The sequence below is a fragment of the Rhinolophus hipposideros genome (assembly GCF_964194185.1).
Source record: "Rhinolophus hipposideros genome assembly, chromosome: 1".
NCBI lineage: Eukaryota > Metazoa > Chordata > Mammalia > Chiroptera > Rhinolophidae > Rhinolophus > Rhinolophus hipposideros.
This window is the reverse complement of record NC_138047.1, coordinates 22,527,817-22,599,905: the sequence shown is the minus strand read 5'-3', so window position 1 is coordinate 22,599,905 and position 72,089 is coordinate 22,527,817. Positions and strand designations below refer to the sequence as shown.

The 72,089-nt window shown below is 35.8% G+C and overlaps 1 protein-coding gene and 1 pseudogene across 2 annotated transcripts; both read right to left on the bottom strand.

Annotated features, from left to right (window-relative positions):
- Window positions 1-30,529: 30,529 nt before the first annotated feature.
- RAB18 (RAB18, member RAS oncogene family) lies at window positions 30,530-59,951 on the bottom strand. The gene is made up of 7 exons (XM_081069487.1): window positions 59,725-59,951; window positions 55,471-55,526; window positions 43,896-43,957; window positions 37,161-37,233; window positions 35,828-35,946; window positions 35,687-35,753; window positions 30,530-32,474 (listed from the first exon to the last, which is right to left on the bottom strand). The coding sequence occupies exons 1-7, from the start codon at window positions 59,790-59,792 to the stop codon at window positions 32,302-32,304; spliced, it is 618 nt and encodes a 205-aa protein (XP_080925613.1). The 5' UTR covers window positions 59,793-59,951; the 3' UTR covers window positions 30,530-32,301.
- LOC308495847 (elongation factor 1-alpha 1-like) lies at window positions 46,115-47,700 on the bottom strand (annotated as a pseudogene). Its single transcript has one exon. The product of its transcript is annotated as an elongation factor 1-alpha 1-like (transcript).
- Window positions 59,952-72,089: the final 12,138 nt, after the last annotated feature.

Here is a 72,089-nt window from a genome sequence, read left to right as displayed (position 1 = left end):
TTACTTTTCATATCAATGTGACACTATTTCACCAGTCACCCAAATCGATGCTGTTTTCACAAGCTGACATATTTGTCCCCTTCAGTGCCACCCTCAAAACATCTAAATGCATCACGGCTCCCCCACCAAGATACTTTCATTCAGCAAACAATTGTTTGCACAATTATTTAAGGCATGTATAGACATTGGGGATATAACAGCAAAGAAGAACAAGTCCTTGGTTTTATGGGACTTCCATTACATGGGGAGTTAGTCAACAATAAAATGAGAGACATAATTGTCAGGATTTTCCAGAGAAAGAGAACCCATAGAATAAACAGATACATACATACATACATACATACATACATACATACATACATATATACTTACATAGAATTATAAGAAATTGGCTCACACAATTATGGAGATTGGCAAATCCAAAGTCTGCAGAGCTAATGTTCCCCCAGTTGAGTCTGAAGACAGTAGGCTGCTGTAGAACAATGAAGAGCCAATGTTCCAATTTGAAGGCCATCAGGCAGGAGATTTCTCTCTTAATTGGGGGATGGTCAGCTTTTGTTCTAGTCAGGCCTTCCATTGACTAGATGAGGGCCACGCACGTTGTGGAGAACAGTGTTCTTTACTCAGTCTACCAATTTAGATGTTAATCTCATCCCAAAACACACAGAATAATGTTTGACCAAATACATGAGCACCTCATGGCCCAGTCAAGTGAACACATAAAATTAACCATCACAAGAAATAAACAAGTTGAAAAATAAATAAGATGTTTTAAATGCTGTTAAATAACAGAGAAAATAAACCTTATCGCATGGTGACATAAGAGAAAGTGGCCGGGGAAAGAAAGAGGTTAGTATAGACATGTATTGAAGTTATAATACTTTCTCAAACTTTAAATATCAGTATCCAAATGCCATCTTGTGGCTGATTATTCACATTAGGTTTCATTTATCTGGTGCCATTCATCTTCACATCTGTTAAAATATGTTAAAATGTTGTTTGGAGTTAATGGAATTGCCTTCTTAAGGCTCCAGGGTTTTTGCTCCTATTTCACTTGTATTATTAGTAGCAATTTCATGCTTGATGGGTTCAGGATACTAGCCGCCATGCCTGTTTCACTCCAAGTTCAAATGCCTTGTTTGCTTGTAGTAGATTTAATTCAAGTACACCGTAAAATAAAATATTCATGGTCAGTGTATATAAGGATACCATAACAGAAATATTTACACATTTAAACTAACATATACAATCATTTTACAACCCCTATGTTTAGTGCAACAATAACATCATTACATAAAATAAACAGGACTCAATCATTTCCCAAAATCCAGGTCTCTATAAATAGTCTGCATTCTTGGCCCAATGTTATAGTCTTTGCTTGGTATTTATGCAGTCTAATAAAAGACTTGTTATAAAAAGGCCTTGGGCATGGCCCATAACCCATGGTTTAGCATGAAGACATATTTTCATTATTGTGTAGATCAAATCTTCACATTCTTTTCACACACACACATACACACACACACATTGCTGTTTCTATGTGCATTGTTCAGAAGACCCACTGAAATCAAGAAAATTAATTGCTTGCTTTCTCTTTAATAAACAAATGTATCAAATAAACACCTGGTACATCTTAAACTTATACAATGTTATATGTCAATTATATCTCAATAAAATAAAAATTTTAAAAATTCTACAAAGCAAAAATGTTTATTAAAAATGAAATTACACTAAAGACCATTTATAACATATGTAAAAGGTCCAGCTACTACAATGTAAATACTCGTGTATATTAGTTTCCTATTGCTCCCCAGCACAGTACTACAAACTTAGATGCTTAAAATGACACCCCTTTATTAGTTCACAGTTCTGTATGTCGGAAGTCTGGCATGGTGAGACAGGGTTCTCTGCTGAGTTTATCACAAGGCTGAAATCAAGGTATCAGCCAGGCTGAATTCTCAGAGGAGGCTCTGGGGAAGAATCAGCTTCCGAGCTCATTCTTGTCATGAGCAGAATTTAGTTCATTGCAGTTGGAGGATTTAAATGGCATGTCAAATCCTTTAAATGGCATGTCAGTCAAATCCTTTGATTCTCCGACTTGGTTTACTGTAACAAGCTGGAGAAAGCATTTCTGCTGTTAGAGAGTTCATATGATCAAATTGGGCCCACCCAGACAAATCACTCTTTTGATCAACTCAAAATCAACTGATTATTAACCTTAATTATATCTGTAAAATCCCTTTTGCAACATTAAGTGACATAATCACAGGTGTAACACCAGGGGACAGAGATAATTAGGGCCATCTTACACTTCTTCTTACCACACATTGTGTCCAGCACCCTAGTAACAAAATGGAAATACTACCAATCCTCTGTGGGTACCTGCCTGATCTCATCCCCTTGCTACTATCCTGAATTCTGGGCCTACCTCCGTTGCTTTCCTTTATCCTTTACCACATGTACATGTAACACTAAGCAATATATCATTCCATAGTCCATGATTTCAAACTAGGTCTAGATGAAATAATAGGAAAATAACCTTAATGGTAAAGAATGATTTTTTTCCAACAATCATGCTAGAATTACTGAATATCCATGTGCAAAAAAAAAAAAAAAAAAAAAATCAAGTTTGTCCCATACCTTACACAATATACAAAAATTCAAAGTGGAACAGAGATCTAAATGTAAAGCCTAAAATTATAAAACTTTTAGAAAAAAAAAAAACATAAAAGGAAATGTACATGGCCTTAGGTTAAGATTTCTTAAACATGGTACCAAAAGTACAGTCCACATAAATACAAATTGATAAATTAGGCTTCATCAAAACTGAAAACTTCTGCTCTTCAAAAACACTTTTAAGAGCATAAAAAGACATGCTCCAGACTAGGAAAAATATATTTGCAAATCATCTATCTGATAAAGGACTTATACCTAGAATGTATAAAGAATTATCAAAACAATAATAATTTCTAAAAATCTCAAAATCTCAAAAAAGATTTCAACAGACACTTCACCAAAGAAGATATATAGATGGCAACTAGACACATGAAAAGATGCTTATCCTCATTAATTAATAGGGATACCATTACTCACCTACTAAAATGGCTAAACTTAAAAAGGTGAATTTAAAAAAAATTGTGGTATTTCCATGCAATGGAATACTATCTGCCAATGAAAGAAATGGCCTATTGATTCATGCAACAACATGAATGAATCCCAAAATAATTATGCTGAATGAAAGAAGCCAGACAACAAAAGTACATAGTATGATTCCATTTGTATAATTCTCTAGACAATGCAATCTAATTTATTGGGACAGAAAGCAGATCGGTGGTTGCTTAGATGAATGGATACACAACATGTGATGTATATACCCAGTGGAGTATTATTCAGCCTTGAGAGAGAAGGAAATTGGGCAACATATTACAACATGGATGAATCTTGAGGACATTATGTTAGGTGAAATAAACCAGTCCCAGAAAGAGACACACTGTATGGTTCCACTTACAAGAGGTATCTAAGGTAGTCAAATTCATAGAAACAGGAAGTAGTAGGGTGATTACCAGTGACTGTGGGGAGGACAAAAGGTGTTAGTGGGCATAGATTTTCAGATTTGCAAGATGAAAACGTTCTGGAGAGCTGTGTCACAACAATGTTAATACACATAACTACTGAACTATATATATTTAAAAATTTTATATTATTTGTTATTACCATATAAACCATTTACTAAATAAATTAATTTTTAACAGGGTATCATGCTAAACGTGGTTTTTTTTTTGCTGACATTACTCAATAATTATTCATAATGTTATCTGTAACTGTAGTTATTTTCACTGTCACAAAATATTTCCCTTCTTTCTACTTTTTTTGGTTTATTTTCAGAGTTCATTTCGCCTGACATTAATTTTCAGCATTTATTTTTGTAATTTATGCATTAATGGCTATAAGTTTTCCTCAATCTATGTTTTAATGTGGTAAAGATAATATACCATATGTTTTAATATGAAGTAGTTCTTTGTTGTTTAAAACATTTTCTAATTTTCATTATGACTTTTTCTTTGACCCAGGGGTTCCTCAAAAGTATAATTTTAAAATTCCAATTACATTATGATTTTTCTAGTTACTTTTTTGTTTAGTATGTTCAGCTTAATTGTTTGTGTTCAGAGAACCACAATATATGGGTCATTTAAAAAGTGTTCGTGTAATTGAAAAGAATGTCATTCATTTTTGAGTACTTTCAAATTTTATTCATGATTTCATATTTAAGCCATGAGTTTTTTAGAAGTGTAGATTGTTTAACTCTCCAATAATGGAAAAATGTAATACTTTCTTATTGTCATTAAATTCTAATAAAATTATATTTTGGTCAGTATAGTACCTATTCTATAAAATTTGTTGAAATTTGCTTTATGATTTAGAAAATGATGAATTTTTATAACTGTTAAATGTGTCCATTCAATCAAGCTTCTTAATTGCCTCTTTCAAATCTGTATTTTTGACTGATTATTTTTGTTTTTAACATATCAACAATTAGATGTTTGCTAAATTCCCTACTATAACATACAGATTTTTCAATTTCTTCCTGTAATTGTATCAATTTTTATATATTCAAATTAATTTATTAGGTATACACGTTTAGAATTTTAAAGTAATTTTTATATCTTCTTGGTGAATTGAACATTTATCATTATATAATAAAGCTCTATATCCCTAATGATGCTTTTTATTTTAAAATACACATTTTATATTAATGTTTTATATGAATTTAATATTAATAAGCAATGCCAGCTTTCTTTTAATTATCATTTACCTAATATATATTTTACATCATCTTACTTTCTACTTCTATATAGCCTTCTGTGTTTAGATTGTCTTATGTTTCAGCACATAACTGGATTTTTTAAAATCCATTCCATTAATCTCTATTTTTGCACTGACAGTTTTTAGTTCATTTATATTGATCATGGTTACTGATATATTTGGACTTGTTTTAATCATCTTTTTACATTCAGTTTTCTTGCTTTTTCTATATTCTTTTTCATTTCTTTTTTTTAAACTTGGTATCTGTATCTTCCTCTGTATTATTTTCCTAGGGCTGTTACAACAAAGTACCACACACTGGATGATTTAAAACAACAGAAAAACACAGTTTCACTGTCCTGGAGGCTAGAAGTCTGAAACCAATGTGTTGGCAGGGCCATGTTCCCTCTGGAGGCTCTGAGGGACAATCTGTTCCATGCCTCTTCTGGCTTTGGTGGTTGCCGGTGATAGAGTTCCTTGGAAATATAGCTGCATCACTCCCATCTCTGCCTCGTTTTCACATGGCCTTCTTCCCTGTACATCTGCGTTTCTGCACCCAAATCTCCCCTTCTTATAAAGACACCAGTCATTGGATTTAAGTCCCACCCTCATCTAGTAAGACTTCATCTGCATCCGATTACAGCTACAAAGAGCCTATTTCCAAATAAGGTCATATTCTCTGTGGGGTACTGGGGGTTAGAACTTGAACACACCTTTTGAGGGGGCACAATTCAACCCACAACACCCCCTTACAAGATTAGAACTTTAACACACTTTTGTGTCCCTTTCTCTCCCTTTATATATTGTCATTTTGATATTGTGATCTCTTATCATTTGAATCCTTGGATAGTATGTATGTACTTTATTTTGCTTATATTTTTTTATTTTCTGTTTTACTGCGCAGTGTTTATTTTTACAGTTATTTGATCATTCTAACTTTCCATATTTATTTCTAGCATCTCCTAGATTTGTTCCTCTTCGTATTTGAGTACTTTCTCTAAAACTCGGGATTTTTGTGTAATGATCCGACAGAGGCTTTGTGTGTCTGAGATTGTTTCATTAAGCTCTGACACATAAATGGACATTCAGCAGGATATAAAATTCTGAATTCAAAGTTTTGTCCTTAAGTGAATTGAAACATTACTGTCTTTTTATATCTATGTTAGTAATATAAGCATATGAAACAGAAGCACAAAAACAATAGTATTTGTTTGAAGGTCACCTGTTTTTCTTTGTGAGATGTCAAAATTGTATTTGGTTTTGGTGTTCTTAAATTACACTGTCCTATGTCTAGGCTTTTTGTTTTCTCTTTGATATTTAAGGAGACTTTGTAATCTGAAGTTTTTCATACTTCTTTAATTCTGGGGAAAGTTTTGCGTTGCTTTCCCAAATATTTTTTCATTATTACTTCTCTCTCCTTTTAGAATCATTTTTCTGTAGAAGTTGGCACATCTAGTTCTATCTTCCATATATCTTAATTTTTCTATTTTCTTTTTTTTTTCTTTTTTTTCCTCTCCTATTTTCTTCTTTGGGGAGTTTCTCAATCTGTTCTAACTCATGAGTTTGTTCTCCAGCTATATCCATTCTATGATTTATAATATCTATTATGTTTCTTATTTCAATTATTTTATTTTTCACACCTAATATTTATACTAGATTTATTTTGTTTTTGTGCTTCTGTTTCATATGCTTATATTGTCCATTTGTATCTTTTAACATAAGTTCATTTAAATATCTTGGGCCATTTGGTTCTAATACTTCCAGGGATCTCTGGTTTATTGTTTTTCATTTGAGATCATTGCACTGCATAATTATTATTTTGGCTAATGAAATCATATTACCCCAGGGGTGTCTTATAATGGATGTTAGACAAGGGCTCAAAACCCTTCAGAAGCCCGTACCCTGGATCTATCCATCATCACTAGTTTTGAGTGCAAGGAGTGAGCAGGGATGAGCCTTAGGGTGGAAAGTCCCAAGCATCATAAAATTAAAGTTATTCACCCTCCTTTGTCTCCATGTAACACCTTCAGGTCAGGTCAGGATTTTTGCATGTTAAAATCACTTGGCAAGCTCTGAAAATGCTGATGCCCAGCCCAACATCCCAGACCAATTAAATCAAAATCCCTGGGGATCTTGAGATCGGGAGACTAACCCATTTCAGACTTCTGGCATCCAGAACTATAAAGAATAATTCTGGGTTGTTTTAAGCTGCTAAATTTGTGGTTATTTGTTACAACAGCAATAGGAAACTAATACAGCCTGGCTTTCACTTTTTACTTTGATCACTCCTCTACATTTGTTACAAGAAGCACATTGTAATTTTTGTAGTAAAAAATAGTAACGAGGAAAAAGGATTACTTCTGATGTTTAAAATGATCTTTGTACCTTGTTATTTTTAACATGTATATGTATTCCATGTTCAAAAATAAAATATTTATATTTTTAAAACAAGCAGAAAAATGCAGATTTGTGTTGTTGGCCTGGGACCATTCAGCAGTCGGAAGTATATACCTAGGAGTCACATGGGTATTGTGGGCCAAACAGCCCAGGAACTTTGCTTTTAGCAACGTTGTTTGTTTTTAATGTTATTGTTTTTCATTTGTTCCCTACCATGTTCCTGGGGGGGCAGTACAGCATGCTAGTGGTGTATAAAGGCCTACTAAGGAGACAGGGCTGGGATTTCAATTTGTTTCTGTGCAGCAGTGCTAACTAGAAATTTAATGATGAAAAAAAATTTAGTGAGCACTGGCTTTCTGTTTAGTGTGGATATTTGTAGCTTCCCTTCTACTCTTCCCTTTGCCACTATTGGTCCAAAACTGTGGAAATAACCCCAAGTGAATTTGACCTGGTTTCTTCCCTGGTCTATTTTTCATCTTAAAAACTCAGCTCCTGGGCCGGCCCGGTGGCTCAGGCTGTTGGAGCTCCATATTCCTAACTCCAAAGGCTGCCAGTTCGATTCCCACATGGGCCAGTGGACTCTCAACCACAGGTTGTCGGTTCAAAGTCCTGCAAGTGATGGTGGGCAGCGCCCCCTGCAACTAGCAACGGCAACTGGACGTGGAGCTGAGCTGCGCCCTCCACAACTAAGATTGAAAGGACAACAACTTGACTTGGGAAAAAGTCCTGGAAGTACACACTGTTCCCCAATAAAGTCCTGTTCCCCTTCCCCAACAAAATCTTTAAAAAAAAGACAAAAAAACAAAAAAACAAAAAAAAATCCTCAGCTCCTAAAGATTAGGGAAATCCCAGGTGAGACCATACCTTTTGAAGAAGTCACTAGATGATAGGAACATAGTGGGAGGAACCACATGCTTTTCCTTCCATCCCCACCATTTATAGACTCTAACTCCTCCTTGACCTGCAGCATGAAGATGCGACTAGGGTGCCAGCCTCTCCAATGATCCACCAATGCTTCCAGACCTGGCCCTTAGTGTTGTTCCCACCCCAGCCCCGCCTGAATGTGCTTTTCTTACTCCCAAAATACTGCACAGCTATCTCAGAAAAGGAAAAGACCTGTGACTCTCTACATCTTTCTTCACGTGATGAAAACTGTAATGTATGTAGCAGAATACCATGACATTTGTATAAGGTGGTTGACATTTTCCTAAATTCAAGACTTCTCTTATTTTACCCCCCAAATCTTATATTTTCAGTCTTTCTTTAGAGAGTAGTTTGGAGGTCACGAATTTGAATCAGTAATATGTAATCTTGCTCTTACATGTTCCTATTCCTTGCTTATCTACATTTTCTGATTTTCCCAAAATGACTTTAAACTGTTTGCGCAATTTAAGTATAAATTTCACCTGTTCATTTAAAAATAAATGTCATTAAATTTCATCCTAGTACTTTCCAGTCAGTCAATTCTTGCAACAAATATTTGAGCTTATAAAATGTTCTAGGGTGACATTAACTCAGTTACAACTGACTATTTAAATAGAGCCTCTTTTGTTTCTTTTACTTAATTAGTATGACATTTATAGGACCAACCAGAATGTACTTCTGCTCAGGAGAATATAGGTGAAAATGATACAATTAATAAATTTTGATTTTACTCTGAGGCATTCTCTTTGAGTCTTTTCAATCCAAAGCTATTATAATCAGGATGAAAACATCAGCATTTAGATTAACAGCTGGATTTTGTTTTAAATATTTCCTTGATTATAATCTATTTAATTTTTTTGCAGTTTAAGGGATTTTTGTGATTGTTATTGGTTTCCAGAGAAAATCCCTTACTTGTGTTTCTTATATGACAATCTTGTGTTTCTGGGATGCAAAGCTGAAAAATATGGTAGCACTGCTCTGGAAAGCTGCCTTCTTATTTTGCTCTTCTTAAATTTTGCACCCAAGCAATCATTCTCTTTTAGGAATAGGTCTTCAACAACAACAACAAAAATGTCAAATCTCACGAAATCATGCAGAAACAGAAGTCATCAAAGCTGGACGAAGCCCAGTGAATCTTGGGGGAAACATTAAAAAAAAAAAAAAAAGCAAGTAAATTCTGCTAGGGTGTTTACCTCCTCTTGAAAATAGAAAGATCTTAGTCCTTAGCAATATGAGAACTGCATGAACCCTAGATGTTGATTTTTCTTACCGTTCTGCTTTTTGAGAGACTGTGGAAACAAAGCCCACTTATAACCAGCATAGCAACAGCTCTCAGAGTCAAGGGGGAGTTTTATCATTTCTTTCTTTTCTTTCTTTTATTTTTCTTTCCTTCCTTCCTTCCTTCCTTCCTTTTCTCTCTCTCTCTCTCTCTCTCTCTCTCTCTCTCTCTCTCTCTCTCTCTCTCTCTCTTTCTCGCTCTCTCTCTCCCTCTCTCTATTTTAATTAAAGCTTATTAGGGTAAAAATGGTTGGAGCTTTCAATAGAGACCAATTCTGATTTTGGAACTCCATATACGACTCAGACTAAAACCCTTCAAACTGTAGAGACTCAAAAAAACACCCTGGACCTAGCCCAATTTTGACCAAAAGCAAAAAACAAAGCAACTATAATATCAAGGTATGATGCCAATGATAAGGTGACTCTGGGTGTCCATGTAATGTAAATGAAAAAAAGGAAAAGAAAGAAAGGAACCAGTAGCTATATGCTGAAATTAGGTCATTCTGGGATGATACTAGGGTCATATCCATATATTTGCTCCTTTCTGTATCTGTTCTTTTGCTTGTGTGCCCTTACTTGGGAGCACCATGCTGTGGAAAGAACATTGGCCAGATCCACAATAAACACACAAAACAACCTCTGCTTTCAATGCAGAGAATGGATAGCATCCTTTGCTAATAAGTGTTTAATTCTATCAACAGCTCCAGTTATTAAATATGGGCTCTATCATCAGATTTCACTGTTTCAGAAAGATGCATCTGTTATATCCACAGACAAGCAGGCCACCCATCCAACACGAAAGCTATACCGTACGCATTGTGCAGGCACAGAGCCTACCCCATTCTACAGTTAAATGGCAAAACTCTGCCATGTGGTTCTCATCAAAGACCTCAAAAGTGCATTTTACATCATAATCTAAAGAGACGACCCTAGATTAAATGCAGGCCCAACACATATATATTTCAGGATTCGGTAGAGGTATTTCAAGTGTATAACACGTGTAGTCATTTCTGGTACATAAATTAGATTTTTACAGGCTCTCACAGAATCCATAAAGAAGCCTACCTACATTTTATATTCTGACAATACTTTGTATAAATGTTGACATTTATCCTTTGAATTGTGTTAATTGGGTGGTACGGCTTCTGCATCCGTGTAGGATAACTTTGAGATATTAGTGTTGAGGAGCATCAAGGAACAAGGAAAGGAGGGATAGTGGGAGAGGCGGGAGTGTGGAGGTGGAGGAAGTGGGAAGACCAACAGGAAAGCGCAGAGAGACAACTAGAACATCGACTTCAAACCGAAGATGCTTCCTCCTTAACTACTCCTGAGACCACTCAGTGCTGTGCCTCACCAGCTCAGAGGCAGACACCTCTTAGCTTCCTAAGGGAGGCAGAATAATGATCCCCCATAAGTGCCCACATTTTAATTCTCAGAACCAGTGAATATGTCACCTTACATGGCAAAATGGACTTTGCAGAATTGACTTAGTTAAGGATCTCAAGGTGGAGAGATAATCCTAGTTTATCTGAGTGGGCTCAATGTAATCCCAAGGGTCCTCGTAAGAGAAGGGAAGGGGGATCAGACTCAGAGAAGGAGATGTTAAGACAGAAGCAAAGGTCAGAGAAAGATTTGAAGACACTGCACTCTTGGCTCTGAAGATGGAATAAAGGGCCATGAACCAAGGAATGCAGGCAGCCTTTAGAAACCGGAAAAAAAACTAAGGAAATAGTTTCTACCCAGAGCCTCAATAGAAAAGGATTCTACCCAGAGACTCCAGAAGGAACATGGCCCAGTTGACACCTTCATTTTAGGATGTCTGACCTCCAGAACAATAAGAGAATAAATCTGTGTTGTTTTCACTAAGGTTTTGGTAATTTGCTACTGCAGCAATAGGAAACTAATATGTCTCTCTACCCCAGTGAAACGTTACTGATTTATAACTCCTTTCCTTCGACTATTGATAGCCCTTCTAGACTTCAAAGTTCGTGTTTCTGTGTGTGTGTGTGTGTGTGTGTGTGTGTGTGTGTGTCTGTTTAATATGCTGAAAGTATATTCCTCTAAATAAATTATGAGTTCTGGTATGAAAGATTCTCAGGGCTAAAAATGCTGGAGCCTCAGAAATAGGGCAGTATCCTACACATATTTCAGCTGATAAGGATGGGAGACCTCTATCCACAAGATAAGATAACCACTTGCAGTCAGAAAAGCCCACCTTCATGTACATCCTCCGTGTCTTTTCTGCACAACCTTGCAAATCAATATTCACTTCTAGGAAACCAAGAATTCTCAACTTGCTGAAGAAATCGTATTCACCTAAAATCACTGAAATAGAAATCCCTCCTCATAAATATAAACATATATCCAAAACCCACCAAGTACCTGAGGAAAATCAATGTGAAAAAGAACTAACACTTGAGGAAACAAAATTTACAAAAAAGACCAAAGGAAACTACAAACTAATCATTAGTACCCTCAGAGAGATGAGAGGATATCATAACAACAACAAAAAATTGGTATGAGAAAGTGATCAGCGTGGTTGGACAATAGAAACAATTCCCCAACTCCACACAAGAAAATCTCAGTATATGAGTTGAATTGCATAATGAAAGTTAGTGAAGATTAAATTGTAACTAGAAATGCAGCTGAGGGAGTCTTCTGGAATACAGTGCAGAACAAAAAAGTAATGAATTATGAGAAAAATGTTGAGACAAAGAAAACAGATATGAGTCCACTGAAAGTCTAGCAGTTGTCAGGGAAAGGCATATCATATACATCTAACTGAAATTTTTGACAAGGGTAAAGTTACTTTGATGTCTAAGAAGAAATAAAGGAAATAAGGAAAAGAAAGGAAGAAGGAAGGGAGGGGGGAAGAGAGGGAGATAGAGAAAGAGGAAGGAAAAAGTCCAAAACATATTAGCTGCAAAAATATTTAAGTAGACTAGCATATGACTACACATATGCAGGAATTCCACATGGCAATATTATCTCTGTAGTAAAATAATTTTAAACTTAGAATTCCAATACAAAACCAAACCATAAAATTATTTTGAAGGCAAAGAAATACATATTTTCCAATTACAAAGATTCTGGGGGCCGGCCCGGTGGCGCAGGCGGTTAAAGCTCCGTGCTCCTAACTCCGAAGGCTGCGGGTTCGATTCCCACATGGGCCAGTGGGCTCTCAACAAAAAAATAAATAAATAAATAAATAAATAAAAAATAAAAAAGCCAATAGTTTCAAAAAAAAAAAAAAGATTCTGAAAGTACACCAGACTATGTATATCACTAACAACAACAACAAAATGTTATCGTGGAATTCAGGAAATAAGGAAAAGTGAAGAAATGGGTAAAATCATGAAATTTGTATTCTAATGGTCTTGAAGCATAATACAACATTTCTCTAAAAGTAGAGGAATCATGGTTTTACAACAATAAAAATCTGAAACTACAATTTCACGTTTTTCAGAAAGTAAATTCGATGGGTAGACAATGAGGAGAAATGAAATACACCAAAATCCCTGACAGTTCAGGTTATGAAAGGCAGGTAAAAAAGATGGATTGTCAATGTTGATAGAAAAATAAAGTGTTACCAATTTAAATAAGAATAATAAGATGTGTAAGTTTCAAACAATGGCAATTTTTTTTTACAGAAATAGAAAAAATAATCTTAAAATGTATATGGAACCACAAAAGATTCTGAATAGCAAAAGCAGTCTTAAGAAAGAAGAACAAAGCAGGAGGCATCCCACTTCCTGAGTTCAAACTATATTATAAGGCGATAGTAATCAAAATAGTGTGGTACTGACATAAAAACAGGCACATAGGCCAATGGAACAGAATAAAGAGCCCAGAAATAAACTGAAGCATATACAGTCAACTAATACATTACAAGGGAGCCAAGAACACTCAATGGAGAAGACAGTCTCTTTCAAAAATGGTGCTGGGAAAACTGAACAGCCATATTTTACAGAATGAAACTACATCCCTATCTTATGCCACTCACAAAAATGGACTCAATATTGATTAAAGATTGAAATATAAAACTCCTAGATGAAAACATCAAGAGTAGATGAAAACATCAAGAGTAAGCTCTTTGATGGGTCTTGGCGATGGTTTTCTGGATTTGATACCAAAAGCACAATCAACTAAATAAAACATAAGTAGCGCTATATGAAACTAAAAAGCTTCTGCACAGCAAAAGAAACCATCAACAAAATGAAAAGGCAAACTACAGAAAGGAAAAAAATATTTGCAAACCATACATCTGATAAGAGATTAATATTCAAAATATGTAAAGAATTCATACAACTCAATTGCAAAAAAAAAAGAAAAAATCTAATTTAAAAATGGACAAACGATCTGAACATTGTTCTGAAAAAGATATATAAATGGCCAATAGGTACAATGAAAAACTGCTCACTATCACTAATCATTAGAGAAACAGAAATCAAAGCCTCAATGAGATATCACCCCAGGCCTATTAGAATGGCCATCATCAAAAAGTCAAGATAACAAATGCTCGCAAGGATGTGGAGAAAAACAGAACCCTTGGGCACTGTTGGTGGGAATGTAAAGTAGTACAGCCACTATGGAAAAACAGTATGGAGATTCCTCCAAATTTTTGAAATAGGACTACCACATCATCCAGCAGATCCACTTCTGAGTACATATTTGAAGGAAATACTAACTTCAAAAGATGTTTGCACCCCCCACTTTATTGCAGCATTACGTACAATAGCCAAGACATGGAAATAACATGTGTCCATCGATGGATGAATAAAATGTGATATATATTATTTATTCATTCATCCATCGATGGACACTTATGTGTTTTCTATGTCTTGTCTATTACACATAATTCAACCATAACAAAGAAGGAAATCCTGCAATTTGCAACAACATAGATGGACCTTGAGAGTATTATGCTAGGTGAAATAAGTCAGACACAGAAAGATAAATATTACATGATCTGACTTACATGTGAAATCTAAAAAACAGAACAGATTGGCGGTTGCCAGAACTGGGGGTCCAGGAATTGGGTGAAAGTGGTTAAAAGGTACAAACCCCGATATAAGTAAATTCTGGGGCTGTAATGTGCAGCATGGTGACTATAGCTAACAACATTATATTGTATATTTTAAAGTTACTAAGAGTAGACCTTGAAAGTTCTCATCACAGGGAAAAAAATTGCAACTATGTGAGGTGATAAATGTTAACTAAAATTTATTGTGCAATATACATTTTGCAATACACAAATATCAAATCATTGTTGTACACCTAAATACATGCTACATGTCAATTATATCTCAAACTGTGAGTAGGGAGTGACAAAATTGTTTTCAAAGTGGTTGTAAAAATCTTACATTCTCAAATTTGCCTCAGAAGTAGTAGGCCCTTATTATTCTTATAATCTCTGCAGGATTTGGAGATGCTCCCTTTCATTCCTCATGTTAATAATTTGTTTTCCATTTTTTTTGTTATCAGTCTTGCTAAGGGTTTACCAAATTTATTCATCTTTTTCAAGTTTCATTCTAAGAATGAAATATAGTATTTGATAATTTTCTCTAGATTTGTGTTTCCTATTTCATTTATATTTTTCTTATCATTATTGCTTCCTTTTTACTTAGTATTAATTCATTCTTCTTTTTCTAATTTAAAGTGGAAGCTTAGATTGCTGATTTTAAACATTCCTTTTTTTTTAAAACATTCCTTCTTTATTATTCATTTAAAGCTACACATTTCTCTCTAAGCTACATGAGGTAACATCCCACAAGTCTTGACAGTGTGTTTTCATTATCTTTCAGTTTGAAGTATTTTCCAATTTTTTTCTTGTAATTTCTTTTTTGACTCATGGTCTCTATAGAAGCTGCAAATTTTCTAGTTACAGATTTCTGCTTTTATTCTATTGAGGTCTAAGAACATTTCATTCTTTTGAAATGTATTGAGACTTGTTTCATGGCCCCGCATATCATCTATTTTGGTGCATATTCCATGTGCTTTTTTTGCAGTTCTTGAGACAGCGTTTTATAAAAGGGGTTGCTACTGCTGTTCAATTTTTTAATGGCACTCTGATATACTTTAAAAATCAATTTCTGAGAGGTGTTAAAATCTCTCGATATGGTTGTACATTTATGTAGTTCTCCCTGTGGTTTTGTTAGTCTTAGCTTCATGTATTTGGAAGTTCTGTTTTAGATGAATACATTTATGATTCTTATGATTTCCTAACTGGTCCTCTTATCATTATTAAGTAGTCCTCTTTATCTTTTTTATTTACATTCTTTGTTTTGAAGTCTACTTTTTTATTTAATATAGATCACTTGCTTCTTTACCTCAGCCTTTAATGGCATATGGTTTACGTTCAACAAATATAAAGATTGCTTATTTATCCAGTCTGATTACCGCTGCTTTTTAATTAGTACTTAGTTTATTTTGAAAGTAATTTTCAATATGATTAGGTTTGGGTCTATTACATTGTGAATTGTTTTCTGGTTTTGCATCTTGTTCTTCTCTTCCTCCTTTTAGGTTAATCAGATATTTTTAATATTCTATTTTAATTCCTCTGTTGCCTTCTTAGTTCTACCTCTTTGTACTATTGATTTTAATTTTATGAGATACAAAGATTTATGGAGATGAATGGTGGTGGTTGCACAACATTATGAATGTACTAAATACCACTGAAGTGTAACTTAAAAATATTTAAGATGGTAAATTTTGTTATATGTCTTCCTCACAATCAAAAAAAAATTATAAAAAGAGAAGAGATGCTCAACTTTTCTTATAATCAAATAAAAAATAAAACAACAAAAAGCTAGGGATAAAAAACACTATAATAGAAATTAATAATGACTTTGATGTGCTCATTAGTAGAATGGATATGGCTGACAAAATAATCACTAGGTTTGAGGATATGTGAATAGAATCCTCCTACACACAAGAGCAAAGAGAAAAAAGAGTGAAAAAAAAACAATATTAAAGAACTGTGGAACAAACACAAAAGTTATAAAATATACATAATGGAACTACTAGAAGGCAAAGAGAGGAAGGTACAGAAGAAATATTTGTATATCCCCCAAATTAAACTGAGAATATCCCCCAAATTAAAGTCAAACACCAAACCACAAGACCAGGAAGCTCAGGAAACACAAAGCAGGATTAATGCAAACAAAACAAAACAAAAAACCTACACCTATCGTTTTTGCATTTTCAAACTGCAAAAAAATCAAAGATAAAAGCTTGAAAGGTGCCAGAATAAAAATAAACTTACCTGTAAAGGAGCAAAGATAAGAATTACATCAAACTTTTCCTCAGCAACAATGCAAGCAAGAAGAGAGGGAAATAAAAATTTTTAAATGTTGAGAGAAGAAGAAAAAAAAACAATCCTTAAGTCTGTTTCCTGTGAAAGTATCCTTCAAAAGTGAAGGAGAAATAGACTTTCCCAGACAAACAAAAATTGAGGGAATTTGTTGCAAGTAAACCTGCCATGCAAGAAATGTTAAAAGAAGTTCTTTCTTTAGACAGAAGGAAAACAATATAGGTCAAAAACTCGACGGAAATGAAGAAAGAGCACTGGAGAATGATAAAATAAGCTTTTATTATTCTTTTCTTATCCACAATGCATTTGATTATGTATGCTTTCGTGTATGATTATGTACTGCTTATATATAAGTGCAGTGAATCACATCAGTGATAGAAGGCGTGAAGGGGAAGAATTAGGAACATTTTGTTTTTATAAGGAACTTGCACCACCTGTTAAGCAGTATAGTTTTATTCAAAAGTGGACTTGGATTAGTAGTAATTGTGCATTGCAAAGTCTAGGGCAACCACTAAAAAAAGTTTAAAAAGAAGTATAATTGATAAGCTAAGAAAGACAATGGAATCATATAAAATGCTTAATTAAAGCCACAAAAGAAAGAAAAAGAGTGGAAGACAAAAAAAAAAGAATAAAGAACAAGGGCAACACATAGAAAACAGTAACAAATATAGTAGCTATTAATCAAACTATATCAATTACCACTTTAAACATCAATGATCTAAATGTCCCAATTAATAGATTGTCACAGCAGATAAAAAATAAGACCCAACTATAAGTTGCCTTCAAGTAACCCTCTTTAAAGACACATATAAATTGAAAGTGAAGGAAAGGAGAAATATAAACCATGCTAATGCTAATCAAAAGCAAGACTAGGTACATTAATTTCATACAGAGCAGATGTCAGAGCAAGGAGAATTATCATGGATAAACGGGCATTAGTTAATGATAAAGGGATGAATTCTCTAAGACATAACAACTCCAATGTATATGCACCTAACAACAGCATCAAAATGCATAAGGCAAAAACTGGTAGAACTGCAAGGAGAAATAGATGAATCCATCCACGATTATAGTTTGAGATTTCAACATCCCTGTGTCAGAAATGGACAGACCCAGTGGGCAGAAAATCAGGAAGGACAGTTGAACTCAATAGCACCATCAAACAACTGGATATAATTGATATCTATAGACAACTTCATCCAACAACAGCAGAACATATATTCTTCTCAAATTTACCTACATTCACCAAAATAGACTACATTCCAGGCCATAAAACATATCATAATGAATTTGAAAGAATAGAAATCAAGCATGTTCTCAGACAACACTGGAATTAAACTAGACATCAATAACAGAAAAAATAGCTGCTGTGGGATGCTGATAGTGGGGGAGGTTGTGCAGATGTGGGGTAGGGGGTGTATGGGAACTCTGTTCTTTTTCCTCAATCTTGCTAATCTTGAACCTTGTAATCTTGCAATCTTGAACCTAATGCTACTACAAAAAATAAAGTCTATTAAAAAAGTAAAAGATGATATAGGAACATTTGTGACAACATGGACGGATCTTGAGAGTATAATGCTAAGTGAAATAAGTCAGACAGAAAAAGCAGAGAACCACATGATTTCACTGATATGTGGTATATAAACCAAAAACAACAAAAGAACAAGACAAACAAATTAAAAACAAAAACTCATAGACACAGACAATAATTTAGTGGTTACCAGAGGGTAAGGGGGAAGGAGGGTGGGAGATGAGAGTAAGGGAGATCAAATATATGGTGATGGAAGGAGAACTGACTCTGGGTGGTGAACACACAATGGGATTTATAGATGATGTAATACAGAATTGTACACCTGAAATCTATGTAATTTTACTAACAATTGTCACCCCAATAAACTTAAAAAAAAAAAAACCAGCACAGTCAGTAACCACAAGATTGCCACGGGGTTATGAAAGTCAATTTGGGGAATATAATCAATAATGTTGTAAAGATTTTGTAGGGTATCCAATGGACACTTGTCTCGTTAGGGAGACCACCTCAGGGAAGATGTAGATGCCTGATCACTGCACTGTACACCTGAAGCTGAAGAATAATGAATGTCAACTACAAGTTTATATATATTTATATATATATATGTATGTATATATATATATATATATATATACACACACACATACACATGTATATATATATACATACACATGTGTATATATATACAATACATATATATGTATATATATGTGTGTGTATATATATGTTATGTATATAGTTACAAGAAGCGGAGTACAGCATTAGGAATAGAGGCAGTGGAAATGTAACGGCTGTGTGTGATGTCAGAAGTGTAGTGGATGGGGTGAGGGGGGATGACACAGTGTGAGAGATATAAATGATAAACGTCTAACTATTACATTGTTTTGTGCACCTGAAACTAATAAAAAAGGAAGTAAAATAAATTCAGTCACATTTGTAAAAAAAAATCAAAAATGTAAATAAAAACAGGATCAGTATTAAAAAAAAGGTAAATAAATCAATATAGAAGCAAAAATTAAACACATAGAACATAACTAAAAAATGCAGATGTTATCGAAAAAATATTTTTAAAGTGGGAAGTATAATCAAGAACATTAGCCGAAGACTTTCTGAACCTTCTAAAAATGACTCTAACATTATAAACATATATTTATATCAAGCATGTCTGTCATTACTCAGTCCAGAAATAGTGTCATTTAAGCAAAATAAGCAGAGAAAGAGAGGTAGTGCCAGATTCTGATGAAGAATACAATGGCAGGATTGTCTTATAATTTGAAACATTTGGAAAAGAAAACCTATTAGAATTAAATGTATTCAGTATACTGGAGTCAAAATCATAGAACAATTTAGTTTAAAAAGTTTGGTGGAAAATGAAGTGCAATTTTAAATCCTTTAACTGACGGTTTCCAGAAAACAGTTCTCTTTCCTCACAAAAAAGAAGCCTAATATAATTTCATCTTTAAGCTGTAACATGATTTTAAAGCAAAAAATATAAATCATTTTAAAGCCTTAAATTAACCCAGTTGTACAAAATATCGGTTGCTTCTTTATTGTATCTGTAATAGCTCTATTCAATCCCCTGAAACTTCTCTTTAAAAAGATAAAGGCATATCACAGGAAGGAAGAAATCCTGTCCTGTAAAATGCAAGTTCGTTTATGCTTCCATTGTCTCCACATTCAGCCAAGGGAATCTCAGTGGAGGCTCAAGGCTGTCTGTTGACTTCAGCATAAGTAGGCCCTGTCAGAACAAAAAGACTTGGGTCTAATAAAAAATGTGACCCATGGCTGAACTTGGCCAGTAAGAAAAGAAAAAGGAGAGAGAGAGGTGGAGAGGGAGAGGGAGAAAGATAGACCGACAGAAAGAGAAGAAAGGTGGGACACACACAAAATCACAGCCTGTAAAAATTCTCAGTTGGACGGGTTCTAAGGCTTTGAACAGGACTTGCACTGTAGGATTTCTCAGATAACTGAAGAGCTGCTGCCACCTCATGGAGAAATGAAAGATCTTGTTTAGAAGTATTGATGGTTCAATCACATTTATATCCTGCCTTTTCTCTTTTATTGGACTATGAAAATTACAAACATTTCTAGTAGAAAATGCTCATTCTTTTTGATATATAATTTTCCCTTAAAAATAACTAATTCCATTTTTGATGACCATAGTGTTATACAGCACATGCATGTGAAAGGAATAAAATATAACCTCACTTTATTATTACGTGGATTTAGATATACCATCACTCAAACTGTCCCCAAACCTGACTGTGCAGAGAAATAGTCTGACATGACAGGCGACAATTCTGCCCTGAACCTTTACAAATCTAATAGGCAAATTTCAAAATCTGGAAAATAGCAAAGTTGAAGTTGGTCTTGATGCTCCATGTCCAGCTTCCCTGTAACATCCTGACTGAAAATCAAAAATCTGGTATTTTTTGTATTGCTGTCTTTCCAGTTTCAGGTCTCATCTTAAGCCATGTAACCCCAGCAATAGAAATGGGCAAGCTCAAGGCCCTTTCAGGATAGAACAAATTCACTTCCAAGGAACATTCTTATCTTAACGGCAGAACAAAACAACGTACCTTTTTCTGCAGAATATTCTATAATGTGGATTTTGATCCAGAAAAAAATAACCACAATGTCTAAATGTAATTTTTTATGGTCTGTCTCATCCCAGTAGGATATAAATTCCATGAAAGTAGGGAATTTGTCTGCCTGGTTCTAGATTGTAGACAATTACAAATATTTCTGTGAATGAGAAAACATTGGTTTACATAATGACCATTTTTTTTCACTAGCAACTGTATCTTCATTGCATTTCCATGTTTATGAAAACATTTGATGCCATATGGATGGAAATTTCCCTATGCATCCACAAAATAAGATTGTCTTTTAAATTTAAATCAAAGAGGATCTAAAATTCAATAAAGTTTTAGAAACTACTGAATTTATTTCAATCGGTTTTCAAATACTAATCTAAGAACCATAATACTTATCAAGACCCATTCTTTTTGTTTGTTTGTTTTGTTTTAGGTGCACAAAACAATGTAATAGTTAGACATTTAGCATTTATATCCCCCAGTGTCAACTCCCCTCCCCCATCCACTATCCCTCAGACATCGCACACAGCCATTACGTTTCCACTGTCTCTATTCCTAATGCTGTACTCCGCTTCTTGTAAGTATATACATTATATATATATATATATATATATACACATATATATATATACACACACACACATATATATATGTATATATATACACACACACATATATAGAAACTTGTAGTTGACAATCATTATTGTTCAGCTTCAGGTGTACAGTGCAGTGATCAGGCATCTACATCATCCCTGAGGTGGTCGCCCTAATGAGACAAGTGTCCATTGGATACCGTACAAAATCTTTACATTATTGATTACATTCCCCAAATTAACTTTTGTAACCCTGTGGCACTCTTGTGGTTACTGACAGTGATTTCTAATCCCCTCACCTTGCCCATTATCCTCACCCCCATCTAGCAACCCTGTTTTTCCTCTATGTCTCTGAAACCGTTTCTGATTAGTTCATTCATTTATTCTTTTCTTTAGATTCCGCATATGTGAGATCATATGGTATTTGTCTTTCTCTGTCTGACTTATTTCACTTAACATAATGTTCTCTAGGTCCATCCATATTGTTGCAAATGGTAAGATTTCTTTCTTCTTTATGGCTGCGTAATACTCCATTGTATAAATGTACCATAGTTCTTAATCCAGTCATCTACCAATGGGCATTTCGGTTGTTTCCATGTCTTGGCTATTGTGTATAGTGCTGCAATAAACACAGAGGTGCATAAATGTTTTTGAATTAAGAGTTTTGGATTTCTCCGGATAGATACCTAGGAGTGGAATTGCTGGATCATAAGGTAGTTCCATTTTCAGATTTTTGAGATACCGCCATACTGTTTTCCATAGTGGCTGCACTAAACTGCAATCCCACCAACAGCACACAAAGGTTCCCTTTTCTCCACATCCTCGCCAGCACTTGTTTGTTGATTTATTGATGATAGCCATTTTGATTGGGGTGACGTGGTATCTGTGGTTATTTGCATTTCTCTGATGGTTAGTGAGGTTAAGCATTTTTTCCTGTCAAGACCCATTCTTGAAAAAGCTTTTTCCCCTCAGCTTTAGTGAGGTATAACTGACAAATAAAATTGTAAGATATTTGAAGTGTACATCGTATACACAAACATTGTCAAAGGATTGCTCCCATCCAGAATGACACAACTAAGATGTAATTTATACAAATGATATTTATCACTGGAGCTTGAAATGGGATTTCCAATAGTTGCGTCTTTATCATTTGGAACTAAGTGAATTTTGGTATTTCCATATCCTTCCCTTTATATGCTTCAACCAGGTTCTCTTCTCCATCAAATTTGTGTTTAAAAGTAAGCTTTTCTCAATTTTGTTCACCTTCTTTTGACCCCATTCCCACTCTGTACTGTTTTTGGGCTCATGCTTAAACAGACCTTAATACAGTTTGAAAACAAATCTGAATTCCTGTATTTTGCATATTGTTTAAATGTTTCCAAAGTTGGGAGAGAAAATCTAAAGATAAGTCTGCTTTTATCACCAAGACTGGTTTATACAGAAATGGAGTAAATTTCCAAAAATAAATTTTACACACACACACACACACACACACACACACACACACAACTTCAATGGGTGTTCATCAAATATGATGAACAAATATGATTTGTTCTTTATAACATATCTACATTATCTATATTCTTTTAAAAAGATGAAAAAATTTTAATGAAGTAACAATACATGGTTGCAATATCATCAGATTAAGCAAAATTCAAGGTCCAAACTAATCAAAGAGTAAAAGGGAGTATTGTATAATAATAAAAGATACAATCATAAAGAATATATACATCGTGTTCCTGTATGGACAAAATAACATAAAGCTAAAACTTATAGATCTATAAGAACTTGATAAACATGTATCGCAATAAAACCATTAATACAACTATTTCAGAATTTGACACCTCATGTGGACAAAATAACAGTGTTATAGAAAATGTGAATGATACATGTTTTAATTAATAGATGCATCTGTATAATTTTATTTTCTATAAATATGTATATATTAAATTTCTTATATCCATGAAGTATTTAAAAAAAATCAATCACAACCCCAACTGTTATTTATTATCTGTGTGACCTTGGGAAACTTTCTTAATCTTTCTGAACTTCTGTTTCTTTCTCTGTAAAATAAAAAGTGTCACATGTACTCACTGGATTCTTGTGAAGGTTTAATAATTTTCTTTCTAGTACTCTTAGAAACATCTTTAGTACATGTGCCTGTAAATAGTGTACTCAGTGTACTCTACGCAGTGTGGTGTACACACATTTGAAGATTTACACAGTGTATTCTATACAGCATGGTGTACACGCATTTGAAGATTTAATGATTAATACGAGTGAAAGCCAAGCACAGGACCTGGTACCTATGAGACAGTAAATTATAGTATTTTGTCTTCCTGTAATTATATTCCTTCTTGGTTTCCATCTTCTCTGACTTGAGTACAAGTACTTTTTTAGTCTATCTTCATACTCGTATCACAGCTCTCTCCTACTTAGAAAAAATTTAGATGCTCCAAACTGGCAACTCCAACATACCACAACATAGCATGCCAGACGAATTGCTCTTGCCCTTGACTGACCTGAGCTATCCAAACGCAAATGTAAACAAGTAATGATAAATATGAACCAACCAACCAGAAAAAAAAAAATCAAATTCTTGGCCACCACGAAAACCTTAATGAATTCCAAAAAGTACAGATTTTATACTCCACATTCTCTAACCATAATTGAATTGTAAACCAGAAATTTACAACACGAAATAATAACCTAAGAGGGAAAAAAGAAAACAAAACAAAGTCCTCACAATATAAAATTAAGACACACTCTTCAAAATACTTTCTACCCAAAGGCATAATTGAAACATATTACAAAGAAAAAGAGCACTTGATATCAAAATATCTTAAGACAGGTAAACTGTATGCAGTAGAAAATAGTCTAAATGCTTCCATTACTAAAAATAAAAAGAGAAAGACAATATACTAAGCATGCAACTAAAGAACATTTTTAAAACTTCTAATAAATCAAAAGAAAGTCATAAAGAATTAAGAATCAAGGTTGATGACCCAGCTCCCACACTCCTGACACATCTGTCTACACACACAACCTGAACAAATTATGTATAGCCGTATCATTACTACTCAGTAATGAAACGAAAAAACTGTTGATACACACAGCTTGGATGTATGACAGGATATGATTCCATTTATGTAACATTCTTGAAAGGACAAAATTATATAGAGATGGAGAACAAACTGGTTGCTGGGGTTTAGGAAAGATGGACGAAAGGGGGAGGCATGACTATAAATGGACAGAGTAAGACAGATCTTTGTGATGATGGAAGTGTTCTGCATCTTGAGTATGGTGGAGGTTACACTAATATGCATGTGATAAAAGGATAGAAATACAATCATACACATGCATTGGACCAATGTCGATCTCCTGGTTTTAATTCGTACTATAGCTTTGTAGGATGTAACCACGGGGTGAAGGGTACATGGCTGTACTATCTTTGCAACTTCTTGCAAATGTATAATTATTCCAAAATAAATGGTTTTAAAAGGGAATACAAATTTTAAAGTAGAAGTAAAAAAAATCTTGTTCTTTCAAAATACAAGCAGATTAAACTCCCAACAAGTCCGACCAAGAGAGAAAATGAAAACGTAGTTAGGAATAAGAAATAAGGTATAACCCCCAACTACAGAAGAAATACAGAAGAAATTAAGACACTTGATATAGTCAATGGTAGTAAATTTGGAATTTTAGAGTAAACTGATCTAGTATCGGGCACTTTTCTAGGTAAGGCTTCCATGCATGGCTACACAGTTTGTGCTCACTGGATCCATTCCCATTAAAACTCCCTCTCATAAAACACAATGGAACCCCTAGAGGTCTGGGGTGGGGGGGCTACAATTGTACGTATGAAGTGCTTTTTTCTAGGTGTAGAAGACAGATTTCAATTTATAAGACTCAGTCTATGTCTTCGTGTAGTTTATAAATGCAAAAGTCACACACGAGTAGTTAAATCCAGTAAACTATTTTTTAAAATACAACTCAGACTAGTAAGATACATTTCAAGAATGTAAGAATGATTTTGCAACAGAAAATCTTCAACATAATTCATTATTTTAAACCAAGCAAACAACGAAACCATTTGCTTATGTCAATAGGTGGCAAAAAAAAAAAATTTGAAAAAATTGAAAAGATTCAGCTACCATTCCAAGTAAGATTGAAATAAAATATTGAAAGAATGAAGCTAAACTAATATTCTAAAATAGTAAAGACTATTTCTTGAAATAAAAGAAAAAAAGCAAATCAAACATTAAAAAGCAAAATACTGTCATCAAATCAGGATCAGACAAAATTATTTTTACTCACAAATATTATTTTGAACTTAGAAAATAAGAACCACTAAAAGAGATTAGCATTAATATCAAATTTGGTAAGATACTGTTTATAAGACTATATAAACTAATTTTTCTCTATTACAGAGAAAAATAAGAAATGGAAATGAAAAAAACCTTAATATACTATAGTAAAAATGATAAATTGTCTAGGAATGCATTAACAAATATAGCTAGAGGGTGTATATGAAAGAGATCCTAATATTTTATTGAAGGACATAAAACAACTGAATAAATGGAAACATATGCCATGTCTCTGGATTGGAAGACTTTTTAAAATGTCACTTTATAAATTAATATATAAATTTAATGCAGCTCCTGTCAGAATTCCAAAGGACTTTATTTTGTAACTGGATAAAATGATTGCCAAAATGTTTTAAAAAACTCAGTAAGAACTTGAATTACAGTATATATATATATATATATATATATATATATATATAAAGTATATATAAAGTATATATATATATATACACGTATATACATATATATATACGTATATATATATACTGTAAACCAAAATGGATATGATTTTGGCAGGACTTCATTGGTGAAACAGACTAGAATCTAGAAATAATTCAACTGTATACCTATTGATTGAAGAAACATCCATGATCCATTTACAATACATATACATATACAATCCAAATACATAATTTGTTGCTTATTAGGGTAATTAAAAAAGAAAAAAAATGTTGTTTGTGTGGGAGAGAGATGATGGGGGGCAGAACTGAGAATAGGACTTCACATTGCTATTGGAAACGTGCACGTATGCAAAACAACATTAACTAAAAGGCACTTAAGCAAACTTTATACATAATGAGAAACATTACTGGTTCCTAAATACGAAACAAAAAGCTAGCAACCAACAGTAAAATTTAAAGCCCCATAACTTAACAGAAATTGACTACCTTTTCCCCCTCTCCAACCTGATAGATCTTTCCATTTTGGGGGGAAAAATGAGAGATTCCTGGGTAAATCCATGTTTTGGCCCCAAGTCTTAGCCAATAGACTGACTTAGGCAATCCATTTATATTCTCTTCTCTCAACATTCCTAGACAAAACCCAGGATGAAGTCTACAGTTGATTTATCTTGGAATAACTTGGGTCAGAACTAGTAAAATGTCTTCTGAAAACTGATGAAATGCTTTGACCCCATATCCAACTAGGGAAAATATATGAAAGACAAAAAACTTCCTAAGTGTGACTGTTAAACAACAAACAAACAAAACAAACAAAGAAACAAAAACTCATAGACACAGACAACAGTTTAGTGGTTACCAGAGGGTAAGGAGATGAGGGGTGGTAGAATGGAAAGGGGATCAAATATATAGTGATGGAAGGAGAATTGACTCTGGGTGGTGAACACAGAATTCAATATATAGAAGATGTATTATAAAAACGTACACTTGAAACCTGTAGAACTTTACTAACCAATGTCACCCCATAAACTTAATAAGTAAAAAAAGAACCCAAGGGCCTCCCACGGGTCCTCTGGTCTGCGTCTGCATCCGGGTACCGAGTCCCCCAGCGGGCAGATACCCAGGAAGCAGTGACCCAGGGAGAGGCGGGCCTGTTGCCATGTCCCATCAACCACTTAACTGCCTAACTGAAAAGGGGGACAGCCCCAATGAAACCACAGGAAATGGACCCCCCCAATCTGGCTCACCCAAACCTGGACACATTCACCCTAGAGGAGCTGCTGCGGCAAATGAAGGAGCTCCTGTTGGAGAATCATCAGCTGAAAGAAGCCATTGAAGCTGAATGCCCAAGCTATGAAAGGACGATTTGAGGAGCTTTCAGCCTGGACAGAGAAACAGAAAGAACGCCTTTTTTTTTGAGATCCAGAGCAAAGCAGCCAAAGAACGACTAACAATTTTGAGTCAAGAAAATGAAAAATTGAAGGAAGAACTTGGAAAACTAAAAGGGAAAACAGAAAGGTCATTCCAGGACCCCCCTGGGAACCCCAAAGCAGTAGCAGAACAGGAAATGGAACAGCTAAAGACCCAGGTGGCGCGCCTTCAAGCTAAAATGGCAAATCTGCTGGGCATTGTGTCTGAATTACAATTCAAGCTGAACTCAAGCGGCCACTCTGAAGACTCCTTTGTTGAAATTAGTATGGCTGAACAAGCAGCATCTCACGAAAACACAGACCCGTTAAATGAACACGGTGACGCTTCCATAAGTGACATGGAGGTCAGAATTCAACGTCTGGAATCTGAATTCTCCAAAGTGAAAATTTCTTGAGATTCTTTTAAAATAGAATTGGAAGAATGTAAGCGCCTCTACCTAGAGGAATTAAAACTTAGAACGTCATTGGAAAACAAACTAAACAAGCCTAATGACAGGCTGGCAGAGATGAGAACCCAGCTTCTCATGAAGGCACCACGAAACACTTCTCAGCACCACTCCTAGGCCAGTCCTTCACACACCTTGTATTGGAAGGCTAAATGATTGGTTCCTACCTCGAGGAAATCTCGCTCCAAGAGAACAGTTGGTGATTCCTACGTCAATCCCACAGACTTTTTTTTTTATTATTATTTTTATTAAATTTATTGGGGTGACAATTGTTAGTAAATTTACAGATTTCAGGTGTACAATTCTGTATTACATCAACTATAAATCCCATTGTGTGTTCACCACCCAGAGTCAGTTCTCCTTCCATCACCATATATTTGATCCTCCTTACCCTCATCTCCCACTCCCCCACCCCCCTTACCCTCTGATAATGACACATTGACCAACTTGATAAAGAAGCAGCAGGAGTTGGTGGAAAGCATAACTAGAAATGTAGAAGCTAATGCCAAACTTGAATCTGAATACCGTCCACTGTGCTCTAATATTAGTGATGATGTAGTTTTGAATGCATCACAAGAATATATATCGCTTTTGACTAAGAAGTATATCATGTAAAATATAAATGGTACAACTTTACTGGGCTCTTTACATAGCATTTTCCTTCTTTCCCATTAAACATATGGCATGTGAAAATCCTTACTGAAGGAAAGTATTTTTGTTTCATATGTGTATATCAAAATCTATATAGTATTCAAACTGTGTTTCTTGGCATCTAACTAGCTTTTCAGCAAATTTTGTGGATGAAACCAAGCAGTATTAAGTTTTACATACGCATACTGCCCAAACACCAGCTGTTTATACAACACCCAAACAACCAAGTTGTCATTAATACTTCAGTGGTGTAAACTGATAGCTTTTTTTGAATTTTCCAATATTTATCACTGTGTATGAACCTAAAGATTTCGACAGACATCATTTTGATATCTGCTGTTATGGCTACGATCAATGTTTGGATGTATTACAGTTGTTATAGTGCCATAAATCTGATTATATTAATATGTAATTTTAAACAATGATTCATAAAGCTGTCCTCTTAGAGAAATAAAATTTGTCTAAGGCTTTTCAAAAAAAAAAAAAAAAGAACCAAAGAACCAAGGGACAGAAGCATAATTTTTGAATACTGAGAAGACTTACACTCTAGAGAAGACTTACAAACTAGAGGATGTTTCCAGTTCACGTGAAAATCAGTTAGAAAAAATATACACTAAACTGTCTTTTAAAATATTATGGAGATGAGGTAATCTGTACCATCCCACAGGGAAAGAGTGATCTAAGGATGCTATTAAAGCTATGGGGCCAGACCCACACTTTGTACAGAATCACATATTTTAAGCATGCAAACTATAATGAATCAAAATTAAATCCAATTCCACTGCACTCAATGAGAAAGTCAACATCACGTGTGAATTTGTAGATGGCAATTAAGTACTTGAAATGAAAATACCTCCCAATTTCGATTTTGAACAAAAGACTGTTCCTAGGTTTAATTTCTTGATTCTCAAGTCCAATTACAAATAGGAAGTTAAGGTGCTGTAAGTCCAACTTTGTACTATTCTAAGTCAGAGATTTTCATTCTACCCTGAGAATGTAAAAGAACTAACAGACAAGCTACCTTAATTTTTAAGACAAATGACTCACACAGTTGGTTTACATCAATGGGATTTACTCTATAACCAAAAAATCTGAACTACTTCTACTATTCATAAAAAAGAGCAACTAAGAAACAGGGAAACTTTATCACCCCTGCTGCATTAAAATAGAGCTAGTAACTAGCCACAGCAAAGAGAGCAGTGGTTAAGGGCATGGACTCAGAAGTGAAGACGCCTTGACTGGAATCCAGCTCCATCACTGATTAGCTATGTGATCTTTGGGAAGTTACCTAACATGTTTTATTATTCTCATCTTTAAAATGGGCATAATAGGAGTGCCAACCAATCTGTTAAGGCTGCTGTGAGGTTCCATGATAATCCAGCACTTAGAACAGCACGTCTCACACCAAGGAAGCTTTCAATAAATACTATTTGTCTTAATATAAATTGAATAGTTATCTGTTTGTTTAGGTCTGTACCAGTACTCCTAAAACTCAAACCACTATGCCCTAATTTGTTCTAATCTGCACCATCTACAGAAGGTACTTTAAAATGACTTCAAATGATTGGAAAAGAAAAATTAACAAAATCCTGTTATTTAAGTGGCAAATTTTGGATATTACAACTACTTCACTTAGAAAACCTCCACTATGAAACAAATAAGCTTGCAACAAAATAGTAAAGTGAAAACCATAGAATACAATAGAACTTGAATAACCCTATTTAACACCACATAACTATAACAGATGTTCCTCAGCTGATGAAAATAATAGGGAAATGTATAATACTTCCTGAACAAATGCATCTAGGGAAAGCAGGCTATATTTATTCAAAAACTATAAAAGGTTGCAATATAAATCAAACAAAATTAATTTTTAAAAGTTAAATGACTCATGTATCCAAATTCTGACCAAATCAAGACAACAAATGAATGCACAGATAGGTTATTAAATAGCCCAAGGAGCAAAAAGCAATAAACAGAAATATCTTGTTAATATAGACACTACATAAATATGCAAATCTACAGTTTTAACATAATACAAACTAATCGTAAATACAAGTATTGGCTACCTTTCTCCAACACTGAAGTACTAAATGTTTTATACTTGGTAAAAACATACATACTATATAAAACTTTAGTCACATGTGATGTAGTCCAACAAGTGTGAACCAAGTGCGAAGATGGACATTTCAGAAAGAATACAATTTGAAGTAAATCCATTATCAAATGTATTGCAAAGGTAACTCACAAAAATGTTTATCATTTGCAACTGTATACAGAGAACAAACTGCCCAGAAATATCAGGGGTATTATAGTGTCCTGCTTGAAGGGAACATTACTCATTTGGGGGTTTAAACAGCAGAGATCAATGTAAATTAAATAACGTGAGTGAAAAACATATACAGTGTACATCAGCAAGAGGTTAGCAAAATGAATACTGTGGAAAAGATTTATTAGTCTGTACTGGTTGGTTTTGATAAACTATTGACTACTTGTTACAATAAATAACCAAGACTTTCATTGCAACAGTATTCTCCCATACACATAAAAATCTGGAAGCAATAAATATGCCTTTCTCAAATTGTCATTTAGTGTTTGTTTTTTTCTCAACCCTCAAAACACAGATACAGGTTTCTGAATATCAAGAAGCCATTTATGGAAGTCATAAGATACAGATATTCATAAACATTACACGGGCTACAGTTGAGGTACTAGACAAACACTACCAATGTTTACGGAAAAAGCTGTTGGTTTCAAAAGTGGCAAGTTCTAACATGAGCCACATCAATCCATTATTCACGTTCCCCCGAAACCAAAATAGGGGAAAACCTTATTGCCATTCTGCTGAACACCACATAACTAAAAATGCTACACAAAGGGTCATGAATCCACGTAAATGTCACAGAATTAAAACTCCAATTAAGCAACTGAGCTACTCATTGAAGTAAATTAAAAAGTAAGACCAAACTTCTATAACATATTAATGCTATTTTAGAAGCATCATCAAAACAAACAGATTTAATTATAAATTGGTCTGGACTACATACTGTAAAGAGAATTTTAATTAGTACTGAATCTGTCAGCAAACATCCTAGAAAAGCTGTGGAATCATGCTCTTTGTTATTCCTGAAGAAATGTGCCATGTTTGAGAATACCTGTGTATCTCCCAGTGGTTTCTAGGAGTTCTACATACCAATCAATTCACTAATTGTTAGGAGTATTTAAGAGAAAAGAAGACCAAAAGTAGACCTTGTTATCAACATATACTAGATAGGTGGATATTTTTTAATCACGATAAATGTAAAATCACAAAATCAAATGTTCTTGTAAACATACACCTATGGTATGTTACATAAAAAACTGTAGACTGCAAACTGTGCATGCTTACCATAACATTTTACCTGGGAAAGCCCATGAGTGGGATTTCTTGCAAATATTTACTGTCATGATACAAAACAAATATGTGCAAACTGCAGGGTCCCTACAATAGCAGTTAGTATACAGTAGGATGAATTTATATACAGAAAGATGTCACTATCTGGTCAAATATGCAAGAGATGGTGTTTCCCAGAGTTTATAACACAGAGCAATAACCTCCGCAGGCTCCTCCATGGCCTTCTTCCCTGTGTGACAGTTTCACTCCTTTATTCTGGTTCTCACTTTCCCACAGTCCAGGTGTCTGAATGATCTTTTCAACAAGTTCCTCAAAGGCACACTGTACACCATCACAGGTTTTTGCACTTGCCTCTAAAATTCAAGGAAAAATGTCATTGTATATTCTCTTCTGGTCATACTCCTATGTCTTCCTGGGAAATTATTATGGCCTAACTATCAGATGACAGTACATAAAGAGCCAAGTCAACAATTCCCCCCCCCCATAGGTTTAATATTAGTGAATTTCCCCCAACTCTCAAAATTGAGCTTTGTAAATTCTATCCATACGAACAGTGGTATATAAGCCCAAGAATTGTGATAGAACTGTAAACTGTAAAGTCCTTCTCAAATATTATGCCCAAGTTCTTGCCTTAATTTTTCAATTAGTTCTTAAAACTAGCCCCCGAAGCAAGTATTATTCCTATTTTAGAACAAGGAAATTGAGCTACAGGTTAAACAGTTAATATGGTTGTTCTATGCCTGCAACCAAGCAGCTATATAGGTTGTTGGATGAATGATATACAACCATGGACACTGCTCCCATTTTAAATTTATGCTCATGAAACACATGTGGACACTTCATCCTGCTCCCCAATCCTACACTTTCCTAGTGATTACCTTTTTCACTACCTAAGATGACTGTTTTATTCCTTCATCTTCAATCTCCTCTATCTCGTCTGATGATCTAGTGTTAAGAGAAACAGAAGCAATTTGGCAAGAACTACTGACGATCCCACTAATAGATTTACCAACCTACCTGCAGATGTAGCCTCATGCTTTACCGTAACTCATGTTACAATGGATGAATTCTCCCTGCTCTCAGGCCATCCCTTTCTCTAGGGCATGGGATCCCACCCCTTTTCATTCACTGAAGGATCATGTGCCCTCTCTATTGGGTCATACCAACCAGCTTAAAAGCCTACCAAAATTATTGTCCATCCTATTAACTAACTAACCGACCGACGGACCAACCAACCAACCAACCTGCCCTCCAGTCCCCATCTTCTTCTAGCAGCCACCCAGTTTCTCTACTATCTTTCAAAGCAAAATTGTAAAGAGATATCTACATAAGCTGTTTCCACTTTACTATCTCGCATTCTTTCTTCAAACTACTCAGACTTTTGTTCCCACCACTCCATTGAAATTATTCTTTTCAAGACCACCCACAACCTCTGCCTTCTTCAGTCCAATGTCATTTTATTTGAGATCATGCAGCATGAGATACAGTTGATCACCTTCTTTCTTTAAATACTTTGTTCACTTGACTTCCAGGACACTGAACACTTCTGTGACTCCTCCTCTCACTGGCATGTCATTCACAGTTTTATTTGCTGGCAACTCCTCTTTCTGCTGACCTCTAATTGTTGGAGCACGCCAGGATGCAATCTTCAGCACTTTTCTATAGTTTTTCCTATAGTGATCACCCCAATCCCATGACATTAAATGGTACTTAAATGCCAATGACCAGCATTGTCCACTGGTTATCTGAAAGACAGCTCATTCTTATGTTGAAGCAGAATTCTTGATTCCCTACTCTCCTACTCAAACCTGTTCTTATCTCAGTCTTCCACAGCCAGGTTAATGGCAGCACAATCCACCTAGTTTCTCATGCCAAAAACCCAAAGTTATCCTTGATTCTTCTCTTTCCTTAGTCTCCACACCCAATTTATAACCACTGCCTGTCAGCTTTACCGTCAAAGTATCTTGCAATCTGCCAACTTTCCACCTCCCACTGCTCCCATACTCACAGCCACCAACATCATCCATCTGGGCCACTGTAACAGAATAACTAGCCTATGGTTTCTGCTTCTCAGGGACCATTTCCTACACAACTGGGTCATTGTTGTTGTTTTTTTATTAAGAATATCAGATCACAGCACTATTCCTTTGTTTTCCACCACACTTGGAATAAAATCTATTTCTTTAGCATATCCCGTGAGGTCCAACATGACCTTTTTAAATCTCATCTCCCATCATCACTACCCTTTCCCTCAACACACACTGCCACAGCCCACAAGCTTTCTTCCTGTTTCTTAACTACATTAAACTGGTTTCTTCCTCTGGAAATACTCACTAGTCTCTCAGCCTGAAATGTTCTCCCTCTAGACGTTCACATGAGGGTTTCTTGCTCAAATGGCAGTGCCCCGAAGAACTTTCCCTAGTCAGCTCCCACCCTGGTCGTCCTCTCTCTCCTTACAATGTTTTATTTCTTTCATAGCACTACTTACTTTTTTAACTCTGTTTCCTGTACTAGAATACAAGCTCCATGAGGGCAAAAGGTTTGTTCATTTTGTTCACTATTCAATATCCTGTGTTCAATAAATAGTAAATAAACTAACGTATAGAAATGAAGGACACCCAGCAAGTAAGCAGTAGGGGCAATACTTGGTTCCTAAAATTCCCTATACCTTTCACTTACACTGCCGGGTTCTATCTATACATGGTGTACTCCCACATCCATTTCCTGATTTCTTAGGTTCTGGCACCATGAACAGCGACACCGGTCATTCCCAAAGCTGGCAATCAACCAGAGTGTTTTTATATACTGTCTTCCAGGCCGTCTTTCAGACCTGTGATAAGGCCCAAGGGCCTGTAATTTTCAAAAGCTCCCCAGGTATTTCTGATATGGGCGAGAGGTCAGCAAACTTTTCTAGAGGAGAGGTCTGCAAACTTTTTTTGTATAGGGCCTGACAGTACAGATTTTAGGCTTCAGCTGCCACGTGATTTCTGTTATAACTACTGAACTCTGCCCCCATAGACAGTAGACATAGCCATAGACAATATAGACAATATGTAGGTGACTGGGCAGGCTGTGTTCCAATACAATGGTGGGGCCAGAATTGGTCCATGCTGTACTTTGCCAAGCTCTGCTCTACCATGCTTCTGAAATATTAATGTGCACACAAATCACATGAAGATCTTGTTAAAATGCAGATTCTAATTCAGAAAATCTGGGTTAGGGTTCGAGATGAAACATTTCTAGCAAGCTCCCTGCTGATGCCACTGCTGCTAGCACATGGACCAGCAAGGAACAACTTGACAGTGAGTGCCTGGCTTTACTGAATGCCTTATATCCTGAAAGGAAGATGTGACTGTGTTCTGTATGTTTACATAATGTGATCCTATATACATTTGTTTTTAATAGAAGGAAAAATAAAGAACCTGATTCTACAGTAAGATTTTATAGCATGGGACAACTATTAACTAAATACATATATTTTATGATTCATAAAGAACAAATTCAGTAGAAACTCCATTTCTAAATTCCTCATTAATAATAAAAGGATAAATATTCACACACCTACCAATAAATAACATGGAGTGCTTTCGTGCAAATTTCAGGCCTTCTTTTCTATCGACTTCACGGTTTTCCTAAAAGATGAATGCAAAGATTAAGGAGAGCTATCAAAATATACAGCCAAAACGCCAAGTGTCTAACTTCTTACCTTATCAATTTTATTTCCAACTAGCATGTTTACTATGTCATTTCTCGTGCAGTATGTTTCCAATTCATTTAACCAATTATCCAGTTTAACAAAGGTATCTCTTCGGGTGACATCATAAACTAAAGTAAAAAGAGTCATTTGTTAAATGAGCATTTAAAATAAGAAGCAATGGCATTGTATTTCTGATATGTTAATAGAAACTAATGTTACTACAAAGGCAAGTCTGTAGGTTTTAAGCCTTCCATGCTTAATAATCAGTGTCTGCTGATCCAGATGAAAGAAACAAGTGCATAAAAAAACAAACATACATTTACATGCACACACACACTTTAATTTTATTAACGCACTGTGAGAGAAACGAAATTATGCCCTGTGCAATAACTGAAAATGAATTTAAGCAAAACAGCTGTTGCCATTCCTAACCAAAAAACGGTTTGTTCAAAAACCAATGTGTTTAGATCCAAATCTGTAGCAAAATACCAAAAAATTTCATATGAATTTAAACATTTATTAACCTGTTAATTTTTTTCTTACAAAAATCAGAATTTGCAACTTTGAAAAACTATGTAAAGTTAGTAGAAGGAATCCTGTTGTCTTCCTGTTATCACTTTCATCTTATTCTGCTTATAATAAAGAGCTTTATTAATTTACAGTATTTTCTAAACTTAGGTGATACCAAAATCAAAACAATAAGAGATGCTATAAAATCAACAGAAATAAAACCAAAGCGTCACAAGTCATGACATAAAAAAAGAATTCTCCCTATAACTGATCAATAGACATGTTAAACAGTTTCCCAGGAGCACTAACAGCAAGCACTTTCCAACAAAGTACACTGAGAATCTACTTTGGTTTTTAAATTTTGTGTGATTCTGAATCAATAGTGTTAAATTTTGTGATTATGAATCAACAGTGTTAAGTGCTTCCTGCTACTCTTCAGACTGATAAAACAGATTCCACTAAGCAACACTCTTCTTTTATAAAGTGCAGCAAATATATTAACATGCTGCTAACTGAAGATCAATTTCTGGTAATACTCTAAAACGGACCAACTATATATGTATTAATCCTCACTTATGGCCTCATCGACATGTGCTTTAAAACCAGATAAATCAGTCTGATCTTTATTTTTTTAATTGCTAGAAAAAGGGCTGAAAAGAAATTCTAAAGTTTAAATATCCATGAATTAAGTGAAGTTAGTACAACTTCAAGTTACATAAAAGTAGCCCTAGAGAAAAATGAAACAAAAACTTACTGACCTTCAAAGACAAGGAAAATCAGAAACTCTAATAATGCACAGTTTTTAAAACAGTATATTAAAGTAAAAACTTACCTAATATAACACCCTGTGCACCTCTATAATAGCTGGGAGTTAATGTTCTGAACCTCTCTTGACCAGCAGTATCCTAAAAGTGACAATCAATTACTATTAAATAAAACAAAATATAAATAAGACAATTCAACATAATAATTTAAAGAGTAGAAAGTCAAACAGCATTATTAAAAATATCAATGCAGCTCATTCAAAACTTGAAATTTTAATAAGATGTGTTCTCTTACAAGTGTTACATTAAATAAAATTAAATACTGACATCTCTAAAAAAAATGCAACTACCGTGTTTCTCCAAAAATAAGACCTAGCCGGACCATCAACTCTAATGTGTCTTTTGGAGCAAACATTAATATAAGACCAGGTCTTATTTTAAAATAATATAAAATAATATAAATATAAATAATATAAAACCTGGTATAATATAACATAACATAACATAATATAATACAATACCGGGTCTTACATTAATTTTTGCTCCAAAAGACGCATTAGAGCTGATGGTCCGGCTAGGCCTTATTTTCGGGGAAACACAGTAAGTAAGTAAAGGTTTTCTACCACTTTGGATTTAGATTTTTATCACATAAGAAACCCATTTCATTGAAAGCCATGGTTCTCAACTCTGGCTGAACAATGAAACTTCCTGGGAAATGAAAAATACTGATGCCTGTTATTGCACTTCACAGATGTTGCCTTCTTTACAAATTCTAGGCAAGACCCTCGACCAGCAAAAAGATTACGGTTCACTTTATTGTAATACTAGCTTTATTGTGGTGGTCTGGAACAAAACCCACAGTATCTCTGAGGTGTGCTTAAATATGGTGTGAGGTAGGGGTCTAACTTCATTCCTTTGCACATGGCTATCCAGTTGTTGAAAAGACTACTGGAATCCCCATAGAACTAACTGCCTTGGCACCCTTGCTAAAGTCCCCCCGATTCTTACTAAATCTTGCTTTCAGGACATGGCGCTGTCATTGGAAAGATCACCTTGCCTTTTTTTCTTTTTTCCACTCAGCCCATGTTTGGCTTCCCCATTTTTACAGCTGGCTTTCGGTTCTCCACCTGCTATCTCCCCTTTTACCTGTCTCAACAATACTGGGTCGTATCACTCTCTGATGTTCAGCAGTCTTTCTTGGTGCATGTTCTAGTTTCACACACTATTCCTTGGGGGAGGGCATACCAGTCATTTTCTTTTGAGGAAACTGAGTCACATAGAAGTGGAATAACTTGCCTAAGGTTACACAGAAACAGGACTAGACCTTTGGTCTTCTGACTTCCAGCCTTTCAAGGGGTCTTTAGTCACTTATACTGTGATGTCACTACCTAAGCCAACTTTAGCCTACCTAGGCAGGCTAAATTTTAATTCTAAAAATACAGTTGGCTAATATTTTTATTTCTTAATTCTGAAAAAGGGCCTAGTAATGATCTGTTACCTTTAAAAAAGAGAGAGAGAGAGAGAAGAAAGAAAGCAAAATACTGATGCCTGTATCCAACCCCCAAAGATTCTGACTTAACTGGTCTAGGGAATGACAGAATTTTAAAGATCCTCCCAGGGATTCTAACGTAGAGTCAAGGTTGAGAACCACTAATTTAAAGAGATACAGGAGTGTTTTATTTTAGGAAAACAAACTTAGCTTGAACTTTTTAAAAGTGCTTTCTATGTATCTTCTTTTAGGATAATGCATAAAACCAAATAAGATTTCATGAGGAAGGGATCTCATCTGCTTAATCACCAGTTTAACCCCAGTGCATGGAGACAACTGCTCAACTTTTGTTTAAAAAAAGAACAAACTAATTAACAAGCCTCTGCTTCTGGGCCTGGTTCCCTCTGTTTTCTTTCTACCATCCTTGGACTATGGCTTCAAGGTACCTAAGATTATGCAAAGCAGCAGCTGGCAATCTGCTGCCTCAGCCCACTACCTGTTTTATTATGTAAGGTTTTATTAAAGTTTTATTGAAACACAGCCAGACCCATTCACTTATACACTGCCATATGGCCCACCTTAGAGTTGCACTGAATATTTACTATCAAGTCTTTTAAGAAAAAGTTTGCAGTCTGCTAAAGTAAAGTAACCTGAAAAAAATATGTATATCAAATGTCAATTTAGTTACCAGTCCCATGTTTGTAAAATGTGAGTTTAGCTATGGGGCAAACAGAAGCTCCTTTAGATATAAAAAGTGTTAATAACCTCTAAGTGGTTTTTAAGATTGGAGAGGAATTTTAAACCAGCAGTCACAGGATCCAGCAATACCTAGTTTCTTTGCCTGGCCAATGCAGAGAATGTTTTAAGAAAATAACAATAAGTAGAGAGTGTCTGAGGTAATGTATAGACCAAGAAAAGAAAACGTAGGAAATGAAATTTCAATGTAGACTACTCTGTACATCCACCACTCTTCCATAGATAAGCTTACATAAATGCATTATGTCCTTACTTCCAGATTCTCACCACTATAAAAACTGCTCCCCGACCCCTGCCACATTGAAGTGAAAAAGTAACAAAATCAAAATTAAACTTTCTAAACACATAAATTTATGAGATAATAAATATTTCTCTCTTTAGAAAAATTTTCTTTGCCTCAAAGTGTCTTACAAAATCTGCTTCTGGCATTTAAAATTATTCAATTTGTGTGTTTACTCAAAACAGTAATATATATTAAAAGCTGCATAAAGTGGTGGACTTCCTATCTAAAGCAGATTATCATTCTGGCAATATGATACAGGTCAGGGCAAGGACCAAGCATGAACTATTTTTCACCCAAGACCTTTTGTTACAATGGGAAAAAAGTCATTTTATTTGCATAGTGACAATATCCACACTTTAATAAATTAATTTCCAAAACTAGCAGAAAGCATTTAAGTATAAATTTTGTTCCCTTTGGTCTTTACTGAGATCAACTTCAATAACTGCTTTGATGAAGCACAACATAAAAATCAGAACTGCCAACTCCTGTTAAAATATACAAAAAGCCCAATGTTTTCAAAGTAAAGATCAAAGCAAAAAATGTTTTACTGTTAAAATATCACATGTGATGGACATTTTCATGTGAATATTTAACTAGGTCAGATGTTTAAAGTCTTGACATTTTTTGATTCACCTACAAAAATGTTTAAGTAGGTATTATAATTTGGGCAAAAAACACTGTGCCTTAGTACTAGACCAGATTTGTAACAACTCTAAAATTTATATGCTTAAATAGTCAAAAGTTAGATTTTTCCTTGTGTTTGTTTTCAATACAGGAATATGCTGTAAGTGTAATGACATCTTTGTAACATCAAAGCAGCAGAGCTCATTATCCTGTGGTTTTATTCTCTGATGAGAGAAGAGAGAAAAGATTATTGAAGACAGAGATGTATAAAGGGTTAGAAAAGATCTAGAAAGGCTAAATAATAGAAAGTGGGAGTAAGGGAAGGATACAGAGAAAAACAACTTCAGGTATTCATGATATGTCTGCAGTACTTTCAGGACGCTTTGGGGCGGGGCTACACTTGATTATTCCATTTGACCCATCCTAGACGAGCTTCTAAGTAGGAGAGGAACTGATTTTATTGACATAAATAAAACCATAGAAGAACTAGAGGAAACTATGGATTCACATATTTCTAATACTGAATGAGGTCTTCCTAAATATGACATGGCACCCAGATACCATGAGAAAAGAATGGATCTCACCACATAAACACTAAAACCTTGGTATGGCAAGAACATCTCCCCCAACCCCTCACTCCCCACACAAACATGCTCATCAAAACAAGATTTGAAGGTAAATGACAAACTTAAAAAAAAAGTCAGTAGCATAAACAACAGAGTTAGTTTAGTATTATACACACACACACACACACACACACACACGAACATTAACATATATTCATCTTAAATAGAATTTAAAAATTAAAAAACTAGCATTTGACAAAAACCTAATATTTTAATATATATTTAAAAAGATGAATGCTAATATAAAATGAGCAAAGTATATAAAAATTCATTTAAAATATAATTAATAAATATGAGTTTTTTCGGCCTGTTTCGTATGTATCAATGTTAAATCTTCACATTCTTTGAGCCAACAATTCCACTTCTAGGTGAACATCCTTAAGTAACCGGCCGGGGACACACAGGATGTATAACCAGGATGCCCATCAGAGCAGCTGACCTTTGTGAAATACTAATCATGTAAATATCTTTCCCTAAGGGGTGACTAAAGCAAGGTATAGCCGTAAGATGGAATACAGGTGGTCACTTAACCTGATGTGCCTCTACACTCATTGACAGAAAAACGTACAGTGTGTAAAGTGTGTGGGTGAAAGGCAAACAGGTGAAAAAACTAAGACACAATCCTTTCTTCTGAAAAATTGATCATACATTATGTGTAACAGTAGGCACATGCCTAGGTATGTTAAAAGATGTTAACTAAAATGTAGACATTGGTTAAAGATAAACTTTCTTTTCTATTTTGTATTGTTCAATGATCCTTTTTAGAATGAGTCTGTATCATCCTTATAGTCGGGGAAACCTCTCTTTAGAAAATAATTATAGGTCTATGATAAAGATGTCACTTCAGTAATACCTGCCAGCCTTTTTATTAGGCAGAAACTATAAAGTAAATAAAAAACAAAGGAACCAACAAACAAAAAACTTCTTGTACAAAAGATCTCATGACAACCATCAAGCCTCAGATCCTACTCTAATCTGTATCTTTCACAAAGTAGTATCAAGGGCAGAAACAGATGATAAATCAACCATAAAAAGCACATGGAAAATCAGGCCCCTACGTTAGTACATAAAGCAGCCAGCATTCTTAAACTGTTTAATATATTTCACTTTGACCTTGTCCAACATTTTTCAAATTGCTTTCTGTTGGGCATTACAGTTCTGATTGATATTAAAGTTTTTGAGAGAGAGGACCAAATAGGCTACCAATCATGTAAAGTATTATACGTTAGAAAAAAATTAACAGGAAGAAACATTAGATACACTCCTTATTTCGGATAAAACGTTTGTTAGGAACAGTGTGCCATTCAGAGAATGCCAGGAAGATGAGTGAGATCATACAAGGAATAAACACTTGGGGTTTTGATCTGTAACTGATGCCCAGACAGCACTTAGTATTTACCCACCACGGTGAAATATGTCTCAATTTGATGACTGCTGACCAGTTCTAACATTATTTATCATGTTACGAAATAGATTTATATATTTAATTATAGTATATATAGAAATGAGATACCTAAAATGGTACGTTTTATAAACCATGTATGTAATATATATTTAATATATTAGTAATCATATTTAAGACAGATATAGAGACATGATAGAGACATGATAGACAGATTGATAGATGAAAGAAAGGGAGAGAGGGAGGGAGGGAGGGACGAAGGAGAAAGATAGAGAGAGGGACACAGACGCACACTGAGCATCTGGGGTGTTTGTGACAGTTAGTGCTACCTAATCGGCATTACCATGAAGGGGTCTAGATAGCAGGGCAATGTGGGTCACATGGCCAGGTTCATACGCAAATGAAAAGCAGCAAAGAAGCCAATATAGAAAGACTGGGCATCAGTACTGAAAAATAAATCTGAAGTTGGCAAACTCAAATTTTATAAACATTTATACTAACAAACATGAAAAACATTTTTTTCTAAGTATCACTTCATTCCCTTTCTCCCCAACAACAGCCTTTAGTGTTAGTTCAGTCTAATTTGCATTTTTAAACTTTAAAGAAACACATTCAGTAACAATGATTCTCTCTGGCAGCCAAGATAATTTTTTTTCATACTTTGTTCTGTTTTTAAATATTCTGAAGGGATGACATTTTTTTTAATTTATAAAAATTTATTTTTCAATTACTGTTGACATACAATATTATATTAGTTTCAGGTGTACAAAATAAACACATAGTGGTTAAAGACATTTATGTAACTCACAGTGATAACCCCAGTAAGTCTACTACCCTTCTGACACTGTACACAGTTATCACAGTATTACTGACTTATATTCCCTATGATGTACTATACATCCCCATGACTATTTTTTCCCAATTATAGTTGACATTCAATATAATTTTATATTAGTTTAAGGTGTACAGCACAGTGGTTAGACATTTATATAATTTATGAAGTGATCCTCCTTATAATTCTAGTATTCACATGACACTATACATAGTTTTTACAATATTGACTACATTTCCTATGCTGTACTTTACATCCCGTGACTATTTTGAAACTATCAATATGTATTTCTCAAGCCTTTCACCTTTGTCACCCAGCCCCTCAACCCCCTCCCATCTGGTAACCATCATTTTGGTATGGAAGCAATGGAAATGCCCATCAATAGATGAATGGATCAAGAAATTATGGTACATTTATACAATGGACTATTGCTCTGCCATAAAAAAGAATGAAATCTTATCATTTATGACAACATGGATGGACCTAGAGGGTATTATGCTAAGTGACGTAAGTCAGACTGAGAAAGAAAAATACCATATGATCTCATTTACATGTGGAATATAAAGAACAGAATAAAGGGATGATATATTTTTAAAATTTAAGTAAAACAAGCCTCTGCTTAATTACCCAACTATAAGATGTAACTATTTCTTATCCTTTAATGAACATCAAATCTCCTAAAAGTTATTTAATACAAATTGTTCATTCACCTCTAACACAATATATACATCTTTGCTTCTTTAGAAAGTATGACATTAACATTTACACAAATGCATTTTAGAAACTCTTACCCATATTGCAAGTTTAGCCTTATTTCCATCCACTGAAATTGTTTTCACCTTAAAGTCAACACCTTGAAAAAAATAAAAATTTTGATAAGAATCTCAGTAAAATATAGTTTCAAAATCAATTACCAAGCAAACCAGAAACAGAGAAGCCACATTATCAAATACCCAAATTCACACCCCAAGTTCTTAGTTATGGATGTGAAGATAAAAAAAAAAAAAAAAATGTCAGTCAAGTTCAGCAGCTTAGGATTTAATCAGGATAAATGAAAACCAGATGCCTGTAGAATTCAAACACTCACCTACCTGTACTTCTTGAAAAAATAAAAATTTCACTGAAAAATAAAATTCAATGAAAGGTGGTGATGAACTACGCACATTAAAAGCCGAGCTAAAATTCACAGGGCCAAAGTAGACAAGGCTATCTATGGATGACTGTGGATGGGGGCAACTTTTCAGGGGCTCCACCATTATTACGAGTGTTGTCCACAGCCAACAAACCCCCTAATTCAGATTCTGACTGTAGGCAACTGGGTGGACTGGTAAAAATATAAAATGGCCACTCACCTCTTGTCTTATGAGTTCTTTGTTTTTATCCTATAAAACAGTTTTATATAGCCTTATCAATGATCACTTACTACTGCACAAATTCGAAGAGAATTTACACTCAAAAACATTTGTGCCCAATCCTCTAAGAATCTTCAGAAGTGAAAGAGGGGGTGCTCAAAGTTCTGTGAAAATCTTCTGTTAGTACTAATTTATGTAAAGAGAAGAGTTTTAAGAAGTCACATAAGAGTTTACTACAGCAACCCCCCAAGAAGCCTTTCCTTTTCCAGGAAAACAAGTTGACACATGCCATCTGGCTTATAACTGCCACAGTATCAAAAATAATATGCAGTTTACCCACCGGCCAGAGGGAAAACTTTAGCTCAAGAAGCTTCGAAAGAAACTTTCAAAAGATCTTATTAGCTTGTCACAATTAATTCAGAAAGCCACAACTAAGATGAACAGCACCCTCATATACTAAATGCTTAGAACACCTGTCACCAATATGGAAATATATTAGTAACTCTAGGATGATTTCTGATGATACATTACATATACAAATTAGATATTAAAAATGCATTTCAAAATGTGCATTTTGCAAGTCTTTCTGTATGCCAAAGATTAAGAGGAAAAACAAGTTTGGTCTTTGGGCTACAGTGATAAAGGAGTTGATAAAGCCATGCCTAGAATGATAGGCATCCATCAATTAGTTAAAGGGCAGTGTCAATTACAGTCCAACGAAACCCGCAGTTTCTTTGCAGCCAACAAAGAAAAAAAATCCCATATATTAAATAAATCTTGTATTCACTAGGTCTAGATTTTTTTAAAAATGCACCATCTATATAAAGATATGAAATTATTTACATTTTACTCATATTGCCTTAAAAAACAAAACCTAAGAAAATTTGGATACAGGAAATGGTCTGACTCAGTACAGGTACTAAATGAAGGCCACTGGCAAACATTACATAGAGACAGCCTATCATACATATTCTACAGTTAAATTCTCAAGGTTTTTCAGGGAGTAAAAAACTTTATTTTCTTATATAACCCCAGACAACACACTCAAGAACAATCTGACCTTTTTCTAGCTACCGGCAATTAGTTTACCCACAAAAACAAACTCATTGCTCCCAGAATGTTTGTTTTCTTCCCTTCCCCCATCCTTTCTCTTTTATAATTTCCTGTTTTTTGCCTGTGTGTGGACATCTAATGACTGTCACTGTCATTGGTACAATTTGCATGTCGACAACTGTTGCCAAGTTATTCTTCTAATATATTAGACCTGAAAGCTACAGAGAACACACACCCTCAGGAAACACTGGAGTCCTACCGTCCAAGCCAACAGACCTGGGAGCACCCGAAAGGGCACCTCGTCTGGCCTCAGGCTCCATGAGGCCCCATTCCCCAGCCATCTTCCCTTATTTCCTCTGGAGACTCCTGTGCGGACTGACATTCAGTTCTTTAGCTTGCACATGCTCCAACAGCCTCTTCATCAACCCTGGTTCCTCCAGCCCACCAGTGGCTGTTAATTTGTCTTCGTTGGTGACGGCAGTGGGAATCTTTTAGATAAATTTGATCTCGCAACTACAAGATTTGAGTAAACTTTTTTTTCTCATTACTCTTTGTTTTCATGGGTCTCAAAACTCTGTGACAGATTTTTAGTCAAGTTGTTTCCATTAAAAAGTACTGATTTTAAAAACTAATAACTTAAAAACTGCCACACACAAAAAAAACAAACGGTCCACAAAACATTCTCCTTTCCTTCTGAAGATTTTACGATGCATTGTAATCATTAACCAGTCTTTTACTATTACACTTAAATGGCCAATTGAGACAAACAGTTCTGAGACCGTTCTTCCACCACTGAAATAGACTGGGGTGGCAGGTATTGGGGATAATACTCATTTAGCCTTCTGAGCTTTCTGGGCAGACTTGGTGACCTTGCCAGCTCCAGCCGCCTTCTTGTCCACTGCTCTGATGACACCCACAGCAACTGTCTGTCTTGGGTCATGAACAGCAAAACGACCCACAGGAGGGTCGTCAGAGAAGCTCTCAACACACATGGGTTGCCAGATGAACCACATCAACGAGGGCAGCATCACTAGATTTCAAAAACTTGGGGCCATCTTCCAGCTTTTCCCCAAAACTATGACCAATCTTCTCCTTCAGCTCAGCAAATCTGCAGGCATGTGAGCTGCGTGACAAGCACAGGTGCATATCTGGCCCTGATTTGGCCTGGAGGGTTCAGGATACTCACCTGAGCAGTGAAGCCAGCTGCCTCCATTGGTGGGTCACTTTTGCCGTCACCAGCCACACTGCCACGACGAACATCTTTGACAGACACATTTTTGACATTGAAGCCCACATTGTCCCCAGGAAGAGCTTCACTCAAAGCTTCATGGTTCATTTCCACAGACTTTACTTCAGTTGTTACATTGACTGGAGCCAAGGTGACCACCATGCCGGGTGTGAGAACACCAGTGTCCACTCGGCCCACAGGGACAGGACCACTACCACCAATTTTGTAGACATCCTGGAGGGGCAAGACACAAAGGCTTGTCAGTTGGACGAACTGGTGGCAGGATGCAATCCAGAGGTTCAAGTAGCGTAGTTCCACTGGCATTGCCATCTTTACGGGTGACTTTCCATCCCTTGAACCAAAGCATGTTAGACTTGGCTTCAGCATGTTGTCAGCATTTCAACCAGAAATTGGCACAAACGCTAGTGTGTCTGGGCTGTAGCCAATTTTCTTAATGTAGGTGCTGACTTCCTTAATGATTTCCTCGAATCTCTTCTGGCTGTAAGGTGATTCAGTGGATCCATTTTGTTAACACCAACAATCAGTTACACACCCAGTGTAAGCAAGAAGGGCACGCTCACGGGTCTGCTTCACATTCACCAGCACCAGTAGCAACAATCAGGACAGCACGGTCAGCCTGAGATGTGCCTGTAATCGTGTTTTTGATAAAGTCTGTGTCCTGGGGCATCAGTGATGGTCACATAATACTTGCTGGTCTCGAATTCCCACAGAGAGGTATCAGTGGTGACACCACGCTCACATTCAGCTTTCAGTTTACCCAAGACCTACCTAGGCAGACTGGAAGGAGCCCTTTCCCATCTCAGCAGCCTCCTTCTCAAATTTTTCGATGGTTCCTTTGTTGATCCCACCACATTTGCAGATCAGATGACCAGCAGTAGTAGACTTGCTGGAATCTACGAGTCCAATGACAATGATGTTGATGTGTGCCTCTTCCTTCCCCATTTTGGGTTCAATTTAGTGGTTTTCACTACACCTGTGTTCCAGCGGCAAACCCGTTGCAAAAACGCTAAACTATCTTTTCAACCTCCTCATGTGGATGACAAGGAGTTCATAATAGAAGCAGAATATCTAGGGAAAAACATTCCTATGTTTCTCCTCTACTACAACACTGAACACTTCTGTGACCAGAAACGTGTGGGGTTTTCCCACAACAAGCAATTCTCCAACTCTCCAGGGACAATAGCTAGGTGTCTGTCTGACAATTCAATTCTGATACTACCCAGTCCTGATACTATATACCTGGAGTTAGAGTCAGATCCCACCAAGTAAGGGCTCAGTCCCGTAAGACTGTCACACCTACCAATTCAGATGCCAATCGCAAATCCAGGTTGTTACCTGTGCTTCTGGCAAACTGGCTATAAATCAGAGGTTCCCAGGATCCCCTCCTCTATTCGATTCATTTGCTAGAGCAGCTCAGTGAACTCAGGAAAACAGTTCACTTACTAGATTATAGTTACAGAAGGACACAACCAGGAACAGCCTGAGGGAAGACATGCACAGGGCTTCCATGTCCTCTCCAAGCTCTCCATCCTCCCAGCACCGCCACGCGTTCCCCAACATGGAAGCTTTTCCCCTCAGATCAAGAACAAAGCAAAACACCTACTCTCACCACTTCTATTTTACAGAGTACTAGAAATTCTAGCCAGAACAATTAGGAAAGAAAAAGGAAAGAAAGGCATCCAAATAGGAAAGAAAGTAAAATTACGTCTGGTCAAACACTCTTATACGTAGAAAATCCTAATGATTCTACTACTACTACTACTACTACACACGCATACACACACACACACACACATACACACACTGTAAGAACTAACAAATGATTTCAGCAAAGTTGTAGGATACAAAATCAACACACAAATATCAGCTGCATGTCCATACACTAGCAATGAACAATCAAAAAACATTTAAAAAATTAAGAAATGAACAGAGGATATGAATGGACACCACACACACACACACACACACACACACACACAGCACCCCACACACATGTAATAATGCCATATAAGCACTTTAAAAGATGCTCAACATCATTAGTCACTAGAGAATGCAAATTAAATCACAACGAGATACCAATACACACCTATTAGAATGTCTAAAATTTAAAAGGCTTATCATACTTTTAAATTTGTAAGTATTTGTAAGTAAGTATAATAGGTGAGGATGCGGAAAAACAGGAACTTTCATATACTGCTCATGGTAATATAAAATGATACTTTATTAAAAATGGCCAAACTGTTTTTCAAAGTTAAACAGGCATTTGCCATTTAATCCAGCAGTCCCATTATTGAGTATTTACTCTAGAGAAACACAAAATTAATATTCATATAACATCCTGTACTTGAATGTTTATAACCAGTCTATTCATAATCACCCCAAACCGGAAACAACCCAAATGTCTTACAATGGGTAAATGTTATCAACTCTGAAACATCCACACAATGGAATATAACTCAGCAATAAAAAGGAACAAACAACTGACGTACAACAACTTGCATGATGCTCAAAGGCATTATGCTAAGTGAAAAAAATCAGTCAGAAAAGGTTACATACTACATTATTCCATTTATATGACATTCTAAGACAAAACTGCAGCAATGAGGACCAACCAGTAGTTGCCAGGGGTTAAAGGCAGGGGAACGTGTGACTAACAAGGGAGATAACATTATTAGGTCCTTTTCTGGGATGATGAAAACTGTCTGCCATCCCAATTGTGGTGGTAATAGTATGACCATATACACTGTTATAATACATAAGTGATAAGTTAAAATTCAAATAACCGTAAACCAAACACAAGTCAATTTTACTGTATTTTTTTTAAATACTGTGATCAACATGTAATGTGCTAGGAACATAATAGGTCAAATTTATTTTCTGAGAGACTAAATTATCAGAGAACACGTATCATTTCTGCTTCTTTTAAATTTAAGATTTATTTCGTTGTCAAGTTCAAGACTGATTTTTTGAAATTGTTCCAGGGGCTTTTAAAGTAACAAGTTCTTTATTCAAAAGATTTGTTGATTGTGTTTATTCTATTTCCATATGGTCTTATTTGTGTCTTTTGGATCTATCTAATTATGAAAGACATAACAAATCCAATAACTATTTTAATCAAATTCTTCTCTTATGTTATGGACAGATTTTGCATATATGTTTATGACTGTTACAGCTGCTCTGGTAATTAACTGGACCTTTCATCATTACATAATATCCTATTTTATTCTATCCAATGCATTAACCTTAAATTCTACCCCCACTTACATTATATTACCACCTCTGCTTTTGTATTGTTTACATTTACCTGGCCCATCCTTTCATTTTCAACCTTTCCTTATTTGTTTTAAGTGCTCTTCAACTACATCTGACATCAGAATTATTAGACTATCCATTCATATTTAGTTAGCTGATAAATTTAACTGTTGCTTCTCTCTTATGTTTAGCATTTCTCACATTTTGTTCAAATCTGCATTTGATCCTTCTTACTATTGAGTTGATGTGTTAAAAAAAATACCAAGTTAGAAATTAGGAGGCTGGGTTTAGTCTCAGCTCCTTTACTAGGTGAGGTCTAGATAGGTTAAGTGTTAACCCCTTTAAGTTAATTTCCCCCTTCTTATCAAGGAATATAAAAATTCCTGCTTTACCTGCATTTTTAGTGTGGTTTTTTTACGGTGGTGAGGGTTAAATGACAGCAAGGAAAGTGGGCATCAAAAGAGGTACTATAAGGATCAAATATATGGTGATGGAAGGACAACTGACTCTGGGTGGTGAGCACACAATGGGACTTATAGATGATGTAATACAGAATTGTACACCTGAAATCTATGTAATTTTACTAACAATTGTCAGCCCAATAAATTTTTTTAAAAAAGAAGGGAACAGGATCAGATTGATTCACAGGTGAAATGTAATCTTTAAAGAACAGATTAATTCCAATAATATTGAAGCCACTAAAGACAATTTAAAAAGTTGGAAACCTCCTTCATTTTATAAACCAGTGCAACTTTAATACCAAATCCTGATTTTTAAAAATTACAAAAAATCAGAGAGCATTTTATGTATAAAAATAGATGTAAAAATTCTAAATTAAATATCCAGAAATATATCAAACAATATGAGTGAAGACTTATCTAGGAAAACAAGGATATTTCAGTATTAAAAAAAAGGTCTATCAACCATTAATCAATGCTGAAAAGACATATGAAAAAAAATCACAACCTTTCCTAATAAAATCTCTAAGTAAAATAGAAAAAAGAAACTACTTAAATATGATGAAGTATTTGCCATTTGTCATTATTCTAAATAAAGAAATGCTAATGCCATTTTTATCACTTTATTCCAAGTAAAGTGTTTAACTGAATGAAATTATATGAACAGAATAGTTACATTTTTCTTTGAATTGTATCATATTTCCAAATATTTTTAACAAGCATGTTATGGCATCAAACAAGAATAAACTCACTACTTTCATTTTAATTAAATTATATTTTGATAAGTAAGCCCAAACTACATGGTAAATTACAGACATAACAGATTTGGTCTCTGCCCTTAGAAGCCTACCAGGTAATATAAGGACATAGTCATAGGTATTTTTTTAAAGTTTACCAAGGGAGTGATAAGAATCACTGATATAATTCAAAAAATAATCCAAATTTGTCTAACTTTAGTTGAGATGTACTACCCTTAAAAAACATTTTCAATATTTTAACAATTTTAAGTTTTATAAACAGATTAATTTTTTAATTTGACAGAAGTTTTACTTACAGCACTTTTTTCATATTCAACAATTACCTAAAACAGAGTAAACTAAAAAAGAAAAACTTGAACATGAAAAAATGTGGCCTATTTAACCAGATTACATATAGTGCACTTAATTTCTACAAGGATCTATTCTCCATGGTTAAATTTCAACCAATTCTATCTATGCTTCTGATTAAGAACCTCGGGTCAGCATCTATTTAAATACCATTATATGGCCTGGTCATAGCAGAAAAAGAAATTTAATACCTTCTTTTTTTTAAACACTCCCACGTAACAAACAAAAAAACTTGGTCAAAATATTCTTGCCATTTTGTGTGTGCTTGTGTATGTTATTTTGATGTCTGAAATGTTATCTTGAATTATATCTTTAAATATATAAATATCCTTTTCTAATTTCCATTTCTACCATTGTCTCTCTAATTAGTTTTAACATTTTAATTCATTTTAGTAAATTTTACCCATTTTGCCCATTTCTAGCTTCCATGTCCTTTGTTGTATTTCCCAAGTCTCTATTGGCCCTTGTGACTTCCAATTTCACCCTCATTTCAGTGATTTTGTTTTCTTATTTATTTTTCTTTCCCCTCAATAAGCTTATGTTGCATTTGCTTACGTAGTCACATTATTGCCTCCCCGACCCCTCATATCATTGCTTTGTGCTCTCAGAGGCAAATACTTTCATTACGGTTTTTAAATCCAGGACACAATGTTTTGCCATGATTTTCATCTTCTTTACAGTACTCATCTTCTGGTGAGTACTCTTCAGTAGTCCTTTCTGTTTCTGTTCCTTTCTTCTTTTTTAATTCTTGAATGGTGGTAGTGGCCTTGAGCCGACTTCCTTTTGATTTTTTACCTTTGAAGGAGGTGGGGTTTTCCTGGTCAAGCTATTTATGGGCGGGCCATGCAGGAAGCCATAATGGCTCCAGTTCTAAACCAGCTAAACTTTTTCTTGATTCAGGGTTTTAAAATAATTGTTTTTTTTCACTTCTCACCAGCCAATGGAGATAGGCGGCCTTGAGGTTTTTCCCAATGCAAAGGCACAGCTCCTCCCCGACTACTACAGACACAGACAAATACCCAAGTGGCTTGTTCATGTTAACTCCTGGTTGGCTTCATCTCCCCAAATTCTTACAATCAAACCAAGTGTAGGGAGACTCCTGCCATTAGCTCAAGAAAGTGAATTTTCAGTCTTTCTTGATTGTCTGGCCCCTTTTGTTGTTGTTGTTTTATTTCTTATTTATTGGGAATGACTCCCATTTTGCTTTTGCAAACAAGGGGTTTGGGTTTTGCACCTCAAGGTGGACCTCTCTCAACTTCGTAAGGCATCTCCTGCTGGCGCTGAGCTCTGAAGCTGTGGCATCTTGTCCCGACCTCTCTCTCACAAGTAGCCTGCCTTAACCTCCACCGCTTTTGGCAGCCACTCCACCCATTATGTGGCCTGGGGTTTTAGCTGTCTTCTAGTTTAGTGGAATATGGGGTTTGTTTCAGTTTTTCCCTCTTTTTGTTGTTATTAGCTATGTAACTGGAAGAAAACAAAAGAAGAAATGCCAACTGCGTAGTAGTACCATCTTCAAACCCTAAATCCAAAATTATCTTAAAAGAATATTTTCTACAAGACAGAAATTTAAGTGTCTCACCGTATTTCTGAAAGATAAAGGTGTGCTTTCCTTACTTAATATTTTACTGTGATGTAAAATACTACTTTTCCGCAAAACTCTAATTTTCACAAGGCCATTAACAATTGAGGTAATTGTTTTTATTTTAAAAACTCGTGTGTATTAGTTATAAACTAAGGCAGAAAATAATGTGATGCCTAAATGTAAGATACTTTTCAGACCCAGAGCCCATTTGGGGAACAAATTTATATATATTCTCATCAGTATGCCACAATCTTAACATTTGTTTTTAAAGCAGACCAAGTCGTTTTAGTCATAAGGGCAACACAAGATCTGTCGTCTGCAAGGCCCCAGATTCTATTTCAGTTTGAAATGAAGATAAATAGTATTATGTTATATATAAATAGGCGAGTTCATGTTCTTGCCAGTTACCATTCTTCCACTCCTCGCTATCCATTACCAGGCATATTCTGAGCAAAATGAAGCTTTACTACTAACAAAATTTTTAAAGAAGCAAACACCAAAGCCAAATTAAAATGGATTTTGAGTTACTACTATTTTAAATAATTCCCTTTCATACATATATAGATTACATCTGTAAATGTTTACATGGTATACAAAAGCTAAGTAATGTCTGATATAATTTATTAAACATTGAGAGCACTGAGTTTACATTGATAGAAAGAAATAAAGAAGAGCTCTTCCTCACAGAATTCTAAGTAAGAAATTTAGACAAAATGATGGATTTCAAAAATCACCATCTGACAACCACCAGTTAGAATGACAGGATGACCCCTTACCGTGGACAAATCTGGCGTATGTCACTTTAAGTAATCAAAGTCCCATCACCAGTAATGGTATAAACATGAGCCACGCTCAGAGAAGCAACTTTTTTGTAGAATTCCTGCTAAAAATACGTAACCTAAATCCAACCATGAGGATACACTGGACAAATGCAATTGAAGGATATTATATAAAATAACTGACCAGTGTACATTCTTCAAAAATATCAAGCCTATGGAAGACAAAGGAAGATCGAAAAACTGTTCAAATTAAGAGACTAAAAAGAAATGACAACTGAATTCAATGTGTGATCCTGGACCAAAAACAATTCTTTTTCTTTTACTACATATAAGACATTAGTGGAACAATTGGTGAAATCAGTCTATATATAGAACTGTATCCATGTTCATTTAGGAAATACACAATAAAGTATTTAGAGGCTAAAAACATCATGTCTGCAATTTAATCTCAAACAATTTGAAAAAAACAAGAACCATGTGTATGTACAGAGAGAATGATAAAGCAAATCTGATAAATATTAACATTTAGGGAATTTGGATCGACAGGAATTCTTTGTACTACTTTTATAACTTTTGTCTAGGTACAAAATTATTTTAAAATGGAAAAAAAAAAAAACAGACCCACAATAAACATGTTTCAGTAAAGCCAGTTAAGAGTATTTTCCCCTAACAATGCTAGAGATCATCTTTACTACATTCTACTCATCAAATCACGAAATTTTAGAGCTGGAAGAAAAATGTACTACCTCTCACCAAAACTTCTCAATCGACAGATGAAGGCAATGATGTCAAATGCCTTGCTCAAGATCACTAGTTCAAGGCAGAGCTAGACCACTGTCCTGCTCTGACTCAGCTCTTTCAACTATTGCAAGCTGTTTCTTGATATCTCTATACTGTCACCTACTCCCTAAACATGATACCAAACTACTTAGCTCTATCTTCTCATAGAGTCTAAGAAATGAGTGTGGCAAACCATTCTCAGGCAATCTAAATTTCATTTTAAAAAGGCATTTAGGTGTCACTGCTCCTAACAGTCTTTAACAACTAATATTGATAAGTATGTTGTGTTCCAAATTCATGCCAGATACTGTAACAAATGCTAAAAATTAACACATTCTATTGTTAGGCAGTGCTGTTAGATCCATGATGATAGGAACCTAACCTGTATTACTCATCATTATAACCCCACCTCTTAGGACAGTGCCTGGCATACAATAAATATCCAGATAATTGCATGTTGCTAAATCAAAGACAATACACAGTACAGGAAAGAAACTGTGTTTGCAGATAATCGTAATATCCCGTGTTAACAAAGTGCCACAAGACAACAGATAAGTGAGTTATTTTTGCTTGGTAAGATCTAAAAAGGCTTCAGAAACGTAATGACACCAAAGTAAAGCGTTGCAAGACAAACAAAATTTCAACAGACATGGAAGCAATGAGGTGCTGAGAGGAGGGCAAGGGGGAGTTAGAAAAACAGCCTGAAGGCAAGAAAATATTTGGCAGTTCTATTAAATTTTTAAATGTAGGCTTACCTATTGTTGCTGCAAGTTCTGGATCAAAAGTATCATCTGTGAACCTCAAGAGCAGGCTAAAAGAGATGTTAAAAAGACACATTAGAAATCTGACTTTTTCTTTCTAATTATTTGATAACTGTGTTCATGATTGTCATATTTTGTAATGAATTAGATGCACCTAAGAATATGATAAACGTCTGCTCCCAAAATATTGCCTCACTGCAGGTATATACAGAAGAATTAAATTACTGGAGAAGCGATTAAAGAATCCCAAGAGCAAGAGTTTACTAGAAAATATATTCCCCATGCTCCCTTACACAATCCCCCAACTGTGACATGTAGTACTACCTCAGTGGGATGAAAAGAAATACTACTAAAAAGTGAGGGCAGAAAGATCACGAGGCCCAGGGTATATTCCGGCGAATGGTATGCCAGGTATGTGAAATCAAGTAGGCAACAGGGAGTGCCGAATGCTTTGAAAGAAAGAAATGGCTAGAACTGCTGTACATTTTGAAAAGTTAATGCCAGCAAAAAAAATGTAGGAAAATCAATAGGAGACAGCTGACACAGTTATGGTGAGAGATTAACAAAGGCCTAAACCTAGGAAATGGTAAAGAAACTAAAAAGGAAGGGGTGAAATGAAAGCAAGACACCAGATTAGAAAAGTACTCTAAGATTTTCCATCTCCCAGAATTATTTTATTTAATATGAGGCAGAAGTGTCAATTATTAGAAGCTGTTCAAAAATAAAATCTAAGCCTTTGTTAAAGCCCTAGATTTATAAAATTAATCAATCTTCCCTCAGATTATCTCCTAAAGTAGGACAAGACTGTTCTATTGACTTGTTTGCATTAATAAAATAAAGGCAATAGCTATTAGATGTCTGAGTTGCAGAAAAATATTTCTATGGGTTGTAATTATTGCTGTTATAGAGATTTTTTTTATTTTTGGTCAAGAGTATACTGCAAAACATAGTGCCTCCTGAGTCTTCCCAAACCCATTGATTGTATTTGAAGAATTAACTCTCCCTTTCTTTGTTTTGCTTTCCTGGGTTTACCACAAAAACAAAGTAGAATAGAGAATCAAATTGTAGATTTTTCTACTTAACATTGAACTCCCTTGATTATAACTATTTTTACTTACTTTCAACATGAGTCAGGTGAGAGCACTAATAAGAACCTTAAAAGACTACTTACAAAAATTTTCTTCTCTCCCCAACAGTAAACTTTAAATGAACAAAAGTGACAATTTCACCAAAAATTTCAGTCACTCATAATTTAGGGAGAGAAAAGATATATATCTGGTACTTGGTCACCACAGAAAATACTATTACAAAAACATAAGTTAACATAACCTCATAGGGTTGTAGTAGTAATAACAATACCTAAATAACACAAATAACAACAGTACTGGCTATTATTTACTAAACATGACAACAATGAGCCAGACACTGAGCCAGGGGTTTTTCTTACATAGTTAATTGTTAATCTTTACAACAACTCTTGTCATCAATGATACTTTGTCAGGAAAGGCAGGAAACGGTATGGTGCAAAGCAACCAATTTTAATCCAGGCTCAGTAGAAGTCAGCAGATCTTTAGCCAGGGATACAATGGTAGCTCAAAATGTATTCTGAATTCTATGCATGTATTTTTCTAGGCAGAGAGTCCATTTCCCTATTAGATATTGAAAGGAATCCACAACCTAAAAATGATTAAGAACCACAGCTCTACAGGATGTATATTTAAGCTTTCATATTTTCTGTTAAAGGAGCAAAATACTCTCTATGCAGAGCTACAGATGGAAGGAATAACTACCATCATTCCACTATGAGGAGACCAAATTTGTAACAAACAATGTGATTATAACTAATCTGCATTTCTTAATTTACAAATGAAATTAGCAAAGAAGGATGGGGATAAAAGGACATAGGAGGGACAGCAATTTACATAACAGAAGATCTCTATAATCCTTTCCAGTTTCTGAAACACTGCAATTTCTTTTACTTCCCTATGGAATCAAGAATCTTACATATTAACATTAAACAGGGTTTGAAGGATTTCTATTCCAACCTCATTTTTCACATGAAGAAATGAAGGCCTAGTGTGTTCAAGTATCATACACAAGGTCACACCAGTGGCCCCACTAGTTTCATAATCCTGATCTCCTGGCTGCTAACACACATGCTCATTACACTCTTAAGAGTCTGAAATAAACTGGAAAAATAACCTACTAATATGAATTAGTTAAGCTATTCTTTGTTGTGCAATGATTTCACCACAACACAAGTGATATCTCACTTCCACTAACTCTAGATCTGTAAAGAAACAGAAACAAACTGTTAGAACAACCCTTTAAGATTATACCCATGACATATGTTTTTCTACTAACTTGTCTTAAAAAGCATAGGCTCCTATTTTAGTAGTCATTTATTCTCATCATATCCAGCAGGATACGTGTTCAAGGCTGTTTTCCATAGCGTATTATATACACAATAATGTATATCTAGCTAGAAAAATAAAACAACATTCTCTTGAAATGCAATCTTTCCTTGACAGAGATAGCTACAGGTGTTCAAATTTTGCTGTGAGTTGATCACTCACCACTAAATACTGAGAAAAAGTCTGGAGCAGATTAGAGCCTAAAAATTTGAGAGGCAGGAACTAAGGCAATCAGTAAATCCACTTAATATATTTTACTCTAAAGGAATAACCTCAATTATGTAAACACTGTACCTCCAATTAAACTTCCAGAAAACTTTGACATAGCTTAACTAGTCATCCATACATTTTCAAAAAGTGACAACCAAACATGTTATTAGGTTCAGCCACATAAAATGATACACAACCATTACTGACTGAAACAAATCAGCAATTTCATATGCCTTAACTTAAACGAGAGTCACATCTCAAGAAAAAAAAAGCCACAAGGCTACGGAATTACTAGCAAGACAAAGTTAAATATATTAACTAACTTCTTAATCCTCAAATTGAATAGCTGGTGATGATGGAATGATTTTATTTAGCCCTCTAAGGAACCTACACACACAAATCGTACTATGTGGCTAGCCCATCGCGCTTCAATAATTTATTCCTCCTTATGTAAAATCCCCTTACTCCGATATGTATACATAGAACACTAAATGAGGAAAACTATGAAAATGTGTTGTCGTACTTTAAAACTACGTAAAACTTCAGACCGTATTACAGAATAAGATTTCAAATCCTTAAGTATCTAAAAAGGGAAAACTTCGTGACGTGATCTGAAAGGTAAGTTTATCCGAAGGTAGAGCCAAAATGTGACATTGCTGATAGCTCCCGGAATTTGAATGTTGTTGCGAGACCAAGGCCGCCTACAACACAACCTCCTCACCATCGGACGGGAAGGGTCCCTTGACCCAGAGAACTGGGCTGTGAGATCTGGATGAAATCACCACCCTCCTGCAACACCCACCGCGCTCCGGGTCTCATTTTATATCCCACGCGAAGCATCGTCACTACTATTTTCCCCCAAGAAGAGTGTCAAGAAAGAAAAGGCCCGATACTCCTTTGTTCTCTTACTCCTGTGTGAGGGGGCAGGAGGAGAGGAATGACCCTTCATTTTCAAAGTACCCCAATTCTCACAGGCGGTCGGCAGCGGACGCTCTAGCCTCTCAGACCCAAACGAAGTCTCCGAGTCGTCAGAAGACCAGTAAGTTCTCTCACAGCTGACTCACACAACAAAACAAAACAGAAGAGAAGGGAAGCGGCCATGGGGTGCACCGAAACAGGCCCGGGATGTGACTTAAGGGGTCCCCACACGTTCCGTGTACAACACGGGGTGTTTAGAGAAAGCCCGACAGCGAGCCCAACGCGGTGAAGTCACAGCTGTCACTTAAGTCGGGGGGTGACAGGCAGCCTGAGTCCCGAGGGGCCGAGACGCGGCCTCGGCGGCCCGGGGCCCACACACGCCCGCCACGCCCTAGGCTCCCCCGCCTGGGTGGCACCACGGCCGGCCACCGGGCGGCCCTCGGAATTCCTTTTTTTCTCGGTGCGACGACGGGAACTACATCCAGGGAACTCGGGGGCGGCAGAGGCCCGGAACCAGGCCGTCGCGGGGCTCAGGGGCCGCAGGACCGCGCGGCGGAGAGGCCCGGGAGGGCGCGAGCGGAGCCCGACCCAGACCGGCCCGCGCCCGGCCGCCGCCGTTCACCGTTCCCGTCGCGGCCCAGGACACAGCGGCCACCGAGGCCGAGAGGCCCGCCGCCCTCGTCACGGGCCCGCAGACCCGCCTCACCTGGACTTGCCCACGCCACTCTCGCCGATGATGAGGATCTTCAGGGTGGTCAGCACGTCCTCGTCCATCCTGACCCTGCTCCACTCCGAGCCCAGCAGCTCGGTTCTGGCTCGCAAACGTTCCCCAGGAAGAGCTATCCGCGCATGCGCGCTGCTCCGCAACTGCCACCTTTTGGGTTTAGATGGCAGGAGCCGGGGAGGCCCGTTTCCGCCTTGAGGTAGCTCTGCGCCGGCGCAAAACCAGAGTCCCAGACGTCGTTCCGGGGGACGGTTCCTCCCTTGCGCAAGCGCAGATGGGGAGAGCCCTGTGGATTTCCCTGGTCATTGCCTTTTCCTCGTCCCTTGCCCTAACCTAACCTTGCTTTGGTGGTGTCCTTGGGAAAGCTGAGTTGGAGGAGTATCTCGCTATTTTATTTCAGCAGCTGCTCCTAACGGCTGCATTGCAGTGGGAAAAGTTGTGGTTGAAGCCAGACGACATTAAATTTAGGTCCCAACTCTTCTGTATAACCGCTTTATATTACCTAGCCTTCTGAGCCTGTTTCCCAATACTACCTCTTAGAATTGTTATGAAGATTAAGTGAGTTAATCTGTGAAGACACTTTGTAAACTCAAGTGCTCTATAAAAGATGTGACTGGGTATTGTTCACTTCCTGACGTGTCCTCTGAGATTGAAGAGTACCCCTCACACCTCAGTTCATCTTCAAAGGGAAGTGTAAACTTCAGGTAGATCAAGTGCATACAAACCTTTGGTGATGCAACTTCAAGAACTGCTACACCACAACTACAGGAATTGTGTCTCCTTTACTAACTTGTAGATCTTAGTGAAGTTACCAACCTATACACAATACCTAGCAAAATGCCTGATAACAAGACAAACAGTAAATAAAAATTAGTTCTTGTGTTTTATCTTCTTATACTTGCACCTAATGCCAGATCAATAGATAGGTGATTAAACAATACATGTTAATTAGCATAAAGTTAGAAATTAATTTTTTAAATACCTGGGAAAGCTCTTGCACTGGATGTTCAAATGGCTCCTTCACCTCTTTCAGGTCTTTGCTCAAATGTTGACTTCTTAATGAGGCCTTCCCTACCCACACTACTGAAATTTGCAAATCCTTTCAGCATTCCCTGCACCTCTTTGCATTATTTTTCTGCACAGCCCTTAACCACCCTCCGAAATACTAGATATTTTACTACTTTATTTGTTCCCTGTCTAACCTCTAAAACGAAGAGAAGCTTCATGAAAGCAAGGGTTTTTGTCTGGTTTGATATAGCCTCTATATTCCTGGCATATAATATGTGCTAAATAAATATTTGTTGAAGGAATTAATTGAATGAATGTTCTCGAGTCCATTCCTGGTTTTGAGAGATGATGTCAACCAGACAAACTTAACCTCTCATAAAATAGTTCTTGAAACCTCAATTAAGTGTATTCAGGCTATAGTATCAAGAGCTTATTCATGAGGTTCACATTAGTGTCTGCTCTTCCTCTCTGGGGCAGGATTTCTAGAAGTGTCGTCCCCAAGTCCCTAGAGATCCCTTTCAGGGGATGCAAGATCAAACTATTTCCATAATTATTCAATATGTTATTTACTTTTTTCACGCTTGTTCTCTGATACCACAGTGAAATTTTCCATAAATCGTGATAGCAAAACAGATTGAAGGCAGAACCAGGTATGAGAATTCAGCTCTTTTCTATTAAGCCAGATGTTAAAGAGATTTGCAAAAATGTAGAATAATGCCACTCTTCTCACTGATTTTTGTTTTAAAATAGTTGTTTTCATAAACACATAAATTAATGAGTTTATTTTTTTAATGAATTAATACACATATTTAAAATTTTCTCAGTTTTAATTTCTAAGTAGATATTAATAGATATAGCCACATAGTTCTTCCTAGTCCTCATTAATTTGTCAGAAGATACAATAATTTGTACAGCCAAAAAGTTTGAGAACTGTTGTATGGTACTATTCACACTAAGATTAAAAAATTAAAAATAAAATGCTAATAACAGGCCTGGATTTATTGATGCTGCTTGTAACATTGTCAACCTACTTTGGCAACACTATATTCTCTTAAATGTTCTCCTACCTCCTGACCACTTCTCAATTTTTTGTGAGATCCTCACACTCATATTTTAAACATTTTTGTTCTTTGGTTTTTAGTCTGTATTTGTCTTCTTATTCTACGTACACATTGTCTTCTTGGACTTACATGACGTCTTCATCCCACTTAATTTGAAGACTGCCAAAGTTACATCTCTGGCAGAGCTTTCTCTCCTGAGGTTCAGGCCAACTTACACAACTGCCAAGTCACCTCCATGTAGGTATGCCAGGTGAAGAATGCCAAGTGAAACATGACTGAACTTATTGTCTTTTCTTCTATACTAGATTTTTTTTCCTGATTTCCTTTTTAACACCCATTTAACTTCCTCTCCCTCACTTCCCACACCCAAACATTTAGTCCTTACAGTCCTATTCCTTAAGCATTCCAAAATTTATCCACTTTTTTTCATCTCTACCACCTGCTGTGGTTAGGGCTCATCATCATCTTTTTGCTGGATTATTTACCCTATCAGCTGCCCAACTGGCCTCCCTGCCTCCCTTCTTCTCTTCCTTCAGACCCCTTTATCCTGCAGCCAAAGTGGTATTCTTAAGATGCAAACCTGGTTGAGTTATCCCACCTTCCATATACTGCTCACTGCCCTGACAAGTGTTTATTACCTTATCACTAAGCCCTGATTATTCCTCCAATCTCATCTTTTGCACTCTATGTTCTGGTCAAATTAGACTTCTATCATATTTTCAATGAACCATGTTTTGCTTGTCTTCAGACCTTGCATGCTTCTGCCTGGAGCACTCTTCTGTCCCCCACCCCTCCCATCCATGCACAAACTCACACACACACTTTTGCTTGGGCTACCCATCCAATATGTTCCACTTTTGGGATCCCTTTCTCTGTGACGGCTTCCCTGGCCTCCCAGGTCAGCATTATATATTCCTCTGATGTGTTCTCACGGTGTTCTATGAATCCATTGTGGTATGTACCCCACAGTATTATAATGGTATTTTTAATTGTTTGTTCCCTTACCAGAGTGTGTGCTTCATGAAAGCAGAATTGATTAATATCTTGTTCATTGTTCTGCCCTCAGCATCTAGTACAATGCCTAGCCTAGAGTAGTTGCTCAAAAAATATTAATTAAAAAACCCTAAGTCAACCGCGGGAATTTTTGAAACAGTAATCTCCTTGTTTATTTTTTGTTTATATTGGTTAAGATGTCTCTTTAATCTCTATATTGGACATTATTGGGGGAAAAAACCTTCAATAACTCATAATGCACAACCATTACCAGATACTGCTAGAAAGGAAGTGAGCGTTTGTGCACAGATAAGACAAAATAGTATATATTTTTTTGTGTGCTAAATGGGTGATACAGACAATAAATGCTCCAGAAATTCAGACTAGAGTAATTGGTCACTGAAGTTTAGGACAACCAGAAAAGGCTTCACAAAGGAAGCAGGTCTTGAAAGAAGGATGCATTTTAGACAAGGACAAGAAGGGGGACAACTCTTCAAGCAGAATGAATTTAGTAAAAAAACAAGGCATTATGATGATATTTAATGGATGATGTGTTAGATTGACATGTCTCGCTATGTATAGGAAGTAATTAGGGAAAGGGCAGGTGTAAAGGCACAGGCATGTCATGGAGTTCATTGGAAGACACGAACGTGATGGTGGCACTGGGAGCTGGAAATGGAAGGACATGTAAAAAGACATGAGGAGTAACTGCCGTGTAAAAAGACATGAGGAATAAATGAAAGACAAAGAGAAGAAAAGGGAAATGAAAGTATCAGGTATTTCTCTAATGTTTTAAGCCTCAGTGCCATGGATAAAAAAGAAAATTCATGACAGAAAGGAGGAAAATAGGCTAGGTTTCAACCATGTAGAATTTTATGGGAAGGTGGGCCTTGGAAGCAAAAATTTTCAGAGCTCTTTTAGAGCTATGGTTCTAAAATTCAGGGCAAATAACAAGACACCAAAACAGCACAATCAGGAAGATGACATTCCTTATCAGTGATCTGGCCGGGGTGCTCTGTTCCCCATATACATGATTGTCCTTAAATCCCTGGAAAAAAGAGTCATTCATTCTTAGGCTTCAGACATAACTTACTGGCCTTTGTTTTCTGGATCCATCGTTTAGCATCAATTCTTTCTGCCACATTCAGAAGACATGATCAGATTGTAAGGGAATATCTAAGGCAAGATTCTTAAAACCTGAAGTTCAGGGTGACGTGTAAGCAAGCCCAGTATGGAAGAAGGGATTGTAATTAAGAAACATTTGGATATGTGATGGGGAAGGCCTCCCTGAGTCTGTGTTATTCACAACGTGCCCACAGCAGTAGCCCCAGAAAAGGACAACAGAGGAGAAAAAAGATCAAATTGAAGCCACTGACTTTCTGCATTTTTCTGCTGTTTCTGTCAGCATCAATGGAGAAGAATAGAAATGCTGCTTGCAGAATTTACACATTCTGAACAGGTACCAACGTGAGTATTGTGACTCATGGCTTGTATACAGCTGCAGTGTCCAAGTTTAACAGGCCTTTGTGGCTAGAGTTCAGGTGCTACTGGTGGGAAGAGTTCTACAGCATTCCTCTCCACCTCCTACCCACCCCCACCCCCACCCCCAGAGGTTCCAAAACCACATTCCAGTATCTCCTTGCTCTGTTGACATACACAGAAGCTTTGGTTTGAAGTCAAGGAGGAGTTCATTTCACTGTTTACTTGTTTTGATAAAGCCCTGGGGACTTGGGAGAGATAGGTGAAAGATAAAGTCCCTAGAAGAAGTAGTTGGTGTGCCCTTTTGGCCCCTGGGGTGGGATTTTAGAGCTGGAGTATCAAATTAGGTTTCGCAGCTTGACACAAGTAGTGTTGTCTTCACGGCCCTTGGGACAGTTTAGCCCAGACTCTATTAAGTGGCTTCTACTACAGCCCAGCTCTCACTGGACTCTGGTAACACTATTTCCGGTCTCTTCTTCAAATCTAGAGTGAAAAAGGCTTCCAACTAAATTAACATCTGAGTTTTTCCTATGTTGGTTATCCTAACCTGACCATGCTGCAGTCCTTTAGTCATAGTCTCTTGAGACACCTGAATTAAACTGTTTCTTTCTGGGACACTGATTGATACACCCATTCTCTTTACAGTTGCATTGAAGTGAGCACCTAATATTATTTCCATTTTATATTTAAAGAAATGAAGTCACACAGAGTTAAAGTGATTTGCCCAAGGTCATGAGGCCAGGGGATGAGAAGCTCTCCTGAAATACTTTCATTACTCCTCATCATCACCATAATCAGGCACACTTTATCTAGATGTGGAAAAGTTTATTTCCCAGTACCCACTGGTATGAAGAGAAGTACCTACTAACTCATCTAGTTGTTTCCTAGTTTCATGTCTTAGCCACAAAAGAAGAGAAATTAACTTTAGAGAACACTGATTACATGGATATAAGTTCTATGCTATTCAAATATTTACATTTTGTTCATTTTCACTACTAACTAGAACATCTTAGATATTTGGTGTTGATGCTGATACTTTCAGTTCAAAATGGCATGTGAACAGTTTGATATCTGATCTTAGGGTGAAATAGATGGACCACAATTCAAGATAGGCAATAAATTTTCTTGAAGATATATTATAAGTGAATAGTTAAAATTTGGAGTGAATGATAAGAAGACGACCAGTGGTTGGTGACAACAGCCAACCACTTGGATTACTAAAAGCCAGCAAAGGATAAGCCAATGAAGGACCTCGATGGAAAATATAGTGTTAGAGTTAATATGGTTTTCATTATAAAGTTAGTCAGTGTAGTATGAGAATCTAAAATAGAGATATGTCCATGTCCTGGCATGGACATACCTGGAAGTCAAAATCATAGAGTCATGAAACTACTGTCCTGTAAGGATACTTGAGTTCTAGTCCTGGCTTTGCTATATACTGACTGTAACCTTTAATAAGTCACTTAGTCTTTCTTACATGTAGCCTCATGTAAAATAAAAGATTTGGGAGTGTGACATAATCAGAAATGTGTATCTGTTCTCTGCCTGCAGTTCCTGACACAGAGCTCCTAAAACCCTTGTGATTTCCTGAATGATGAGAATGATAGGAGCCTCTTACACCGAGCTCCTAAATCCTTTGTAATTTCTTGGATGAAAGGAGTGTCTTTTGTTCTAAAGAGGCAACTCTTGGTGGGCTCCTGGATAACTTTAGGATGGGACTGGCCACCAGGAATAATATTCGTGGTTTCTGATTAAAAGATTCCCAATATCAAGCCAAGAAATTAATCAACATAAGGAGAATCCACACAAATGCCACATCAAGAGAGAGGAGTCAAAGCAAAACCAAAGAAATAGAAGAGAAGGTGAAGGACCAAAGGTGTATACAAACAACATAGATGAATTGGAGGGAGCAGGACAAGAAATGGTGAAATATAAGGGAGATGAGAGAGCTGGCAGAGATTAAAAAGGGGGGGGGGGCGGCAAGTACTGAAGGCAGACAGATTCAGAATTAATCTCATCAACACCAAGTGATGGTCATCACAGTTCTTTGTTTCCAGGGTCTTGAAATTATAGTACTGCCACAAGATCACATTTTTCAGTCCTCAAACCTGGCCTCGAAAGGACAACAGCTGCAGGAAATTGTCTTTCAGGTCCCTCCCAATTCAGCATTTTACTAATCTTGACAATTGAGTTGAAGAGCAAAATAAAACAAGCACCTTCCCTTTGAAGAAACTATTGATCATGTTAGGAATGTATAAGTTGGAGTAGGAGCTCAGTTGCTGTAATAAATGGACCTCAGAATACACTAATTTAAATAAATATTTCTCTCCCACTTAATTGTTCAAAGATACCTGGGAAATGCAAGGTGGGTAGATGGCTATATTTCAGGTGGTCCTCCAAACCCAGGCTGTCGGGTCAATTTGCCAAACTCAGCTTGTAGCTTCCACTTCTGGATCCCAGGTAGTTGATTTTGTTGTTGTTTCCCATCCAGTGGAAAGGGGGGAAAAAGAAGTCCAGGGAAAGGGGAACTTACCTTTAACTAAGTAATACAGGAATCCACACCTCTTTGGCCCGAGGTTAATCATATGGCCACACTTACCTTTAGGAAGTCTGGAAAATCTAATGCACATCTTGGCAACCCTGTGCCCCTCTAACTCATGGGTTTCTACTATCAAAATGAAAAAAGGAAGGATGAATACTGAGGGACACAGACTAGTCTTCACCATAAGATGCATCTCCAAGACAACTATGAATCAAAACATTAATTTTTGAACCAGTGGCTATTTCCTCCTTCTGCCTAAATTTTTTAAAAAAATTATCATTTGGTAAAAATGATGTTTTTGGTGTATGGTTCTATGTATTCTAACACATGACTAAATTTGCGTAGCCACCACCACAATCAGGATACAAAACAGTTCCATCTTTTTTCCAAACTCCCTCATGCTACCTCTTTATAGTCACATCCTTCCCTGACCCTAACCATGGGCAACTATTGTTCTGTTCTTTATCACTAGAATTTTGCCATTTTGAGAATGTCATATAAATTAAATCGTAAGTATATAGCCTTCTGAAACCAATTTCTTTTACTCAAAATAATGCCTTTAAGATAGATCCAAGTTGTTGCATGTATCAATAGCTTTTTTTTGTTTCCCATTTTTATGGCTAATCCTTCATCATATGGATGTAAGGCAGTTTGTTTATTCCTTATCCACTGAAGGACATTTGCTTCCATTTTTGGAAATTATGACTAGAAGTTTCCTTCTATTACAGGTTTCTGAATTTTTTACTATAAATGGTTGTTGAATTTGGTCAAATGCTGTTTCTACATCAATTGATATGAACATGTGGCCTGTTAAGATAGTGGATTAAAAAACTGAATAGTTTTTTACTATTAAACCAGCCTTACATTCCCATATAAACCCCAGTTAGTTTTTGGTGTGCTAGTCTTTTTATACGTAATTGGACTCAATTGGCTAATATTTTCTTCAGTATTTTTGTGTCTATGTTTATAGGAGATACTGGTCTATAGTTTTCTTCGTCTATAGTGTCTTTGTCTAGTTTTGGTTTCAAGGTAATGCTGGCCTCATAAAATGAGTTAGGAAGGGTTCTCTCTTCTATTTTCTGGAAGAGCTTGTAGAGAATTGACCTAAACTCAAATTTAACTCTTCCTTAAATATTTTGTAGAATTCACCAGTGAAATCATCTAAGCCTGGTGCTTTATCTTTTGGAAGATTATTTATTTTTGATTTAATTTCTTTAGAAATTGAGTAGAATTGATATCATTTCTCCTTGTTTGGTAGAATTTACCAGTAAAACTATTTGAGACTGGATATTTCTATTTCAGAAAATTTTTAACTGAGGGTTAGTTATGTAAAATAGTTATAGAACCATTCGGTTATCTATTTCATCTTGGGTCAGTTTTAGTATGTGTTGTTTTAGGAATTAGTTCATTTTATCTAAGATCTTCAATTTATGTGAGTAATTATCTTTTAATGTATCCAGGGTATGTAATGTTTTCTCCTCTTTTTTTCCCTAATATATGTGACTTCGCACTTTTTTTCTTTGTCACTCTTGCTGGAGGTTTATTAAATTCATTGATTTTTGTGTAGCTTGTATACAAAAAAACAGCTTTTAGCTTCATTGATTTTTCTCTAGTTTTTCTGTTTTTTACTTTCACTGATATTTCTTCTTATCTTTATTTTTTCCTTCCTTCTGCTTGCTTTAGGTTTATTTTGTTCTTGCTTTTCTGGTTTCACATAAGAAAGTCTAAGTTATTGATTTCAGATCTCTCTTCTAACATAAGCATTTAATGTTAGAAAATTCCTACTAAGCACTGATTTAGCAGTATCTCACAAATTTAGATGTGCTATATTCTTATTTTATTTCATTTGAAAACATTCTTTCCCTTGAAACTTGCCCTTCGATTCATGAATTATGTAAATGTCTGTGGATAAATTGCCAAGTGTTTGAGGATTTTTCTAGTACTGATTTATAGTTTGATTTCAGATGATCAGAGAACCATTTCTATTATTTCAACTAGTTTAAATTTGTTAAGATTTGCTTTGTGAGCCAGTATGTGATCTATCTTGGCAAATGTCCCATGTACACTGGAAACTATTCTTCTGGTTTGGATGGTGTGTTCTATAAATGTCAATTAGATCCAGTTGTTTGATAGTGTTGTTTAACTCTTTTATATGATTGCTGATCTTCTGCAATAATTATCTATTTCTCCTTTTACTTCTATCATTTTTTGCTTCATGTATTTTGAAGCATCATTGTTAGATGTGTATAAAAGTAATAAATGGAGCCACTTTAAAATGAAACCAGAGCTGCCATCACAGAGAAACTGTCTTGCACATCTGTCTTGCATATGTCTGAAACCTTTAGAATCTTAAAACAGGCCAAAATGGGTTTTGGAGTAGGCCTGAGGCAATATTGTGTCCCAAAGAACTGTTTGCAACTATAACAAGAAAGCAGATATTGTGACTACCAGAATGATGACTACAGGACTGGAAATTTTAAAAACTGTTTAGAATTAGTGTCACTATTGGTTATGTTATTCACACCAATAGAAATATCTTCCTTCTATTGATATAATTGTTCCCCTCCTTTTTCTCATAAATACCCCTTGCCTTTGTCTGCCAATTGGAACATTATTTGGGCTTTTGCCTGAATCAATGTTTCCCGAATAGCTATTTTTTTGTTTAATCTGAAATAAATGCTTGTTGCCTCTCATTTGGAAAGGTCTTTTATTTTTTGGTTAATAATTTAAAATTATTTTATCTTCTAGATGAATTGAGACTCTTATTGTTCTTTTTTTCCCCTGGTAATTTCCTTTTTTTGAAGTCTACTTTGATACACTTTAGCTATTCCAGTTCCCTTTTATTTATTTATTTTTTATTTTTATTTTATTTTATTTTTTCCTTTTTCTTCTGCCTTCCCCGCCCCCCTAAAGAAAAGAGTAAGTGAATGAACTAATCAGAAACAGTTCTGGGGACAAAGAGGAAAAACTGAGGGTTGTTAGATGGGCTGGGGGGTGGGGATAAGGGAAAAGGTGAGGGGATTAGAAAACAGTCGTAACGACAAAATGGTCGAAGGGTTTTTGAAAAACAATTTCGGGAACGTAATCAATAATGTTGTAAAGATTGTTTAGGGTATCTGATGGACACAGGTCCCATTTGGGAGACCACCTCAGGGAAGATGTAGATGCTTGATCAATGTACTGTACACCTGAAGCTGAACAATAATGAATGCCAACTACAATTTTATATATATAATGTGATGGCTTGGTGCGATGTCGGAGGGATAGTGAAAGGGGGGATGCGGAAGAGGGGTTCACAATGTGAGGGATATAAATGATGAACGTCTAATTATTACCTTGTCTTGTGCACCTGAAACTAATAATAATAATAAATAAATAAATAAATAAAAATGATGTCTTCCTGACAGAGCATTATATTTAACGTGAGGTTCTTATAGACAGCATAGAGGTAGTTCAAGACATTTTTAAATCAATTTTGGCAATCTGTTTTTTAATTAGTGTATTGAAATTACACGTTTGGACTTACGTCTACAATTTTATTATTTAGTTTTTTTTTTTCTCTCTCTGCTTTTTATTCCTTTGTCCCCTCTTTCCTGACTTGTTTTGGGTTATTGAACATTTCTTAGTATCCCATTGTAATTCATCTATTTTCAAAATTATAAATTTTTGCGTAGTTTTTAATGATTTTTCTAGGGGTACAATATACACACTTAACTTTTCACAGCATCCTTAGAATTAGAATCAGAGTTTTACCTCTTCAATGGGAAATGTAGAAATCTTACAAACACGTAGATCCCAGTTACCTGTCTCTCTTATGTTCTAGTTATCTTATATATTACATCTTCATACATTGAAGTCCCCATCAGATATTGCTAAAAATTTTGTCTTCAAACATCAAACATATTTTAAAGAACTCAAGAGGAAACTAATAATCTCTTGTAGTTACGCAGATACTTATCATTTCTGTTGTTCTTCCTTAAGTCATGGTATTCCAAGTATTCTTATGGCATCATGTCTCTTCTGTAGGAAAAAATTTCCTTTAGCAACTCCTTCATATCAAGTCTCCTGGCAATGAATACTCTTAGTTTTCTTAATCTGAGAATATTTCCTTATAGCTTCCTAAAGAATATTTTTACCAGATACCTCATTTGCGGTTGACAGTTTCTTTCTTTCAGCACTTGAAAACTGCCTTACTTCTTACTAGCTCCCAGGTTTCTGATGAGAAACTCACAGCCATTTGAATCATTGTTCTTCTATTGGCAATGAACCTTTTTCTCAGGCCGCTTTCCAGATTTTTTTCAAATATATATTATACACACACACACACATATTAGTTATCATGTGTCTGAGAACGGATTTCCTTGGGTTTATTCTGTTAAGACTGCTAATTTTCTTAAATCTGTAGGTTTACGTCTTTTGCCAAATTTCAGAAATTTTAGCCATTTTTCTTCAGTTTTTCTGCACCATTCTTTCTCCTCTCCTTTTGAGACCATGATGACATGAATGTTAGACCTTTTGCCATTGTCCCATAAGTACTTGAGTTTATGGTCCTCTTTTTTTTTATCGGTATTTTGTTCTCTCTGTTGTTCAGGTTGGATAATTTCTATTGATCTATTTTCACATATACTGGGTCTTTACTCTGACATCTCTAATCTGTTATTAATCCCATCCAATGAGTTTTAAAATTTCCATTATTGTGTTTTTCAGTTCTAAAATGTCTATCTGCTTCTTCACATTATTTTTTCTAAGATTGTCTATTTTTACATTCAAAAGTATTTGTGGTTGCTTGCTAAAGCATTTTAAAATAGCTACTTTAACATCTGTGTCAAATAATTTCAAGATCTGTGTCATCTCAGCATTGGAATCTGTTCATTGTCTTTCTGTGTTGAAATTTTCCTGATTCTTTGTAAACTGAGTAATTTTGGATTATATTCAGGATTGAACTGAGAGTCTGGCTTAATCCAGAGGATCGAGTTGTCAGGAGTTCTGTTTCCATATCTTGGCTCTGCTCTTTCTTCTCTTTGCATTCTGTTCTTGTTCAGGTTCCTTATTTATGATAGCTAGAAGGCCCCCAGTAGCTCTAGACCCATGTCCTATAAAGCGGAATCTCTTATAAAGTGGAATTCTCTCTTCTGAAAGTTCTAGAATTTCATCTCATTGAATCATGTACCCATCCATGAATTAAATCATTTTAACTGGGTGAGTGAGCTGATTAGCTGGCCACCTCCTGGAATTATGTGTTACCTCCTGGAATGAATGGACAG

What these genes read in the sequence shown, in the direction of transcription:
- RAB18 (XM_081069487.1), bottom strand. Translation starts at nt 59,792, where the DNA reads ATGGACGAGGACGTGCTGACCACCCTGAAGATCCTCATCATCGGCGAG. An exon ending in AGTGGCGTGGGCAAGTCCAG is followed by an intron (nt 55,527 to 59,724) that starts GTGAGGCGGGTC and finishes CATCTCTTTTAG; the next exon opens with CCTGCTCTTGAGGTTCACAG. An exon ending in TTGGAAATAAAATTGATAAG is followed by an intron (nt 35,754 to 35,827) that starts GTAAGAAGTTAG and finishes TTCATCTTTTAG; the next exon opens with GAAAACCGTGAAGTCGATAG.